Source organism: Phocoena phocoena, chromosome 9, assembly GCF_963924675.1.
Source record: "Phocoena phocoena chromosome 9, mPhoPho1.1, whole genome shotgun sequence".
Classification (NCBI taxonomy): Eukaryota; Metazoa; Chordata; class Mammalia; order Artiodactyla; family Phocoenidae; genus Phocoena; species Phocoena phocoena.
The window spans coordinates 82,692,333-82,747,725 of NC_089227.1; the positions used below are offsets into that span (position 1 = coordinate 82,692,333).

Below are 55,393 nucleotides of genomic sequence, written 5' to 3' on the forward strand. Positions count from 1 at the left end.
TATTCAATAACGTATTAAGGTATGTTAATAAGAATAGCTTATCTACTAAATTATGTTTAAAGTTTTCAGGGACAATGTTATTCTCAGGACACCAAAGGATATTTATAACGGTACGGGGGTATAAACAAACAGATATGGCCTCAGAATTGCCTCTCTGCGCAATTGGCATGGCTCTGTCTGATAGGACAGCTGAGTTCTAACCTTTAGGGTCTGGACCATGATATTAGGAAAATGCAGAGAGGCTGAGAACTTACACCTGGTTTTGCTTTTTTCCTCCATCTAGTTAGTGCAGAAGAAACTCCAAGCCTCCCAGCCCAGTGAGAGCCTCGCGCAGCTGATGGCCAAGGGGGAGAGTGAGGCCCTCTCTCAGATTTTTGCCGACTTGCACCAGCACAACCAGTTCAGGTACATGACTCAAATCCAGCCGGCATGACGTCCCCAGATGGTCTGCGCTGGGAGATCCAGAAACCAAGTTATCTTGGTCAATGGGTACAGGGAGGTGCATGAAGTCTTGCCCCTCAGTATCCAGTCTGTATTCTTGACTCAGGGCAACCTTTTCCTGGTCTCTTTGCCTAATTCTTCTCCACAAGCATCGTGGGCTTGACCCCAGAGGAGGAATTTTATAAAAAATGGAAAGTAGCTTCTTCAATATTCAGAATAAATTAGTAACACAGGTGGAAAAGTAAAACCTAATTTCTAAACTAGTTTCTAGTCCTACAGAAAAGTAATCAAAACGTTGTTTAAAATGTCATCATCTGTCACTGGGTTCCATTACCTACTTACCTGGCCTCTGCTTGAACTTTATGGAGCTTCTATAGTCACTTTTTTTTTTTTTTAATGTTTTCTGGAAAGCTCCCTCCTGCAGGCCTGTCTTCTCCATGCCTGAGGAAATGTCCTTACATGTACAGATGACTTAGGGTTGCGTCTTAAGACCGGTTGGTATGAGAGAGACAGAGGTCGAGAGCACTTAGACCACAGGGCACCACGGCCAGAGAGCAAAGATAAAATGGGAACCGGGGTCCTAGTGAACTTGATCTGTGGTGTCAAAGAAAAGGAAGAACAGAAAAAAATTTAGTAAATGTCACCGGAAGAGAAAAACGAGGTGTCAGAGAGAAGGAGATTTTTGTCATAACAGGGACCAGCAACTCAGAGACAGAATTTTAAAAAAGAAAGTTTTCTTTGTGAATGCCAGTAATAAACTGAAAACCAGGAGAGCTCAGAGGATGCAATCTCTCATAATGGGTAAGAGCTCACACAACCCTGGGCCCAAGTCACCACTCTGACTATGAGCCCTTGGGGGCATATTGCTTAACTCTGCTGGGCCTTGGTTTTTACACCTATAAAGTAGAAATTGCGGTACTGCCAGCCTCAAGCAGTTCGTGTCAGGATTAAATGAGCTCACGTGCATCAAGTGCTCGGCCCATCCTCAGCAAATTTACAGGAGGATGTAATAAACTCTCAATTAATATTAACTTGTAGGGAATTCCCTGGCGGTCCTGTGGTTAGGACTCTGCGCTCTCACTGCTGAGGGCCTGGGTTCAGTTCCTGGTCGGGGAACTGAGATCCCGCAAGCTGCGAGGCGCGGCCAAAAAGAAAAAAATTAGCTTGTATTATTAATCCTAACTTGAGCTGGAAGTAGAAAAACTATTAACACAAGAAAAAGACTTGTTCGTTGCCCGCTGTTAAAGAATTTATACTGTGCTTGTCACTCTGTATATCATACAGAGAGCTGTAATGAAGGAAGATGTAAGATGGTAAGATGTCACATTGCTGAGCTGGAGAGCCCTGGACTCTAATGGAGGAAGATACTTGGTATCTAATAGCAAGATATTTTGACTGTCTTAGAATGTTAACTTACAGATTTTCTTTATTACTCTGGGAAGGACGGCTTCTGTTTATACCTCACTGGTCACAATTCACTCACATGGCCACACCCAGCTGCAAAGGAGGCTGGGAAATGCAGCCTCCATTCCACATAGCCATGGGCCCAACACAAAATTAGATGTTCTGCCCCGGAGGGAGAAGGGAAAAGGGCATGCTCGGGACCTACTGGCAATCTCCGGCACAGACAGCTTTTAATATCTCCAGGAGGTCAGAGGAGTCAAAGACCTGAAGGAGAAACATGCACAAGCCAGTTAAAGGGCGGAGAAAGCTGTGCAGGGTAAGGCAACAAATGAGGCTTCGCCCTGAGGAAGAAGCTTGGTGAGTGCAGAGAAAGGGAAGGAAGGCCAGTAGGGAAGTGGGGATGGTGGTAGGACGACATACGTAGAAGTGGACAGGGACCAAGCCAGGCAGGGGCTGGGAAGCCATGCGAATGGATTTAGATTTTAAGTGTAATGGGAGCCTTAGCAGCATTTTAAACAGGGAAGTGGCATGATCCCATGTACATTTTAAAAAGGTCATGCTGGCTGTTGCCGTGACAGTGATTTGAAGAGAGGGAGGCTAGGTGTGGAGGGACCAGCCAGGGAGCTATGGCAACTGAGTCTGGGCTGTCATGTACAAGACGGATCAGAGGGATGTGAGAAACAGGGAACATTGAATTTTTGCTTCCTTCTCTCAATAATTGCTTTGTACAGACATTTAGTTTCTTCTCTTTAATTTTTCAGCATGCAGCCCTGAGTGATGATTTTTCTCCTCATTTAGGCAGGTTCTAGTCTGGTTGTGGTTATAGCGGTTTTTGAACGTTGGCAGCAACATGCAATGTACAGCAAATAAAATAAATGGCCAAGACGCAGGACCAAACAGATGGAGTCACACCCACTCCACCTCAGCAATATCAGCAGCCTGGGTTCTGCTGCCCAAACTCCACCCCATCCCGCCTCCCCCTTCCCTATTTTTTCTTCTGCTACTTTAATATGCGTCACACCCACCCAATATAGTCACAGCTGGCCTTTTTCACATTTATATCTGCCTCTAAAGCTTTTGTTGCATCAAGAAAAATATAACTGGAAACAAGATTTAAAATGAGAGTTTCATGCTCTATTCTTTTCCTTTTGATTTCCATTTTCTTGATCCTGAAATGGCTGGAGTTCCAGGAGCAGCAAAAAGACAGAGAAGAAAAAGGACAGTCCAGGTAACGGAGGGCACGGGGCACCCTTGTCTCGGAGGATTTTCTGCTCTGCAGATATAGGAGTAAGATTGCCTCTAGTACCCCACCCCAACTTTCCTGGTGCCGTCAGGGTTGCCGTCATCCTCCCGTACCTTAGTTTGAGTTCCTCCGGGATCTTTGGCCACCATAGTCAATTTGGCATCAAATCCTATTAATTCCTTTCTTTCAAATGTTTCTTATATTCTTTACTTCATTTCTACTCCCACAGATGCCACCCTAGTCCACTTTATCATCTCTTGCCTGGACCACGGCAGCAATCTTCTGCTAGTTCATTCATTCATTTATTCATTCAAAAGCATGCACTGAGCACTTGGTAAGAGCCAAACACTGTTGAAGGCTTTGGAATCACAGTGAAGAAAGACACAGCACCCCCTTCAAGGGGTTTATAATTTTTGGAGTCAGATGGGTAAATCCCCAAATTACATAACCTCTCCTTCCAGGCAACATTCAAAGCTCAAGCCTGGGGTGCCACAGGCGCACAAAGGCAGGCCTCTCTCCCTCCTCCCGGGAAGCTGTCCCAGAAGGCCTGGGGTCTGAGCTGAGTCAGAGAGGATAAGTAAGAGTGGGCTGGCCAAGGTGGATGAGGCGGGGTTTCTAGGAAGAGACGCAGAGTCTGTGTGAGACAGCATGACCCATTCTGGAAACAGCAGCCCTGTTCCCGATTTATTTCTGGGTTCTAGTTTACCCCAGATCCACTCATTATGGCATGGATGATCCTGCATGAACTTTCCCCTTGTACCCATCTCACCTGGTCACTGTCCCCTCCTCAAATGGGAGCCCTCTGACTCCTCCTGTTCTCCAGCCCAAATCTTCTGCTCTGGTCAAACCTCAGCTACCCTTCCCCATGCCTTATTCATCCCCCTCTCCTCCCTTCCTCCTGATGCCACCCTAAACCCTACCTAACCTTTCAGGTCCACTCACGACACCTTCCTGCCCAGACAAATCTCTCCTTGCTCATAACCTCTCTTACACAACATACTATCCCTGATTGTTTCATAGGCTTAAGTCTTGTTTCTTCAACCAATACTAAATTTTTCTGGTGCCTCTGAATTTCTACAGTGGCAAGCACAGGGCTGGGAACACAATAGGAGCTCAATAAATATTTGTGCACCACACCACTAAGAAATTATTCCTCCAAATTGGCTCAGGAGGCAGTCAGAATATCATGTTATATTTAGAGATTTAGAGGAATGTGTAGATCCCAGGGGAGCTGTGCCAACTATTATCCAAACCAGGGGTTGCAGCTCAAACATCTGCAGGGGGTATAGAGGAGTAAAGAGACTAAGTGTCATAGATATAAGAAATGGCTGGGTTTCCTCTCAACTCTATCATTGGTAAAACAACAGCTGGGCTGACACTTGGTTTCAGCATTGAGGAGACAATAGGGAGTGGTGGGGACAGTGGCATGAAAAAGTGAACGTTTCAATTAAAGCTTCAACTAATTGTTGCCACGCTGTAACACAAGCCTGGGGTTGCCAGATACTCTGATTTTTCAAGAAAAAACAAAAATGTGAATTTTTATATCACATACCCCCCCCCCCACTTCATAAAATACTAAAGTACAGTACAGGCCAACACTTAGTGGGCAAACAAAAGGTATCCACAGACCAAAGTGAGCCCGGAGGCTGCCAGTTCACAACCCCTGTTCTAGATGGTAAATAGAGCTGACTGCTGGCCCATGTTTTCTCCAAGTCTAGAAGTGCTTTCTCATATTATGTGACTGCTAATACAATGGTGATTCATTAATTAATGTTTTTCCACATACATTCAAACACAGACACACACACACATACACATACACTCAAAACATACCGCATGAGATTAAAGAAGACAGAAATAGAGAATATTTCAAACTTATTTCTAGGACTTGAGAGAACAGCTAGAATTTCAGACTCATAGGCCATCTGTGTCGTGGGAACTGTTGTTCCCAAGATGCCCCTAGGATGATTTCAGTTAACCATCCTGGGGTGTCCTCAGGACCCTGCTCTTTCCTCGGAGCTGAAGGAACCCCTCTTTTCTCTTTGGGCCAGGTAGTGTACCCTTTCAGTTTGGAAGGACAGTCACACCCCAGCCTCTTGGAACTTTTGGATGACGAGAGAGAAAGAGAGAGAGACAGAGACAGAGACAGAGAGACAGAGACAGAGACAGAGAGAGAGGGAGAGAAAGAGCGTGGGCGCTACATTTGGAAAAGCCAGCGTCCCCAAGCTTACCTGTGTCGTTGAATCTTTCAACTCCCTATCAGTGGGTGGTGTGACCTATCACAGTGCTTCCCAAACTTTCATGTGCAAATGGTCCCCTGAGGATCTTGTTAATATGCAGATTCTGATTCAGTGGGTCTGGGTGGACCTGAGTCTGCATTTTTCACATGATCTAGGGGATGCCAAGGCTGCTAGGCTGCAAGCCACCCTTTGAGTAGCTGAAGCCAAGTGGACCAGGAACAGGCTCTGGCTTCAGGCCATCTGCGTTCAAGGCCATTGCCAGTTCAGCTAGCTGAATCTCCTAGGGAAACTCACTTGGTTAACCTCTCCAAGCCACGTTGGTTGCCTCCTTTTACTGGTACTGCCTTGTTCACATGACGTAGTGGTAAAAACACGGGCTCTGTTGCCTGGTTATCTGGCTTTGAATTCCGGCCTTGCCTCGTCATTTTGTGACCACAGGTAAGTGACTTAAACTTGCTGGGCCTCAGAATCCTCATGCATCAAATGGGGACTATGGCAGCACTGACCTCTCGGGGGTTGTTGTGAGTATTAAAAGAGCATTGACGCCTGTAACTGTTTGGAACAGCGCCTGGCCCATAATAAGCACCTCGCAAATGTTGGCTGGCCTCTGTAAGAGTGCTCTGTGAATTAAAGTACACAAATGCATTCCCTTTTTGACCTAGAAAAAAAACGTCCCAGCGAAGACGCCATCCCTTGCACCCGAGACCTCAGTTGGAGGGAGTCGTTCACCTATGGAGAGTGGGAAAGAGAGAACCCCACTGGGCTGCAGCCCCTCTCACTCCTCAGCACTCTGGCAGCCTCCACCGGCCCCAGCTGGCACCACTCATAGGTACGGTGATGGGATTAATCCAGCTGCCTTCCTGGGACAGGCCTGGAATTCTACCTCAGGTCTGGGTTCAGGTCCTAGGGTCCTGGGGATGATTCCAGGAGGCTGTGGGGTAGGAGTGGGGGGCCTCTTTCTTTCTTTTTTTTAAATTATTATTTTATTTTTTAATAAATAAATTTATTTATTTTTGGCTGTGTTGGGTCTTTGTTGCTGCGCACGGGCTTTCTCTAGTTGTGGTGAGTGGGAGCTACTCTTCGTGGTGGTGGTGCGTGGGCTTCTCATTGCAGTGGCTTCTCTCATTGTGGACCACGGGCTCTAGGCGCTCAGGCTTCAGTAGTTGTGGCTCGCGGGCTCTAGAGCGTAGCCTCAGTAGTTGTGGCGCACGGGCTTAGTTGCTCTGTGGCATGTGGGATCTTCCCGGACCAGGGATCGAACCCATGTCCCCTGCACTGGCAGGCGGATTCTTAACCACTGCACCACCAGGGAAGCCCTCAGCCCTCTTTCCTCTTGCCCTGTTCTTCTTTACCTCCAACTGGCCTGAGTGAAACCCTAAGTATGGCACCTCCAGGGCCACCAGAGGGCCCTGGGAGTTCCTGCAAGTGGCTCTGAAGGGACAGAGACTAGCAGGACGCTGTCGTCACTAGAGCTGCCTTCTCCCTGCAGTGTGGGAGGCATGAGGGTCTGCCTCTGCAGCGGGGAGGGGGGAGCTCCTTTTCCTTCCCTGAGCTCCTTGGGGACCCCAACCTTCCACTGAGGAGAGTGGGAAGGAACTAGGGGCCCTAGCTGGGGCCCAGCCCTTATCTTCCCAAACTCCAACCCTCATCCATCCATCCATGTATTCATTTAACAGTTATTCATTAAGTACTTCCTTTGTGCCTCTGTCTGACCAGAGAGAGACCCTTAAAGAAGGTAGAAGTGGTTATATGTTTTCCAGAGTAAAGTATTATCAATAAACCACTAACGCTTACAAGTTACCTGTTATTAATAGTTGACAATTTAAAAAATTAACAGAAGTATCTAGGTGCCCACAGAAGAGCTTTTAAGGTGTTATATCTTATTGAAAGCTTTTCTCTCCTACACCTACAGGAAGTTCTATTTGAGCCACACTTTCACACTGGAGAGAATCTATGCAGCCCTCGCCAACGCCACTGCAGCATTCAGCTTTCTGAGGGACTCTGTCTGGATGGAAGGGAGGAGAAAGCTGTAACTAAGGAAAAACTAGAATAATCTCACGCTGACAACATAGCCTTTCCCTGGAGAACCACTTGGGAGCATGGCTCCTGGATGAGAAGCATTATTCTAGCATCATTCCAGTCCATAACTTCATGTCCTCACCACTGCACATCACCACACCTCACCACCGTTCCAGCACAAGAAGATGTGCTCTCAGAAGGACCAGGACCAAGAGGTGGAGAGAAGGAAGGAAAGAGAACCAGGACCAGAGGAGAGGTGGAAGAGAGCAAAACAGGGGTGAAGAGGAATGTGGAGGGCAAAATCAGAGAAGAAGGAAGATGCAGAAAAGTGGTGACAGAAAGAAACAGAAGAGAGGACAAGAGAAGTCACCTCTGAGAGAGGCCTCACCGAGCTTCTATTTATCTAATTTAAAACTTGAAAGTAAGGCCATATACCAAAAGAGATACGTGTTTTCTTCTCCGCTCAGATTCCTCTGGATAAGGATGAGGAGACAGAAATGAATTCCAGCCAAAGGCTTCTCCTTAAATGTCCCTTTTTGCCAGTTTCTCTTGTTAGTCCCTCTTTTCTGATTCAAGCTTTAGACCTTCTTCCTTAGTGCATTCCCAAACTTGAACTTGCTAGCCTGGCCCTGCTGTTCCAAATGGCGGTTTGGGTTTGAGGCTGCAGAAAGGTTCCTGCAGAAGGTTGTTAAGACAAGGTCTGTGAAATAGGCAGAGTTTCTCTTTTGTGTTCAAACTTTCAAAGTTTACTATTGTCTCAGCCCTACAAACACTGGCTCACTTTCTTTTGCATATGACACCGCCTTGAAATGTTGACATATCTTGTTAGCGCTTATTAGAGATTCCAAGGAGAAGAGACACAGGCTCAAAGCACAGGTAAATCAGAGGTTCCAGGCTTGAAGTATAGGTAAAATCAGGGGTTCACAAATTATAGATCAAGAGAGTCACTAAGGAGGGTCTGCCAGATGGCCCATGGACTGACCTCTATTTAAAATGCACAATATTTCACATTCAATAAAAACCAGACTGTGAGTATTTCGGAAAAGCTACCCAACCTTCTAATTGGAAAGCTTTTTTGGATGTCTTGCTTTGATTTAGGATACCCTAGGAGGGTCTTTTTCTTCACTGAAGTGGTTTTTTTTTGAGGGGGGGGGGCAGTGACAAAATAACTTTTTTTTAAAACTTTTTATTTTATATTGGAATACAGTTGATTAGCAATGTTGTGATAGCTTCAGGTGATTCGGTTATACATATACATGTATCTATTATTTTTCAAATTCTTTTCCCATTTAGGCTGTTACATAATATTGAGCAGAGTTCCCTGTGTTATACAGTAGGTCCTTGTTGGTTATCCATTTTAAATACAGCAGTCTGTACATGTCAATCCCACACTCCCTAACTATCCCTTCCCCCCATTCACTGAAGTGGTTTTCAGACTGAAATGGTTGGAGGGCTAAAAAGTAAGTTCCTGGACCACCATCACTCTTGCCAAGAATGAGTTATGTCCTAATTCTTGGTGCTTTCAATATCCACATAGATGATCCTTCCCATACCCTGGTCGCTGTTACTGTCCTTCACCCTCCTCAGCCACTGACCCCCCTGATTTTACCCTAGAGTTTGTCATTTATGACTGCACCCCACCCCGTTATTCCTACTCTCCAACTATGCCATCTCCTATACTTCCCTGAGTTCAATAATCCTTCAACCCCACCAAGCCTGCAATCTCTTGCTCCTTCTGGATTTTCACTATCCCTCACTCTCCTCACATCCTCAGTCCCTTCCCCTCCAGCCTAGATTCCAGAATCCATCCTGAATATTATCACTCCCTCGCAAGTACCCTCAGCACCTTTGTGTCTCTTCCACTTTATTCTACTCACCGACCAAGTCCAACTCTCCACCAACTGCACCATGCCACTAAACTTGCCTGGAGAAACACCACATGACATACTAACCATTTTCACCTTAAAGTCATCATCTCAGGCCTCAAGAGGGTCCTTGATGTTGCCTGGAGATCATACTGTGTTCCCCTCATATGTTCTCTCTGTTGAATGGCTATTTCACATCTTCTCCCTCTTTAAACCCCCCACTGCCTCCTGATGACCCAGCTTCCCATTTCACTGAGAACATAGAAGCAACTGAAAGAGAACTCCAAGTTCCCACCACGGTGCCTACCACTTATCTGGAATCGGACCGGTAGATCAAGTTTCTCTCCTTATTAATATAGAACTATCTCACTCTAAGCAAAGTCCAACTTTTCCCCTTTTGTACTGGATCCCATCCCATCTCCCCTTCTCAAGGACATTGCTCCAGCAACTCTCCCTTCTCCCTACATCATCAGTTGGATTCTCTCTCCTAGGTCCTTCCCATCAGTAACAAATGTGCTGGTATTTCTCTGAAACATAACTGTTATTTCTTCCATTTGAAAACATAACAAAATAAAACAAAACTTCTCTTGGCCCCTCTGCCCACTCTGCTCCCCTTTATAGTAAACTCCCTGAAAGAGTTTCCAACATCTTGCTTCACATTCTCTCTCTAACCTCTCCACTGCCCCACCAAACCTGATCTTCACATTGCTAAAGCCAATGGTCAATCTGTCCTCAGCTCACTGTTAGCGCGTAACATACGTGATTTCTCCTGGAAACACTTCCTTCCCTTGGCCTCTAGAGCACTATGCTCTCCTCCTCCTTCACTGGCTTTTCTCCTCAGTTTCCTTTGCTACTTCATTCTCATCAACACCCAACTAATCTCTCAATAGTATCCCTCAAGACTTGCTCCCCACAAGGTCTTTTCTATCCTAGTAAATGCAGCTCCATTTTTTTACTTGCTCAAAACCTTGCCGTCATCCTTGACTCCTCTCTCTCCACCCCATTTCCAACCCATCAGGAAACCCTTTTAAACTCTTGATACTTTCAAGATATATGCACAATCTGACACTCCTCACTGTTTCTACTGTTACTACCTTGGACCAAGCCATCATCACCTGGATTGTTGCAAAAGTCTCCGAAGTGGGTGGCTTGTTTCTAATCTTAACCTCCTCAATCTAATGTGACCCTTTTAAAATCTTAGGTCATGTCACTTCTCTGCTCCAATAAGAAGTGGAAACCTTCCAGTGGCTTCCCATGGCTTCCCATCTGTATTAGTTAAGGTAATGCTACCTCTGTAAGAGATAAACCCCGATATATCAGTGGCATAAAATAACCAACAAAAGTTCATTTCTCACACACAGAAAAGTCCAAAGAGGATGTTCCTGTTCATGGAGTGGCTCTTTAACAGGACCCTGGGCTCCTTCTATCTTGTGACTTGCTATCTGCACTACACAGTTTCCAGGGTTGCCACAGAAAGAGAAAGAGCTTGGAGAATGGCATGTGGCAGGTTTGCATGGCCAGTACTGGAAGCAGTGGACATCATTTCTGCCTCTCTTCCCTTGGCCAGAGCTCAGTCACGTGGCCATGCTGTAAGGGGGCTGGGAGATGTCTAGCTGTGTCACAGGATGAAGAAGAAACAGTTTGGTAAATAATTAGCCAGTCTCTTCTACATCACTTCACTCATAGTAGCTAAAGTCCTTACAATGGCCTAAAGGCCCTGCATGGTGTCCCTCTCCCCTTTACCGCCATCCCTGCTACTACCTCCCTGACCTCATGTCCTCCACTCTCCTCAGTTACTGTACCCAGCCACCCTGACTTCCTGCTGCGGCGCAAACACTCCGGCAGGCTTCAGCTCAGGGCCTCTGCCCTCGCTGTTCCTTTTCCCCGGGATGTTCTTCACCACCTTCAGATGTTCACTCACATGTCATCCTCTCCATAAGCCGTCCCTGGCCACCCTCTCAAAGACTGCAACGCCACTGCTGACAGTCCTGACACCCGCTTTTCTCCCTTCCTGCCTTATATTATTCCGTGGTACCTATCACCACCTCTCATTCTATATATTTTGCTTTTTTATCTTGTTTATTGGCCGCATACCAGAATACGAGCATCATGAGAGAGTTTGTTCCATTGTGTTCACTGCTGTATCCCCAGTGCCTAGAACAGTGTCTCGCATACAGGAAACAATACATTCATTCGTGGAGTGAATGTTCAGCAGCACCACATGAGCAGAGTTGGGATGCTTGCAGAACACCATCAGCCTTTTGAGGCTGACATCACGATACCTGCCATAACAGTCCTTCAGTGCTTCTCTCAGAGATGGAATCCACAGTTAGATGGGCCTTTGATACAGCTATGGTGACACTTCTTATGTGTGTCAGCCCTCATGTCCTTTTCCTCTGCTTTCCTTCTAACTCTTGGGCTCCCATGAGGCCTAATCTGTTTTTCTCTCCTCAGAAAGCTCATGTGTTCTCATGACTCCACCGGCTGCTGCCTGGCCAGTGACCCTAAGTATCTCCTCCAGCCTATTGGTTCTTTCTTTTTTGATGTTCTGCTATCACCTTAACTCATCATGTCATGAACTCAACTCAGTTCCCCCGTTTTCCACTCATCTAGCTCATTCTCCCAGTTTCCTATGATTACAGCTTTAATTTTTTTTTTTTTTTTTTTTATTTGCGGTACGCGGGCCTCTCACTGTTGTGGCCTCTCCCGTTGCGGAGCGCAGGCTCAGTGGCCATGGCTCACAGGCGCAGCCGCTCCGGGCATGTAGGATCTTCCCAGACCGGGGCATGAACCCGTGTCCCCTGCATCGGAAGGCGGACTCTCAACCACTGCGCCACCAGGGAAGCCCTACAGCTTTAAATTTTTGAATGCACCTTCTTCATTTCCTTCTTCCAAGGCGTCACTGAGTCCAGGAAATTGTTGTTCCCACTTTTTAAAATTCCCTTGTATAGAAGTGTTCATTTGCATTTCTCTTGCTTTGCCTAGGCCAAGCCCTCATCCACAGGCAATCTCAGGGTTGACAGGCCCCATCTCTGGCAGAGTCCCACTAGCTTATCCAGCCTCTTCTAGGACACTTCCAGGATGGTGGCTCTCCCGCTAGGCTGCACGTCCTTGAGGGCAGGGACCGTGTCCTATTCTTTGTGGGTTCACCAGCACCTAGTGCAGTGCCTGACTTCAAGGAGGCATTTTCAAAACAGTTTTCTAAATATCTCCTGATGCAACCTATTCTATTATAGTTAACCCCTATTAGGAGATGCACCTCCCTGAAAGAACACTTTCAACCTCATTCCATCTGCCACAAAGGTACAAGCTTAGAAACCTTCAGAAGAAGACCCACAATTCCCACTGCCTTCAGCTCAGGCTCCTCAGAGCTCAGGCTCCCCTCCCCTCCCCCCGCTTTCTTTTACCTCCCTCATCCCCTGCCTGACCTAAGAAGTTACCTCCTACTCTGTCCCCTGCTTGCCCTTGTTCCTGTTATTCCTTTTGCTGAATAGGGCATTCAGGAATTTCTTAGTCTAGCCTGGGTCACACCTTCTTAGGAAGCCCTCTCTGGTTGCCACCAAGGGTCAGGGCCACAACTGAATTCCCACTGATTGTCAACCTCTCATCTTGATGTTTAAAGTAAACTAAGTTGCTTTGTATTTAACTCTCTCATGAGCATACTACGTGTCTCAACTGGATTTTAAACTATAGAGGCTTTATGTGCTAAGAACACAGGTTTATAGTCCATTGACATTGCAAACATAGTAGCCCTTATTTAATTTAACTTTAATTTCATGATGTGAAAATGAATGAATAAGTTAATAATTTCCTGTGTTCCTCTTCAATCAGGGACATTCTATGGGTTCCACCCATTCAGTTCACTTAACATTATTAGGCATTTACTTTGAACTGGGCAGTAAGCTCAAAGCTGTAGGTACAAAGATGAATAAAGGCAGATCTCTCCCCTGGAGCTTAGTCTGGAGGAGGACAAATGGATAAGCAGCATTATATAGCAAAATTTGGCAAAGTGTACCAAAGATGCAAAGTGCTATGAAGGTAAATAAGGGAGGAATTACTATGCTTAGTGAGGTCAGAAAAGGCTTCTAGAGCTAACATCTAAACCGTGATTTCTGTGAACCGGGACTTCTATTGTCATTCACAAGGCAGAGAATCTGGAAAACGCCCTCACTCCTGGTTGATAATGAAAGACTATGCAGATGTGAAAGGGCGGACAGTTAGGAAACACCGAGATGGTGGTGGCCCGAGCGCGACACCCGAGAAGTGGTGGGAGATGAAGCCGGAGCCAGTGACTGAAGTTCTGTACGATACCCCATTTAGGCGTCAGAGCTGAAGGGAAAGGAAGGGATGGGATTATTCAATATATCAATAGTTGGCGACTGATTAATTCAGATTAATTAATTAGTCGGATTAATTCGGCCCTGGCTTCTCGTGGGCATGAAGATAATTAGGATAATTTAAGAAGCCCTATGGAGGCCGAGTCAAGCGCTGCGAACCAGGACGTGGCGGTCGGACAGCCGCGCCCACACGCCCCCCGGAGTAAGGGGCTGTGGCCCGCCAACCCTACAAGCCCAGGGACGAGAATTGGGAGGGAATCCTGTCCACGTAACTCGGCGCGCTCGCGGGGACGTGGCGCTTTCCAGCCAATCCGGACCACGAGACCGTAGGGCCAATGGCTGTCCGGGGAAGCTGTGCGTCCGCGGCGGGCTTGTTGGTGATTGGTCCGGAGGCTGCCGGCGTGGAGGACAGCGGCGGGGCGCGGAACCGCTTCCGGTTGGGCGGTGCTTGCGCGCCAGAGCTGAGCCGGTGGGTGAGTTGCAGCCGCGGCATCCTGGGTAGTGGGCGCAACGGGGAGAGGTAAGTACTACCGTGCACGTCCCTTCGCCGCCGCCTCCTCCTTGTTCACTTTCTTTTTGTCCTCTGGGCCTCGCTCCCGGCGCGGCAGGGCCTCCTTGTCTCAGGGCCCCTGTTTCTGCCAGCTCGGGGTTCCGGGGCCTGAGGCTGCTAGCGACTGCCCGACCCTCGGTGCGCAGCCTGGGTCGGAGGCCGCCGCTCGCCTTCCTTTGCGCTCTGGGAAAGGGCCTGGGTCCCTGCGAACTCCGGCTCCCGGCTTTGCGTCCTGTGGAGTACAGTTTCGTGCCTGGCTTGCCACGTCCTCTGGCCCTGGGCCCCGCCAGTCACCAAGCCCCTCGTCCGAAAAGGTCACTCTTGTTTACCTCCTGAAGGTCGGAGTGCAGTCAGATAGCGGTATTGTTACAGCTCCCTGCCACTTCCCACACTTGGGCCTGCTTGTGTCCGCCAGCTCCGCCCCAGGGCCACATCCCGAGAGGACATCAGCATCTGCCAAGAAGGTCGTGTTCGCTGACTTTGAGGGTGTAGAAACAAGGGGGAAGAAAGCATGAAGACACTATGTGATTTTTTTTTTTAACTCTATAATTTTAAAGAAAAGACGGAATATTTTGAGCTTCTGTGTTTGGCCGCATGCTTCGGTCAGCGAAGGAAAGTAGTTTTAAAAGCTTCATTAAAGGATTGTATCTTTACCTTGTTTTGTTGCTTCTAGCTCCACACCCTAGTTCTGATTTTTGGCATACTGTGTTTATCAATAAACTTAATTCCCTACAGCTGCCCTGATTAAGAGTCGAGTGATTTGCAGTTCCAAAAGCTGCTTTTGCATCAAGGCAAAAAGTTCCCTGGGTCTCCTACTAAAACTTCAGGGCCTTTGATCTGAATTCCTAAGTGTGCAAAGTCCCAGAATAGTGTCTTTGAGAGTTGAATTACATTCACTTCCTGGCATGAACCATAAAGTCTACGTTAATGAGTCAGGAATAAGGTTGCTTCCAATTTGTTTTTGTAGCTTGGAGGTAGAGAACCGCGGAATTTCTGATAAATTATTCTTTGCGATAGAATGGGACTTGACGCAAGACAAATGCATGTTTGACCTCATTCAGTAGATTTAGTTAACCGGGTACCCAACGGTGGTCATCACTGAAGAATTTATGTATTGTACTACAAATGAGGGTCCAGAGGTAACCTGTAAATTGTATTTGTGTGGCGAGAGATCTGAGTTTACCTGGGCCTAATCTGAGATTTACAGGGATTCAGCAGTCTCCAATAGGATTCTTTTGAGAATCACAACTGGGAGAAACATGAGCTAACAAAGATGAATTGAGTATGCCTGAGTGGATAGTAGTACTCAGATACAGCTTTGAAATCAACTCTTAATCGTCACTGTTCATATAATCGTTTGCTTCCATTCATCCAGTGATGTGTCAGAAGATACTTACTGCATTTTATGTACATTTCACCAGTACTGGAGATCAGTACACATTTTAACACACATTTTCTGTGTGTGTGGCACACGCGTGGTGTAGCCAGGGATAGCCATTAGAGATGCTTGCTAGGCCTAGTTGTAGGTCCTAGTTGTAAGGTCCTAGTTCCCTGTCTTTATGAACTCTTAAATACGGATGTTGTTGATGCTGTGATTTATGTATTAGAGTTAAGACAGCTGAAATAACACTTTTCTTGTTGCTGGCTGATGGCCAGATCCGGTAAGGGGAATTGGGGGTTGGGGAGCACTGGCAGCTGGCAGGAACTTTGTTGCTCCCAAGTACAGTCCAACTAATCCAATAAAATGTTTTGGTGTACAGAAAGTGCAAGACACTGTGTTACGGACTATAGAGGGGAATTAATTTATATTAAGCTGAGATCTCTGCCTTCCAAAAATGTACATCTATAGAGGAGCTAAAGAGACAACTTAAGATAGCCTATGATCCTTATTGTGGAATGGTACAAACAAGTCTTATAAAAGTTGAGAGGAATGTGTGCAGATCACTTCCAGCTGGAGTGATCATAGTAGGTAGGTCTTTTCATCTAGGATTTTTAAATTATATTTATTTACATTTGGCACTAAAGCAAGTATTCCCAAGCATTTTATGCATGTTACACATGCACAGCAAATTACAACTAGAAACCAAAACTCTTGTCCCTACATTTTACATGGTATTCCTATAGTAATTAATTATGTATTGAAGTTTCCTCTGCCAAAAGGAAACTTTGATTCTCCCAGAGCTTCTAAGAACTTATTTCTTAAAGGAAATTTTCTTTACTCTGTAGCAAGAAAAATTTTAAGTTTGTACTGGGTTGCTTTGGTTATAGAACTAATGAAACCTGAGTAATAGTTTGTCATTTCAAGGCTTTTCTTCTTCAGCCAAAGTTTGCACTTTTATATACTCAACTATCTTATAAACGTATGCCCTCAGTTACACAAATAATTTAATTAGGATATATTAATGAACTAGAATGAATTAGAATATATTAATGTAAATTTGTTCCATCGATCGCTAGAGAAATGTTGAATAAATGGTTTGTCATGATCATAACTTTTATCAAATCATGAAGGGTGACATTATTAATTTTTTTTTTTTTTCTTTTTGCGGTACGCGGGCCCCTCACTGTTGTGGCCTCTCCCGTTGCGGAGCACAGGCTCCAGACGCGCAGGCTCAGCGGCCATGGCTCACAGGCCCAGCCGCTCTGCGGCATGTGGGACCTTCCCGGACTGGGGCACGAACCCGCGTCCACTGCATCGGCAGGCGGACTCGCAACCACTGCGCTACCAGGGAAGCCCGACATTATTACTTTAATATGATAATCCATTGGTGGTACTTGTACTAAAGTCTGTAAGTGAAGAATGTCAGATAGATAACCAGATACCTTTAATTCCCAGACTTTATAACCTGAGCCTTAGTATAGTTAAATTGCTGTCAGGCTCTTGCCCTCAATCCCCGATTGAAGTAGACACTTAAGCATTGAGATTCTGCTTTTGCTGCACTATAAAGAATGCCTTTTTTTCTCCCCCCACTAAATATCCAACTCACAGAACTGGAATTTTACCACCACACCCATTTCTCCCACTATTAACATTGAGCAGTGGGTCTTTGGTCAACCAGAATAACTGTGGGGTCACCCGCTGTTAATGTTCTTGAGAAGTGGAATTTAATCTAGACATCTGAATTCCCCTGAAAAAACTTACTTTTAAGTGTTCTGTGACCAGTGGGTTTTTATAAAAAATGATTGGGAAGGAGGGGAGAAATGGCGTGAATTTAGAGCTGTCAAGCAAAGTTTTGAATGGATAAAACTAATTCTGAAGGCTTATTGTTTTTGAAAGAAACTCAAGTCTATGCTGTTACCTTTTTTTCCTTATAAATTAACTGGAACAATTCATGAAAATAACTTTGCAGGAGACCATTATTGGTGATGTCCTGCAAAAGTATGATAGTAACATGATACCTTTTCTGTTCTAGCCCTTTATTTGTGTCTCTAACATGGTGTGATGCAGTAGAGGTATAATACAAGCCACGTATGTAACTTTAGATTTACAGGTGAACATTTTAAACATGTGAAATTAATTTTAATAATTTAATCCAGTACGTACAAAAATACCATTCTTTTGACATAAAGTGTAACCCACCACTTGTTAATTTACACTAGCCACATTTCAACTGCTTGTAGCCACATGTAGCTAGTAGCTCTTGTCCTGGACAGTGCAGGTCTACTTTTCTGTTTGTTTAAGAAAAAATATTAAATATTACCCTTGGTGAGGGAGGGACAGAATTTGAGGAAGAGAAACTTATAGGTCTTTTGAGAAATGGGAGATGAGGAGATGCATTTTTCACAGCCATTGATTTACCTTTAGATCACATGGTAAGTTCACAGGCCTTCCTCAGAAAAGAAAAAAAAGCTCAAATAACCTAACCCTACCACCTGAAAGCATTAGAAAAAGAAGAACAAACAAAACCTAAAGTCAGCAGAAAGAGGAAATAATAAAGATCAGAGAGGAAATAGAGATTTAAAAAACAATAGAAAAAGTCAACAAAACCTAGAGCTGGTTCTTGGAAAGGGTAAACCAAATTGACAAACCTGTGGCCAGACTCACCTAGACCATATGGTAAAAACTCATACAACCAAGTCCTTCATTTATGTATTATATTATGTTTTCCTAATGTTCTGTTATCCACTGATGAATAGCTGTCCTGATGGAGAAAGAGAAGGGTTTTAGCTTTCTATTATTTGGTTTGATTTGGTTGAAAAGAGAAAGTTGCTTCAGAAATAACTGCACTAATATAGTTCTTCAGATGCCTTGTGTAAGAAGTTGTTTTATACTCCTTCTCACATTGTCCCACATTGTATATCCTTCGTCTTGAGAGATATCCTTTGTTTCTATTTGGACATTTTTATGTGTATATGGATTTAGATAAATTTAGTAGTCTCTTTTTTTAGTGTCTGTATTCATAAAACAAGGGGCCTTTTGTTAGTTTCTAATAGCCAGGAGTTGATATATTATATGTGGGCACAAAGTGCATAGTTTTTAAAACTTACTAAAGTGCAGATTTTTCATTGCCCACTGCAGAGAGATAAAGGTAGGACCATTGCTTTGTCCAGCAGGTGGTCCTTGATGACCTTTTTAGGCAGTTTCATCAGTTGTGATAGAAACCCAGATTTCAGGGTGACAGTAGGTGGTGAGGAAGCGGAGACAGCAGTTTCTAGAGACCGTATGGGTGAAGGAAAGGGAAGAGCATGCTTGAAGGAATAACGGGGGTCTGAGAAAGACTGATTTTGGATTATGAAGACCTGAGAAGTATTGATTGACAGAATGGAGGAACCTGTAGAGGGGCAGGATTGAAAGTTTAATTGAGAAGGGAAAGGATAGAGAGATGGAGAAATGATAAAGCTGAATCACTTGGCTTATATTCTGAAATTCTTCTTTTATCACTGTATCAAGATGTTACACCTCAATCTTAAATGTAGTTTTCCCTCTAGAATCACAGTGAGTCAATCTGTTACATTTCTTTATGTTACACAGTATCAAAACTTTACACAGTATCCTTCCCAGGCCCTGATAGTGTTAGTGGGCTTAAGCATTAATTCATATTAAAACATTTGGGGTTTGCAGAAGTTGTCAGGGTATTATGCAAGAGTTGTTAGAGTATTATTCTCGGGATGTAATTAGTCATTTATAAAATTTTCCTAAATGGGAAGCCCCCTTGTTAATAGACATAAGGAAAATCCTCTGTTGCAGTGACTCTTGATTTTACTTGATTCTGTAAGCCTCTAACATTATAGATATTATTTGGATATATCACAAAACAACAACATAAAACTCATTCCTTATCTCTGTAAAGGATTTTATTTGTCTGAAGAATTATTTGTAATTTGAAATGGAAGTTTCATTTTGTCCTAAAATAAAGGCATACTGTGATGTTTGAGAGAGCCACTGAATCTAATTTTCTCTTTACGGTTCCACTGATCTGGTTGATTGGATTCAGTTATTGAAGAGTGGGCTGGAGGGTTATTCTCCTAGGGCAGTGTTATTTTACTTTATAAAATAGGGTTTGTGTCTTAAGAATAAATATGTGTTTTTCCTTCAGTCTCCTTTTCCAATCTGGAGAAATGGCTTGAAAATGTTTGCTTTGCTACCTAAAAATGCAAAGAATTTTTATGCTCTTGTTTAGAAAGTAATACACATAAAAAGATAATACACGACTGTGTGCTCATTTACAAAAAATAAGACAACACAGCAGTACAGTAGTGAAGTTCACTCCCCACGAACCTTACCTCCCCACCCCATCTCTTCTCCCTTCAGCGTAGGGCTTATTGCTGTTTACAGATAGATGTTTATCCTTCCACACCATTTTCGTGCATATGTTATATTTTATACAAATATAAACAAGCTGGGGAGGTTGTTGGATTTTGCTTTTTATATAAATGAGATCTTGACATTGTTTTACAACATGCTTTCTTATTGTTGTTGTTTTTGTTCACTGAACATATCTTGGTGCCTTGTCAGTTTCAGTGTGAATAGGTCCGCTTCATTCTTCTTAAACTGTGTTGTGTTCCACAATATAGATTTAATATGTATTTACCACTTCTTTGGTTTAGTTCATTTTCCTTTTTTTAAAATCATTATAAACTGTTATCATTGAACATCTGAATTGAAGTGTCCTTGTATACAAATTTGGGTATTTTGATGGGATAGCACGAAACAGAACATGGATAAACTTTCAGAAGCATAGCCAAGTCCTAACTAACATTGGTGAACAGCTTAAGAATAGTACCACCTTCTTCCCCTTTCTCTGTGGGTCTTAGGGCAGTGCTGCCACATTGTTTCCTCTGATGGGTTTTCATGAGTCTTGACAACTGTCCAGCAAAATTACCGTTTTTGTGTGTTTTTGAAATGGGCTCTTGGGGAAGTGACTGCCTCCCATTATCTCCTTAGCTAACATTTCTGTTTGTCTTTTTGGTGTTGTCCTAGTTACTCTAGAACACTTTCTACTCTCTATTGATATATCCTTCTCTGCCATTTCTGGACCTCCCCACTTAGCTGCTTTCCTATTGAACACAAATAGTGCCCTCGTATGCCCTTTTACAGCCTGAAAGTTACACAAGGCCTCAGGTTGTGCCTTTGTATAATCGGCTAAATTGTGTTAGCATTAAACATATTCCTCTATTTGCTTTCCTTCCACTTTTAAGGAATTTTTATATAACGTAACGTGCTCACCATTAGCTGCGCTAAGCATTTTTTAGTTTATTAAATCCAAAATGCTTTGTAAATCCAAGCAAATACAATGTAACTTCTTTTAGTTACTATTTGGGGGTTACAAGGAGATGGATACATTAAAATATGGCTAATTTATTGGCGTATTTGATTTCTTTATCCCTTGACACAATTCACTTTCTTCCTTCTAATTCCCAAAACTCTGAGGCAGGATCAGATACATGCAGTTTCTTCGTATTAAGTGTACTCTCAAGTCACATTTCTTAAGATATTATTATGGCCATTTGAGAATTTGGTTAGAATACTGGTTCTCAACCCGGCTGCCTTTTAAAAATATTTATGGTTAAGGGTGGGGTTCAGTGGTCATTTATAAAAACTCCCCAGGTGATTTTAGGGTACAGTCTAGGTTGAGATCACTGAGTTACAAGCAATGCTGAAAGAATTTTTATAATTAAAAAAAAATTTATATATAAAATATGAGCCTTAGATTAGATAGTTCCACTGGTGACATCCTGGGGAAGGTGAAGCCTGTGGCTAGTTTAATCTGCAGATTAGGACAAGATAATGCATTTAACTTTCATGTGATGCTGTGTCCCTCTGTACTGTAGCCTTGTATTAGTTTCCTAGGGCTGCTGTAACAAATTACCATAAACTACATTGCTTAAAAGGACAGAAGTTTATTCTCTTACAGTTCTAGAGGCTAGAAATTAGAAATCAGAGTGTTAGTAGGGGCATGCTCTCTGAAGGCCCTAAGGGAGGATCCTTCCTTGCCTCTTCCTAGCTTCTGGTGGTTGCCAGCAATCATTGACATTCCTTGGCTCTTTCATAATGTGGCATTCTCTTCTCTGTGTCTGTATCCAAATTTCCCTCCTTTTATAAAGACACCAGCCATTGTATTAGAGCCCATCCTACTTGATTACATCTGCAAAGATCCTATTTCCGAATAAGGTCACATGCACAGGCACCAGGGATTAGGACTTCAGCATATCTTTCGGGGGGACACAGTTCAACCTACAACAGGCCTCATGCCCAGTAACCACCTACCCATCCAGTAAGGGAGTCACTGGTCATAAGAGGAAACGAGTAAGTGATAATAGGAAATTATAAAAGTTTATACTCACCACAAGGGGAGAAGCCTTCAGAATCTGTGTTCTACTGATAAAGGATTAGTTAAAATATGAAAGCCTGGGAAACTCTTTCCCCTTGATTTTATTTTTTATTTTATTTTATTTTATTTTTTGGCCATACTGCACGGCATGCAGGAACTTAGTTACCCACCAGGGATCGAACCCATGCCCCCTGCAAGTGGCAGCATGGAGTCTTAACCACTGGACCGCCAGGGAAGTCCCCGCTTGATTTGTTTTTTTGTGTTATTTATTTATTAATTTATATTTGGCGGTGTTGCGTCTTCGTTACTGTGCACGGGTTTTCTCTAGTTGTGGTGAGCGGGGACTACTCTTCGTTGTGGTGTGCGGGCTTCTCACTGCGGTGGCTTCTCTTGTTGGGGGCTCTAGGAGCACGAGCTTCAGTAGTTGTGGCACGAGGGCTCAGTAGTTGTGGCACATGGGCTTAGTTGCTCCATGGCATGCGGGATCTTCCCGGAGCAGGGCTCGAACCCGTGTCCCCTGCATTGACAGGCAGATTCTTAACCACTGTGCCACCAGGGAATTCTCCCCTGCCCCACCCCCGCGCCTTGATTTTTAATTTTACAGTTTTCTCTAAAACCTTAACCTCTCTGGACAGTACTATAGGTTATCTGTTAAGAGTTCTAAACAGTTTCTATCCTGCACCTTCTCTGCAATTTTTTGTCACTGTTTTCGATAGTGTTCCAGCCTTGTGCTTGTTCATCAGAATCTCCTGTGACTGCAGAGATTCTGAACGTACAGTGTAGAGCTGGGGAATCTGTACTTTGAGCAGTATTCCAGGTGGTCCTTATACCTGGGTAGGTTTGGGAAACACAAGTATACAGAATGATAAGGCAGTTATCCATCACTGTACCATCTCAGTGGTTTGATCTTTGAAGGTGATCATTGGTTCTTATCTGACAACCATTAGAATCACCTGGGAACCATTTAAAACTACAAATGCTTGGGTTCAGCCTCAGAGATTCTAATTCAGTAGGGGAAACTTTTTTTTTTTAATAAAGCTTCCTGGGTGATCCTAATAACCAGCCAGGTTTGAAGACCAGACCACAGATATAGTACAAAGGTAAAGTATTTGGAGTCAGTAGGTCTAGATTTAAATCTTGGTCCTTTCACTTTTAAATCTTAGGAACTTGGGCAAAAGGATTAAAGTTCTACTTTGGTGTTTTTGAAGTGAGACCACTTACAAGGTGGATGTTCCTAGTAATTCCTTGTTCCTGTAATTCCTTGTCAGCCTACAATCAGATGAAGAAAACTGGTGAATATTTCTCAGAGTAAAACTGGAAAGTCTGATATTCTACCATACTTTTTTTTATGGATTAAGTAATAATATTTGGGATAATATCAAATTAATATTGTAACTGGATGTGAGCTTTTAATTTCTTGTTTCATTATTAAGCATACTGCTTCCTGAATGAACTACCTTTCTTTTTTCTTTAAGATCTGATTATCATGGACCTGCGACAGTTTCTTACATGCCTGTCCCTGTGCACAGCCTTTGCCTTGAGCAAGCCCACGGAAAAGAAGGACCGTGTACACCATGAGCCTCAGCTCAGTGATAAAGTTCACAATGATGCTCAGAGTTTTGATTATGACCATGATGCCTTCTTGGGTGCTGAAGAAGCAAAAACCTTTGATCAGCTGACACCAGAAGAGAGCAAGGAAAGACTTGGGTAAGGTGTCAGCTCTCAGGGAGCTAGTTAGAATAATGACATTTCTTTATAAATCAACTCATTCTTTTTTTCTCTTTTGGCTCAGTCACTCAGTAAAGCTGTATTGAACTACATCTTCTGAAAACTAACCACAGAATTGCTACCACTAAAATTTAACTAAGCGCTTTCCTGCATTTCTCCATTGAATAATAGTTTTTACCTCGTTCTACAAAGCAAAGTCATTTATGCATAAAATTGCCAAATACTATAGGACTCAGCTTAAACTGCATCATCTTGACCCCAAAGGAACATTACATGGGGGTTTTCTCAAATCTGTTGCTTTTAATTTTTAAAAACTATCTGTGACCTATTTATTACTGACCATGCCAAGTCTTTGCGTGGATAATAAACTGCAAATTAGACTCCTGGACTGACTAATTTCTGTAGAGTTTATGGTTTCCAAGGATGTCCTTCACCCTCTTTGGTTTCATTGTCAGATATTTGCTTAATCAAAAACAAAACCAAACCAACCTTGCTTTTTTTTTTTTTTTTTTTTTTAATGTGGACCATTTTTAAAGTCTTTATTGAATTTGTTAAAGTAGTGCTTCTGGTTTATGTTTTGGTATTTTGGCCGTGAGGCACATGGGATCTTAGCTCCCTGACCAGGGATCGAACCCGCACCCCCTGCATTGGAAGGCGATGTCTTAACCACTGGACCGCCAGGGAAGTCCCTCAACCTTGCCTTTTAGAAGGTTGTAATAAGCAGTGGTCTTAATGTCAGAGTATGTGTTGCTATTTCAGTAACAGCTGGGCCATAGTCAGGTTCTGTGGCTCTCTCAGCAGGCATCTTTTTATTTAAAGAGTTGATTTGGTAGAATTCCAGTTGATTATTTCTGAGGATCTGAGAATGTCTTTTTTAGCTCTTTCAAAGCCTTGCTTTTTAAGGAAATGCAGGTTAATTCAGTGAACATTTTCTCCTCAATGAAAGGCTACCATTGGTGTAACTTTCTGAACTATATTCAAGAGATTTGTCTGAAAAGTTATACCACATAGGAATTTCCAAAACTATTTTGCCCATGGATAGTGCTGTGATTAGAAGATGTTATAGGATTTGCTTTGGGTGGTTCTTCAAAATAAATTTATTCTTTCAACGGGTTTTCTGCTAACTGAAGGATATAATATTTTATTCTTAAACACTCACAGAAACAATAAAAAGATTTTGCTGTGTAGAATGAGAAACTCCTAAAACATTTGAAAGTAGATAGAGAAAACAGAAACTTATCAAAGAGTTAGTCTTCTGTTAGGTTGTTTTTCTAACTTTGAGGGACCATGCTCACTTTTAATTTTAATCTTATAACTGTGCTAACATTCCAGGCTGAAAATAGGGATGCATGAGGGCGTTCTCAGTCTTCGTGTCTTGCATAACGTGCATGTCCAGCCTACATTTTGGTCTGCACATGTCTCTGCAGAATTACTGTTAAATAATGAAGGGCCCTTAGGTTTGGTGTTCTGGCTCTGTGTAGGTACTGGAATAGCTCTGCTAACAGTCTTCAGTAGAGAGAAAATGTTTCTTTTTGTCATCAGTAAATATCAAAAGTTCAACACATGAGCGACTCCATATTTGATTAGAATAAGATGGTTAAAATCATGTTTTTCATGGAATGTATGAATGAACCAAGTACTATTTTCTTCTCCCAAAATGGAGATAATGGCAAATATTTCCAGTTTATAAGGTGATGTACTGTTGCAAGCAAGAATTCCAGGTGAACTTTTTTTTTTCTTTTAACTTTGGAATTTCTAAACATTATTTGGTACGTGACTATACATCAGAGGTTGGGAACAACAGATTCCCCCTTTTCCATCTATCTAGGAGGCCAGTAACTATTAGGAGATAAGATCATTGTCTATACGTCTAGTTGCAAAAATTCACAACTATTTTTAAATCCTTAGTTATAATACCTAAAAGACTTCAGGAAGCACTTAAAAACAATTTTAATATCCAGTTTTTAGTTCCTTTTCTTATGAAGAATGTTGACAAGTAGAAGATTTTTTCTTGTGTATGTATTCTCAACCCCACCCCCAAGAAGTCTAAATATACTTAATTTTCATTTATGTGTCCTTCAAATGATTATTTATTTTGAGGTGGTGGTCCTTAATAAAATTTTCACCCTTGATATATTTGCTGTAGAAATGAACTAGAGCAGTTCATCATCCTTTTTTGGGTCACAGGCCCAGTCCCTTTGGCAGTCTAGTGAAAGCTAAGGGAAAGTGCCTACATATGAATATATATAAAATTTTGCATGCTGAAAATTTCTGGAATATTTTGAACCCTCCTTGAGCCCATTTATTGACCCAGGTTCTTAAAAAGTCAAAGGATTTGTTTGATGCCTTTTGAAATGTAGAGGCATATGTTACCTCTTAGAAATAATATAAGATCCACTAGGTACATTGTGTCTGTCCTGGAGTGAGGGCTGATTTAGTGGCATCATGGATCTGTAGGGTTCTCCAGTATCATAGAAATATAACACCATTAGCTTCATAAATTTACACAGGCTTTCAAAGATCCGAGTTTAGAGCTTCATGCCTAAAATAGGACATGCCCACTTCCAATGTACTTTCACAGCTGCCTGCAGGCTGGATAGCTAGCAAGATAGGGATGGCTTTTTTATTTTTAAATGGTTTTGTGGTTATTTTTGTTGTTGTTTTTAAAATATGTGACAGACCATATGTGGCCCACAAAGTGAAAATTTCTTCTTATCTGTCCTTTTTCAGAAAAAGTTTGCTAACCTCTGAATTAAACCATTTGGGATATTTCTGTTGGGATGAATAGAATGGCATTTAGCCAACTTCATTAGGAAAAGCCCATCTTAAATAGTCAGATGCCTTTTTTATCTGAGTGTTCCTTTTCTTTAGGCTGTTTATAATAGTTTAAAATTTTCTTTCAGGAATAAGTACCTTGCCCTTTTTCTCTTAATGGTACAGTGGCAATCTTGGTAGCCAATACCTTACGGACACAAACTGGATCCCATTATAGATAATGCAGAAGTTTGGGGGTGGTTAAAACTTAATTTATTAATATTCTTAAGATTCTACAGGTTCAAGTTGCAAAAAATTTTTGGCCCGTGTCCATGTAGATAGAGGAGGATATTTGAGGTGACTTCTTACTGCTTTACCTTTTAACATTTTAGAGCAAAAGCTGTAAGATTCTCTGAAGGAAAATGCTTGTTAATTACAAGATTTAAGTAATAGACAATCATGGCTAACAGCATGTCAATATCAAGATGAATTTGTGTTGCTTGTATTCTGTGATTCTAATCACTTTACAGTGTTGTATTCATGAGATGAATACAAACTGGGGAAAAACATTATTTGCTACCAAACAACAGTCTTCAGTCCTACAAGTAACAGAGCATAGGAGTATGCCAAGATATCAATTCCATTAGAAGTTGTTGGGGTTTTTTGTTTGTTTTGTTTTTTTGGCCGCACAGTGCGGCATGCCGGATCTTAGTTCCCCACCGGGGATCGAACCTGTGCCCACTGCAGTGGAAGCACGGTGTCTTAACCACTGGACCGCCAGGGATTGGAAGTTTTGATTTAAAGTTCTTGTGACTTTACATAGGCTGTCTTAGCTTCTATAAGTAAGTGACTGCATCTTTACACAGAAGTTTTCATATCATGCACATATTTTGAAATCCTTAAATAAATCATTTAAAAAATGTCTGTCATTAACATAACAGATCTAGAAGAAAGAAACTCATGGAGGGCAAAGTATATTGATTCTTTAGCTTTGTAGTTTTGCTTTATCATCTGCACCCTAACCCTCTCAGCTTATTAACATTCTCATGATCAGGGATATACACTCTTACCACATTACTTCTTCAGAGCTCTCTGGTTTTGTGGTTATATGTAAAAATCCAGTTCAACATAGTGTATAATAAACTGCTAGCCATTTTTAAAAATAAGCATGCTTCTGTCTCTGTGTACCTGTTTTGGTGTTTTAAAAAAAGTAATCTTGACTTTAGGTATAAGTGATCCTGGAACTATATTTGATATCTTTGTATTTTTAACAGAAGTGTTTTGGTGTTTTTTTTTTTTTTTGAAAACACAGCTGAATTATTTTAAAGTCTGGTTTAAATTTTTGAATTTTTAGAAAACCAAGTCAGTGGTTGTGATTGTTTACCCAGAAATTGAGATTCTTGTAAAAGCAATAAAGAAAAATACAAAGATTTGTGTGTTGTTTGATGCTAAGAGTGGAAAACCCAGATAGGAATGGATATTCACTCCTGAATTCTGACCATCGGCTGAAACCTACCTCTAAAGGGATAGTCCGGATTCACTTTTGGATCCAAGTACACCAGCCATGGACTGTGCTTGCCTTGTCTGGATGGCTCATTTCAGACCAGCAACGGGCACTTAAGAGAAAAATTTTCAATGGCCTGTCTGGCAGTTTTGTTTTGGAAACAATTTTTATTTCCATGCTTTAGCTCTGGGCAACACCTGTGCCCACAGCACACACCTGGCTAAGTCCAGAGCCTAGTGTCCTTTTAACCTCTTGCTGGATTTCTCTGCATTTTCTACAGAAAGATTGTAAGTAAAATAGATGGCGACAAGGACGGGTTTGTCACTGTGGATGAGCTCAAAGACTGGATTAAATTTGCACAAAAGCGCTGGATTTACGAGGATGTAGAGCGACAGTGGAAGGGGCATGACCTCAATGAGGACGGCCTCGTTTCCTGGGAAGAGTATAAAAATGCCACCTACGGCTACGTTTTAGGTAGGTCCCTACTATCTGGGGGAAAAAGCTTTGTGGAGCCGGCACCTTGAAATGTAACTGTTTTGTCTTGTAGAATGATTGTAGATAAAATAGACGCGGATAAAGATGGGTTTGTGACGGAGGGGGAGCTGAAATCCTGGATTAAGCACGCCCAGAAGAAATACATATATGACAATGTTGAAAACCAATGGCAGGAGTTTGATTTGAATCAAGACGGCTTAATCTCCTGGGATGAGTACAGAAACGTGACTTATGGCACTTACCTGGGTAAGGGGCAAGATGTCAGCCTGGCAGAGACCATGGTCTTGAGTCAAAGAAACAAATGGGTCACACAGTGAAGGAAAGGAAGAAATTATGCGTATCTGAGATAGTTTGATGCTGAGCTGATTCTCCTTCCCTTTATTAATTTTGAAGTTGTATATTATGTATTTTTTTTAATTTGTTTTATTTTGGTTTTCTAAGGTCTGACATCTTTTAACATCATTAGCATTTCAGATATATTTCCCCATTTTTTCTTGCTGTCATCCCGCAGAGAGACCATTTTTGTAGTAGATCTTGTTTAAAAGGCTGCATTGTTCCAACAATGCAAAGCAAGAGGCTTTGAGATGTCTCAAAGCCTGACATGGTCACATTAAAGTGTTGGACCTGAAATTCAAACCAAATTAGATTTCTTTGTAACTGGTGAGAATAGAAGGAAAATTACTGTTTTTCCTTAATAAAATAAAGATCAAATATAATAGCCTTCCTTGATGAAATTTAACTATTTCAGTATGTCTGCTTACTGAAGTTTAGAAATGAATTATTTCCCATTTGTTTTCTCTGGCACATGAGTTTATCAGCCTGCTTTGCAAATGCTTCAAGGCAAGTAAATGTGACTTTGATTGCTTTCTGTTGATTTGGTAGCTTGTATGCTTGGGCCACCTGTTAGTCATTTTCTTTTACTTATTACACTTGCCTGCTGTTGAATGCTCGGTGGTGATCTTACTGAGTTGATGACTTAGGGTGTTTTTGTTAGTGAGATTCCTCTATTGCACATGGTTACAGTTTGAGGCAAGAATGTATAAATGTTACTTCTTGCATTTTTATTCTGGAAATTAAGTAAATTTCTGGGTTAAAGCAGGCATTCTCCATCACCAACTAACAAGCAGTGAGTGTATGATGGTCTGTTTCCCCCCGCTGGATAGCCAGCTGTCCGTGTTAATTACAGGACTGCATGCATTTCTGTTGAACAGATTTTTATTTCTGTATCAGGCTTGTTCTCATTCCTAAGACTAGAGTGGCAGTCTCTCTCTATGCTTGACACTTACCCAAGAACCAAACATATCCTTCACCCAATTAAAAACACGTGTATTAAAAAGTCAGCGCAGATAGAGAGGTATCCATGCTTCTTGCTCTCTGGCTGAGACCCAACACCCTCTGATTTATTTGGAATTAATTATAAATGTAAAGCAGTGGGTAGGCTATTGGTGATCTCAATAGAATGGTGTGTTAATAAATCTCAGCTCAGACCTAGTCACTCACTTGCTGTCCAGAATGAATCTTAAACTCTTTGTATGATTATGTGTTGAGAGCTTTGTGGCCTCACAGGGCAAATGATTCAATGTAATGGGTATTTCTACTGACTGAGACTGCATAAGCTGAAGCTCTGGCTGGAGAAACAATGTCTTTATAAGGCATCTTTCCCTGGAGGCCTGTGGCTGGACAGTACTTGGGGTAATGAGGTGCCTTACAAAAGTGCTGAGGAGTTTTTGTGAAAGCGTGTTCTTGGTTCAGCTGAGTTCAGGTATAAATCACTTTAGCTTTTAGTCTGCTTTCCACAAAAGGAGCGTTAACCCTGTCTCTGCCACAAGTAAAATGTGAGGTACTGCGATCCACCCTGCCTCCACCAGAACTAGACCAAGAGCCTACCCAGGCCAGATAGCCCAGTAAACTGGTGCTTAAGACAAGACAATGGCACTCTGAGCAGTGATGATAGGCACGTGAGTTTAGTCATTAAAAATAAAGTTCAAAAAAATAAAAATAAAGTTTTAAAGCTTCCTTTTTCATCCTTATATATGTGCATGTTATCGGGCTACTTGATTCCAGTCACCATGGTTTAACTAAGGCGGAGAGCAGGGCTCTTAGCTAAGAATCTACTCTTAATATATAAGTTGTCTTCTGTTATCTTTCTTATTTATGTTACATAGTTTGTACTGAAGCTTTATTTGTTTAGAAGAAATGACTCAGTATCTGAGAAAGATCATACTTTCCTTAAATTCTTTGTCTCTAACCTGTTACGGCTTTGAGTATACACGTATAGGGTCCGCAAAGCCTCATGATCCAGTCAGCTATCTCACTGAATTTTGACACTCAACAAAGAATGAAGCTTCAAATTGCTCACCTCTCAAAATAGAGCAGTAGTTTATTGTTGTTGTTTTTAACTGTGCTTGAAGTATGGAAAGATTGAACTACAGTATCGAAAGTCAGCAGTGTAATGTTATTAAGGGACCCTGTGGGTCATTTTTATAAAACTAGTGCTGTATCTTTTTTAAAATTTGACCAATATGTTGTAGGAACAATCATTTCTTACCTTTAATATGGTGTCTTTTCCTTTCAAAATATCTTCACATGTTACCTTATTAGGTCCATACAGCAACTCAGATTGAAAAGGGTTTTTTTTCCTTTTCTGCCATTAACTCCACATTTTTTCAACTTAAAGAAACAAAATTTCATTTTTCTAGATTCTTATGGAGACTAAATAACTACTGCTTGTGCAGTTCAACATCCTAACAGCGGGATAAATCCAAATTTCATTTGGTTGTAATCTAATATTTATCTTTTGTAACAGCTTTATTGAAGTATAACTGACATACGATACACTGCATGGATTTAAAATGCACAGTTGGTGAGTTTTGACAGATGTATGTGTCGGTGAGCTCATCACTGCAATCGAAATAAATGAACATTTCCATCACCCCAGTTTCCTTGTGTCCCTTTATAATCCTCAAGGCAACCACTGATCTGTTTTCTGTAACTCGAATTTATTTGCATTTTCTAGAAGTTTACAGAAATTGGGGAGGGGGGGTAGTGAACAGTATTTGTATCTCATGGTATATTTCTGAGTTGGCTTAAGAAACTAAAGTGTGACCATTCAAAGTGGTGTTGTTCTGGTACTTGAATCCAGATGGCCTATAATGGGATAGAAGGCCTTTGATGTCTGGCTTCTTTTGTGGGGGGGCAGGGGAGTGCTGCATTGTGCGGCTTGTGGGATTTTAGTTCTGCCGACCAGGGACTGAACCCAGGCCCCCAGCAGTGAGAGCTCAGAGTCCTAACCTCTGGACTGCCGGGGAATTCCTGATATCTGGCTTTTTAATGAGAACCTAATGTTTAATCGACATAGCAATGGCTAACATTTATTAAAAGCCAGCTCTGTGCCAGGCACTGCTCTAGCACTTAACTTTATTTATTTGCTTAGTTAGCCTCACAACAACCCTATGAGGCCAGCACTGTTATTATCTCCATTTTACAGATGAGTAAATTGAAGTACAGTTAAGTTACTTGCCCAAGGTCACATGGCTAAGAAGTGGTAGAGTTAGGATTCAAACTAAGTATGACTTTAGAACCACCGCTGCCCCTTGGATATATCTAGAAAACTCAAGCTCTTTGGTTGCCCCAAGAGCAGTGACAGTGAAGCATTACATAACGGATTACACAGTCCAGGAGCCAGGGTTCCATGTTGAATGGCAAGCATTTGCATTCAACTCAGACCTGATTTTGAGGTCTTTGATTACCAAAACTGAATGTCTTTATACTGCTGCAATTTTACCTGAGTAATCAAGAATTAATTCTTCAGTGCTTGGTTTATCTTTCTTGGAAATTGATTCCCCATACATTTTCATGTTTTCTGGAAGTCTTTTAAGATTTGACCTAAATTTTTCTTTTCTAGATGATCCAGACCCTGATGATGGATTTAACTATAAACAGATGATGGTTAGAGATGAGCGGAGGTTTAAAATGGCAGACAAGGATGGAGACCTCATTGCCACAAAGGAGGAATTCACAGCTTTCCTGCACCCTGAGGAGTATGACTACATGAAGGATATAGTAGTACAGGTGGGTGGGGTGGGAGCAAGGATTCTCAATGGAAACTTTCTCTTTGTTGCTTACGCTTTCCTCTTTAGCCTTTCCTCTGTATTTAGAAGAACGACTTGCTATACAAGTGCTGGCCAGATTGAGTCCAAGCTCTGTCACTGTTTTTCTGTGATCTCGATGGTGCTTTAAGCTTTCTGTTTAGTATGACAATACGTACCATCAGATTATGTATTTTGCCATTCATTGGTGGCTTCGTACTGTAAGCATGAGGGGAAATCCTATTTTTTAAAATACCAGGCACTGAGTAATGACAGTGATACTAAAGAATTTTCACAGAAGGCAGTTACTGATAAACATAGACTATAGCTGTAGAGGTACTCACTGGTCACATCTCCTGTTAGAGTTAAGCATGACTAGGGCTACCAGATCATCATGGGCTTGATGGGGTAGTTCACTATTAAGTGTTCCTTCAAGAAGACTGTTAGTTATTTTAAGCTGAAGCATAAAAAATTGATAATATTTTACCATTCTTTCATCTAGAAAAACCACAATTTCCTATGGATTAACCATACCCACACACATCTACATAAACGTGTGAGTGTGTATGTGTGTGTGTGTTTTAATGAATGACAAATAACTGCCTAAACTAACTCATCCAGATACTAAGTCTAATTACTCTCTTCTGTTTAGGAAACAATGGAAGATATAGATAAGAATGCTGATGGTTTCATTGATCTGGAGGAGTATATTGGTAAGTCTGTTTCTAGTGTTTTTCTTAGAAGAAGCTGAGAAGCTTTGGAAGATATGTTCACCAATAGAAACAATTTACCCCGTGGGTCAACTCTCAGCACATCATTAAGTCAGACCAGTGTGAGGAATAGGGGGTCATGATGAAGTGTCTGTAGCAGCACTGGCAAATCAAAATGTAAATGTGAGCCACATACATAATTTTAACTTTTCTAATAGCCACATCAAAAACAATAAAAAGAAACAGATGAAATTTATTTCAATAGTGTATTTTATTTAGCCTAAGATTCCAAAATACTATAATTTCAACATTTTATCAATATAAATCATTGAGGGTTTTTTTTTCTACAAATCTTCAAAAGTTTATTTTACACTAAAGCACATTTCAGTTTGGACCAGTCACATTTCAAGTCCTCAGTAGCCCCATGTGGCCAGTGGCTACTGTAGTGGACAGCACTGAAATAGTACATCCCAGATGCCCTGTGGAATTGACAGTAAGGAGTTGCAGGGAGCCTAGACTGGCATTAGGAAACGGAAATCGGACAAAAGAGACAGTTGGGTGACTAAGAGCTGTTGATTCCTCTTAGTCTTTCCTTTTCGCTGTATTCTATTCATGTTTTCTGTCTAGATTCTCTAATTTGTTTCCTTTCGTCTTTTTTTAAAAATCACTCCTTTCTGCCACTTTTCCTTTTAGTTGTCTGGTTTTGTTTTCTTTTCCTTTTTCTTTTTTCTTTTTACTTTTTTGACCACACCTCGGCTTGTGGGATCTTAGTTCCCTGACCAAGGATCGAACCCTTGCCCTCAGCAATGAAAGCTCGGAGTCCTAACCACTGGCCTGCCAGGGAATTCCCAGTTGTCTGTTTATTTTAGATGCTACTATACCTTCAAGTTGTCTGTTTATTTTAGATGCTATACCTTTCTCTCAAGTAAAGTTTTTTTTTCTTTTGGCCTTGCCGTGCAGCATGTGGGATCTTAGTTCTCCAACCAGGGATCGAACCCGTGCCCCCTGCAGTGGAAGTGCAGAGTCTTAACCATTGGACTGCCAGGGAAGTCCCTAAAGCTATTTTTATTATCCTCAAAATAATTTCAAGATTTTCCCATTGCTTTAAAAAAAGGAGCTGCCTCTTAGCAAGTAGTTGAGCAAATTGTTACACAATTAGTGTGATGGAAATTAGCATAAGTAAAGGAGAAGAGATGGAAGATACTACAAATGTCTTTGTTACAAATGTTATTCCATTTTAAAAGATACTAGATAATTTTATATTTCCAATTATTATTTTTACTCATAGTAACTTAATTCTAGTGCACCACTGGTTTTGTGTTTCATAAGACAATTTGTTTTTAGGCTTCTGATCTTTACCTGGAATGTTCATTTTAAGTGTGAAAGGGAGACTTAAGCCCTTACCTCTATCCCTGTATGTCACTTCAGTCCATTGAACAAGTCACTCCTTTACTCAAATTTTGTCTAATTATACCTGCTATTTATTTTCTAGAGTTATTCCAGTTGAATTACTCCTTGAATACTCTTTTCTTCTAAGACTCCATGATGTACTTTGAGAGGGGTAAGCAGTGGGAAGATGGAATTTTTTTCCAAAATGATTTTTTTAGTGGAGTTCATCAGCACAGTGGAAATAAATGTCTGGGTACATTTACTGAGCCCATTTCAAAGTCGACTGTTCCTTTTTTTAAATAATTTATCTTTTAATTCTTGGTTTTTGCCATTTTATCACCATTGCTAAAACGGAGGAACTCATTTTGAACCTCTTGAGAGGAATTAAGTTTTATAACAGTTAAGTACCATCATTTATCAAGCATTGGGGCCAAATAAAGAAATATCTCCCTCCCATCATATAGATCAATTGTTTCTTGAAACTACTGAAACGATCAACTGTGTGTGTATGACTTTGTTTTGCAAATCATCAACTAATGCAAACACTTTTACATCTTGGGTGCCGGGCTTTGTAAAGCTAAAAAGTCTCCCAAATAGTATCTTCCAGTTTCTAGGGGTATGCTAGTTTCTGCCCTGTTGAGAGGAAAGATCAAAAAGAAACAAATGGTCTTTGCCTCTTACATTTAGCATTAATAAGTCCCCAGAGTTATACTGTTGAACCATTTAAATTTATTATACAGCATTGCAAGCATACACAAAATTAAATAGAATAGTGTAATGAATCCCCTGTACTTACGCCCAGTCCCAGCAGCCATCAACCCATGGCCAATCCTTTTAAATCCATATCCACGTCTTACCTCCTTTATTATTGAAGTAAATCCCAATCAGCATCTCATTTCATCTGTAAACATTTGGTTATATCTCTCTTAAGATACATATGTATCTCTAAAAAATTTTAAATAAAATCTCAAAAAATTAGTAATTCCTTAATATCATTATATAGGTTGAATTTTTTAAATTGTATTTATTTGTTTGTTTGTTTATTTATTTATGGCCATGTTGGGTCTTCGTTTCTGTGTGAGGGCTTTCTCTAGTTGCAGCAAGCGGGGGCCACTGTTCATCACCGTGCGCGGGCCTCTCCTCTCGCGACCTCTCTTGTTGTGGAGCACAAGCTTCAGACGCACAGGCTCAGTAGTTGTGGCTCATGGGCCTAGTTGCTCCGCGGCATGTGGGATCTTCCCAGACCAGGGCTCGACCCCATGTCCCCTGCATTGGCAGGCAGATTCTCAACAGCTGCGCCACCAGGGAAGCCCAGGTTGAATTTTTTAATAGAAAATTAAATAGTATTAATTCTTATCCTTACTCTTCTAGCTTTAAGATGCATTTACATTATGTTGTATATTCTAGCTTCTATTAAATGCATGTCTTTCAGGAAATTCGCTGGTGGTCCAGTAGTTAGGACTCGGCACTTTCACTGCGGGGGCCGGGTTTGACCCCTGGTTGGGGAACTAAGATCCCGAATGCCGTGTGGTGTGGCCAAATTAAAAAAAAAGAAAGAAAGAAAGGAAGAAAAATATGTCTTTTAAACGCACGTTTTCCTAACGTGCGTTTCCTAATACACACGTATTCCCTACTTCAGAATTTCCCAATCTGTATACAGTGAAAGGTCTCCCTGACCCTCAGGACAGCTAGGGCAGGGTGCTGGCCAGTGGATCGTACAAATACTGTGTTTTCTGAATGTGCTGTAACATGAAAAAAGAATTGGCAAGACCTGCTCTGAGACTCCCAATTTGTATTTAAGACAGAAAGGAGTAGTTCTACTCTTAACCCTCAAGTTCAGGAAAATGACAGTGCCAACTGTAAAATGCTGCAAATAGTAGAATTTAGTAACAAGTTTGATGTCCTTTATTCAAGGGAAAACAATCCATGGATTGGGGGGAGTAAAGTACCTCACAAGCAGTGGAGCATTCTTCCTAGGGGGTTTTGGGCAAGAGCAGGCTTTATAAAACATTAGAGGAGCAACTCGGATGCAGGACATGATTGGCTAGGAGGTCAGGGATTTCCTTATAAAGATAGCAGGTCATCTTTTCTAAGGGTAAGGTAAGTTGACTGAAGCTGAGCTGGAGGGTTGTGATTGATATATGTTAGGTTTTCTTAGCAGTGTGGGCTGACTTAGGTTTAGATTTGTGGCATGGGCCGGGCCACTGGGGCAGCCTCCATTTTATGGGTCCCAACATACAAATTACTTTTATCACAAGTAAATAACTCTTTAGAAGTTACTTAGACTTATATTAGTTGTGTTCCCATACCTTACATGAAATGCATGTACACTTACTTTGATATAGTGTACTTTAGGAGTCTTCAGACTTTCACTCATGTAATTCCTAAAAGAATTTTGACAGTAGTTAAGCCTGTGCGCCACAACTACTGAGCCTGTTTGCTGCAGCTACTGAAGCCTGTGCAACTAGAGCCTGTGCTTTGCAACAAGAGAAGCCACTGCAATGAGAAGCCCGTGCACTGCAACAAAGAGTGGCCCCCACTCGCCGCATCTAGAGAAACCCCAGGCGCAGCAACAAAGACGCAACACAGCCAAAAAAAAAAAAAAGTATACTCTCGGGCTTCCCTGGTGGCGCAATGGTTGGGAGTCCGCCTGCCGATGCAGGGGACATGGGTTCGTGCCCCGGTCCGAGAAGATCCCACATGCCGCGGAGCGGCTGGGCCCGTGAGCCATGGCCGCTGAGCCTGCGCATCCAGAGCCTGTGCTCCGCGGCGGGAGAGGCCACAACAGTGAGAGGCCCGCATAACGCAAAAAAAAAAAAAAAGTATACTCTGTAATTGGTTGGTGGACAGTTTGACTTATAGACCTCTCAAGTTTTCTTTAGGATTTAAAACCACATCTTTCTAAAACTAGTGGTCGGGTTAATTAGTAGTGAAATGGAATGTAGGGAACAACTATCTTATGAAAGTTGGTCTTTACCTTTCTTTTTATTTATTTTTTTAAAAAGAAATTTATTTATTCTTGGCTGTGTTTGGTCTTCATTGCTGCGCCGGCTTTCTCTGGTTGCAACGAGCGGGGGCTACTCTTCGTTGTGGTGCACAGGCTTCTCCTTGTGGTGGCTTCTCTCACTGTGGAGCACGGGCTCTAGGCACGTGGGCTTCAGTAGTTGTGGCACGCGGGCTCAGTAGTTGTGGCACATATGGGCTTAGTTGCTCTGCAGCATGTGGGATCTTCCTGGACCAGGGATTGAACCCATGTCCCCTGCACTGGCAGGCAGATTCTTAAGTACTGCTCCACCGGGGAAGTCCTGGTCTTCACCTTTCTTGACACTAGTCATCTCCCTTTGTTTCTGCATTTTTTTTAAAGGATTCTCTTTGCTCTCATATCATTCAAGACCAACAGCTGGAAATATTCTTGTTGCAAGATCAATAATCACACATCAGGAAAACTCCTTGCTTCTTAAGGTCTCTCTGACCTAAAATACCCTTATAACTGCTATTAGGTTCCAAACTGATGAATGAGGAAAAAGGGTCAGGTCAGATTTGCATGGGGCAGTCTTTGAGAAAAGACAAACTCATCTTCTGTGTGGATGTGTATTCACACAGGTGACATGTACAGCCATGATGGAAATGCTGATGAGCCAGAATGGGTAAAGACTGAGAGAGAACAGTTTGTTGAGTTTCGAGATAAGAACCGAGATGGGAAGATGGATAAGGAAGAGACCAAAGACTGGATCCTTCCCTCAGACTATGATCATGCAGAGGCAGAAGCCAGGCACCTAGTCTACGAATCCGACCAGAACAAGGTAAGTGTCCAGGCCCAAACAATCTATCAGTGATCGAAGTCTGTTTCTAGGGGATTGCCTAAAAAATTCCTGTTGAGGTACATAGAGCATTTAAGGTCTTAATTAGTTTGAGTCTGCTATGGATCCAAAGTTGGCGATTGAAAACTTACAGGGCAGCGCTAGCTCTCTGATCTCATTTTAGAAATCCCTTTGCCCAATGTTCCCAGCATTGGAGAAATTTAGGCCTCAGAAAGAGCCTCTGGATATAGCCTGTGCCCAGCATGCATCATCTGCTATCTTTGGAACCCCAAGAAATCTTTGCTTTTTTGTTGTTATTTCCTTTGTTCTTTTATCTTTTACAGGCTCATTTTGCCTACTCAAAGCTGGTTGTTTCCTTCTTAAATCAAATATGCTTTTTAAAATTAAATCATTTGTAGGAGCTTATAAATCAGCTTTTCTCTGAAACCTGTTATAATTACCCTTGATCAATTATCTGAGAAGGCATTCAGTTCATTAAAAGAGTGGTGTTACTACTGAGCCCTGTCACCTTTTTCAGAGATTTGAATGCTCTCCTTAGAGCAAACTGAAAATCAGTCTAAAGTTGGGGATTCTAGAATTCTAAATGTTCTTTTATTTAGACTGATCTTCGGTTTTAATGCAGTTTCTTTTTTTCTTTTTTTAAATTATTTATTTTTGGCTGCGTTGAGTCTTTGTTGCTGCACGCGGGCTTTCTCTAGTTGTGGCGAGCGGGGGCTACTCTTCGTTGTGGTGTGCAGGCTTCTCATTGCGGTGGCTTCTCTCGTTGCGGAGCACAGGCTCTAGGCACAGGCTTCAGCAGTTGTGGCTCACACAGGCTCTAGAGTAAAGGCTCAGTAGTTGTGGCTCATGGGCTTAGTTGCTCCACGGCATGTGGGATCTTCCCGGACCAGGGCTCAAACCCGTGTCCCCTGCATTGGCAGGCGGATTCTTAACCACTGCGCCACCAGGGAGGCTCCTAATGCAGTTTCTTATTGAGCCTTTTTGAGGGTCAGTCTGTTTTGAGTTCTTGCTCAGTCACTTCAGTAGCCAGGTGCTGTGTCCTGAGACATGTGAGAAAAGGAAACTGATGTAGTCATTCCTTGGGAATCTAGCCTAGATAATTCTTGAGATGAGTATCTGAGCCTTCATTTGGGGTTCTGTCTGGAATCTGATTGGTGACTAGGTCATTTTGGAGTTGAAGACCGTGCTTGATATTAGCATATTTCGTTGTTCCTGTTAGACAAAGACTTGATTCACTTTGAAGTATTTTTCCTGGCTATTCTTGACTATCTCTTACCCATATCTAGGAGATGTCCCACATTTTGCTCGAAAGGGAGCGTTTTCTTCTCAAAAAACAAACCCATATCCCTAGCATGGAGCTATTGAGCTATATTATTTCCATCCTTCCACTTTTAACTTCCTTGATAAGAAAAATGTATCAACTGCTGTTTACTTCCCTCTTTGCGTGTGTGTGTGTGTGTGTGTGTGTGTGTGTTGGGGATGGGCAGTGAGGATTGAGTTCACATTTGATTTAGTGGGAATTAGAATCGTAAATCTTGACTAACCCCTGTTGTATGTTAACAGTGTTCTAAATTTGAAATAAGAAATATATTTTGCATCAATTCACTGTTCTCTCTACTTTCAGGATGGCAAGCTTACCAAGGAGGAGATTGTTGACAAGTATGATTTATTTGTGGGTAGCCAGGCCACAGATTTTGGTGAGGCCTTAGTACGACATGACGAGTTCTGAGCTGCAGACAGAGGAACCTACATTTCTTCAAAAGTAATTTATTTTTACAGCTTCTGGTTTCACATGAAATTGTTTGCGCTACTGAGACTGTTATTACAAACTTTTTAAGACGTGAAAAGCTGTCTTAAAAATCCCGTCCCCATTCCTCCTCCTCTCTGAGGGACTGGAGGGAAACTGTGCTTCTGAGGAAAAACTCTAATTAGTACACTTGTGTTTGTAGATTTACACTTTGTATTATGTATAACATGTGTGTTTATTTTTGTATTTGTTCTCTGGTTGGGAGTATGATATGAAGGATCAAGATCCTCAGCTCACACTTTGTAGGCAAACGTTAGCCCTTCACTCTGTCTCAACCCTTATCATATAATTTTTATAATTCTGAGTTAATAAATTTTAAGCCTGAGATCAATAAGAAATGTTCAAGAGAGAGAAGAGGGAAGAAATAGTCCCCACAATTTATATTTAGAGAGATAACACTTAAACTTGCCTATTGAAAAGTATCCTGCATAAGTAGGAGGGGCCGAATATTTCATTCAGCTGCTCCAGGTCCAGGTCCTGGCATTGTCTGGGCAAGAACCGATCCCTGTGCTGTAAGAAAGCTTGGCTCAACTTGATTTCATTCATTCTTTTTTTTCCTTCCCTGTAAGACTAGCTGTTTGCTAATTTTGTCAAGCACAGCTGTGGTGGGAAGAGTTGGGGCCACTGTCTTGAAAATCAGTCAAGTACTGAGTGTGATCTCTTTACAGAGCTATACATAGAAACAGCTGGAAAACTAAAGGAAAAATACAAGTGTTTTTAGGGCACATGCTTTTTTCTGGGTATGCATCTATTGAAGTGCTCAAGACTGTCTTGCCTATTGAATCACTGTAAGTGCCCCCATTCAGCGCCTATTTCCCCAGGTGTTCCAAGGAATTAATCTGCGCTGCAGTTAAAATGTCCTCCTTTCCAATCATGTCATTGAAAGTGCCTTTAATGAGAGAAATGATCACTGAATGAGGATTCTCTTAAGAAACTCGAAGATAAAATAAAGAGAAGATTTTTTGGACCACCTTAAATGAAAGCTTAGAACCTCCTAGTGTGGTGGGATTTTTTTCTTTCCTTTCTCCTTTGGACGGTGGTTAAATAGCAGTATTAGTTAGGGGCTTGGTTGCAGTGTTCTTATCTTGTGGGCTGGTTTCCAAAATCCACATGCTGCTGAATTTACCAGGGATCCTCGTACCTCAGAATGCTAACCACTTACTACCAGGCCTGTTTCTGTGTCAGCTGGAGAGCTTGAGCTAAGACTCAAAGATGAGAGGGCTCTTTTGTTTGAGGACCGTCGCTCACCCTTCCTGCCTTCGACCCATCACTCCCTATGTTCCCATCTCCCCACTGCCAAAAAAAAGTTTATCGTGAATCAACATGGCCAACCCTGATCAAAGAGAGGGACATTGTAGAAGGAGCTGAAGAAACCACCTCTGTTCCCAACTCAATTTACCTATATTTTACCTAACAGGAAACTGTCCTTTTTGGTCCCTTTCATACAGATGGACCTCTTTTGAGAAGAATTATTATATTCCAAGTTTTTAGCCCTCAGGATACTAAGACAAATATATATATATATATATATATCCGTTATTATTTCATATATCTTTCTGGATAATACATTCAGGTGGTGCTGGGTGATTATTATAATCTGAACCTAGGTGTATCCTTTGGTCTTCCACAATCACGTTGAGGTGGGCTACTTGGCCTGGTAAAAAGCCGGATATCGTGTAACTCCACCCCAGCCTTTGCATTGAGCTCTTGAGAGTGGATACATTCTTTTAACCCCAGTATAAGGGAGTGGAAATTCTCTGCCTTCCAGATTCCCCATTTTTATTGTTAAGAAGATCAGGGATAATTAATAATGCCCACCAACCCTGGCTTGGAGAGGGCACATCATGAATTGTGTGGCAGGAGATCCTCATAGGTCACTAGGTACAGAGAACCCAGGCCTTATGTTAAAGTCACGCACCTAGAAAGCAAACCTCCATCTGCTAAGACAGCAGCTTCTGGATGCTGGGTGCTCATCAGTAAGCATTGTACTCTAATCTCTAATGAACCCCCTGGATTTTTTTTTCTTTTGGTTTAAATCAAGCCTGAGGCTGGTGAACAGTAGCTGCACACCCACATTGTGTGTTCTGTGAATGCTAGCTCTCTTGAATTTGGATATTGGTTATTTTTTATAGAGTGTAAACCCAGTTTTATATTCTATAATGCAAACAGGTACCTATCTGTTTCTAAATAAAACTGTTTACATTCACTGTGGCTTATGAATGTCCTTTATTTTCTTAAGAAATGGAACTCTTGCTTAGAATTATGGGTGTTATAAAATGGCACAGAAAAAGAGCTCTCCTAGAAGGTTTAACATACCCCCCACCCCAACCCAGAGAAGTTACTGCCTTCTCCCAAATTGGTTACTCTTTTCTTCCTATTCCTGAAATCTTCTAGCATCCTTCTACAGCTGTAACCCTTCTCTGCTTCCCTTAGTCCATATAACTGGAGAGGAGCCCAGCTGCTCATTACATAATTGCCTGATACCAAACACAAGCCATTTCTGAATGTACACACATTTATCTTGATTTTTATTTCAAAAAGTGTCTTCTTCAGGGGGTGGGGAGAGGGAGTATAAGGTAAAACAGTTTTTTGAACATTTTGTATAGTTTATAAATGGTATTAGATGTGCAAATTCATTTTGAGAACATGAAGGGAATTAAACCATTAACTTTAGTAAATACACAGCTTACGACAGATATATAGGTTTAGCCAGATAGGAGGTGTGGGGGGAAAGGAAGCACCTGGAATATTCATGCTGGTACAGGGGTTTGTGGGCATGGCTGTCCCAGCCAAAGCGATAGCAATTACTGGCAGTGACAGCATAAGAAAGTTCTTTGAAACTCATTTGGGACCTACTAAAGGGTTTTTTTTAAGGTTTTTGTTTTGTTTTGTTTTATTTTATTTTATTTATTTATTTTTGGCTGCATCAGGTCTTCGTTGCTCTGCTTGGGCTTTCTCTAGTTGCGGTGAGCGGGGGCTACTCTTTGTTGTGGTGCGTGGGCTTCTCATTGCGGTGGCTTCTCTTGTTGTGGAGCACGGGCTCTAGGCTCGCGGGCTCTAGAGCGCAGGCTCAGTAGCTGTGGTGCACGGGCTTAGTTACTCCGCGGCATGTGGGATCTTCCCGGACCAGAACTCGAACCCGTGTCCCCTGCATTGGCAGGCGGATTCTTAAACCACTGTGCCACCAGGGAAACTCTAAAGATTCTTTTTTAAATGTCTCTCCCATTTCTAAAGTGTTTCCATAAGTTTGTTTTAATTCAAAATGTATCATCTTTGAACAGATCCCCAGTAAGGAAAAAATGTTACTAGAAAGGAAAATAATTGTTGTGTACACACTGAAAAATCATCAGCCAGACTGCTTTACAGTTGCCGTGTATGTAGAAATCTGTTCTCCAAGTGCTGTAAATTCTGCCACTTAGGAGTAGAAACTGGGCTTCCCTGGTGGCGCAGTGGTTGAGAGTCCGCCTTCCAATGCAGGGGACACGGGTTCGTGCCCCGGTCTGGGAAGATCCCACATGCCGTGGAGCGGCTAGGCCCGTGAGCCGTGGCCGCTGAGCCTGCACGTCTGTAGCCTGTGCTCTGCAACGGGAGAGGCCACAACAGTGAGAGGCCCGTGTACCACAAAAAATTTTAAAAAATTTAAAAAAGAGTAGAAACTGATGATTGTTGAAATGGCCTTTGGGGTGGTCTGAAGTAGACCCAGCTGGAACAGTAGCTTTGTGTAGGTAGGAAGGAAATAGTAGGAAAATGGAAAATTGACCTCAAATTGCTATCACTCCCCTTCCCGTTTTCTGTGTTGTAGTCGTTTGGTTTTTGACAGGCAAGGTAGAAATTTCCTTAAATGTAAAATCCTTGTTGCTGCAAACAGGCCAGTATGGCTTCTTAGTTGGGGCCAACTTGGCTAGAAGAGACGGTAGAAACTTCCATTTTCTGGGAGCTAGACATGTCAGACTCATCTGTCATGGGCCTTCCACACACCATCTCCATGATGCAAGCTCGGAACTGGAGGAAAGAGAATTGGAGATAGTCCCCTTGGTAGACCAGTACAGAGGAGATAACATCAGGAAGCATAGGGGAAAAAAGATCTCATTCTTTGTATCCTCAAAGCCTTGCACAATGCCTTAGACACAGGATCTCCTCAGGTGGTTTTGATTATATCTTCCCAATACTGAGAGCTAGCTATGTTCCAGGCTAAGACTACGCACTACTCCTGGGTCTACAGTGATAATCCCTACACATTCTGGCTAACTCTGAGAATGTGTAGAATTTCACTGTTGGGAAACCTCACAAACCACCCTGCCCCATAAGAGCACTGTCAAAAGTGACCCCAGAATAGCCCCGCCCACCCACCCCACCATTACTTGAACGCGCTCCCAACTGGGGAAGGACTGCCAATTCTGTTTCTGTCCAGGAGGTTTCGCATTCGTTTCGAATCCATCTCTGGAAGTGAGGAAACAAAATAACAATTCTCAAAGCAGAGTGTTAGCTCTACAAGACAGGAACCCTCCTTGATTTGTCTGAGTTTGGGTTATTAGCTTAGATTCAGGATTTGGGATAGGAAGCCACCTGGTACCTTCAGATGATAAGCTGTTTTAGAAACTTACGCATGTGTTGTGATTTCTGTGTTTCACATAAATGGTCGTGCAGACTAGAAGTTGGAAAGGATTAAGAACTCGTGAAATGGAAATTTAGGGGCACTGCTGATCTATCGGTTTTTCAGTGAAACGGAAAGCCTTTTCACTTCTCATCCTGCCCTTTGGAGCAACTCGAATTTTATGGCTCAAGTTGTCTTCCCTGGGTCCTGTGATCTTGTCTGGATGACCACACCTTCATCCCTGGGCTTACTTACCAAGTGCTTTCTAGCCTGCTAAGGGTTTCCATGCCTTCCCTGTTGACTCCTAGAAACCCTCTGAGTGGAGTCCCAGGTGCTTGGAGTTAAAAGTCATTTTTGAGAAGAACCAGGTCTTAGGAATATAAATAGAGAGCTTTACCTGCTTATTCATGAAGCAGTAGATGATGGGATTGTAGACGCAAGCACTCTTGGGGAAGAAGGCAGGGATGGTGACAAACCGTAAGTCCACCCCGTGGTTACGGTTGTTGACTATATACGTGGCCAGGGCAGCATAGGGCGCGTAACAGAGACAGAAGGATCCCACCATCATCACCACCTTGTGGCTCACCTCCCGCCCAGCCTTCTGGGTTGTAGCTGACTCCTGCTGCTGAGCTGCAACCTGGAAAGAGCACAGAAGACATCACACCCTCTTATCCCTGGCCCTGAACTCCCAGATCTCTGGACTCTTCAACTAGGGGGCCATCTACTCTAATTGTCTCTCTGCTGTCCCAGCTTTTGGCCTAGTCCCTCTGTTTCCCCCTCCTTGAGGAAGGTAAGATGGAGGCAGCTCTCTGGTCTGTGACAATGGAAAAGATCATATGCGTCTCTTGATATACCTGAGCAGGAATGACTCCGCCTTACTCTTCATTTCATCATCTCCCTGTCCCCACTTCCTTCACTGCTTTTTGATACCCCTCTACCTGACTGGACGTTTCCAAATGTTTTATGTTCTAGAGCACTTACCCGCTCTTCCCTCTCACCTAGAGCCTTGTGATCCCTTCCTCCCTGACCCTCACGAAAGGCACTCACAGCTCTGAAGACCCCCAGCAGCTGAGAGTAGGAGAAGCAGATGAGGGAGAGAGGCACAATGTAGCAGAAAATGAAGAGAAACCAGGTATAGTACTCGCTGTAATATTTGGTGCCCACGGTGCAGGAACACTGAAGACCCTTGGGGGCAAACCTGCAAGGGACCAAGCACTTACTCACCATGAGGCTCAATTAGTAGAGAGGGAGATGAGATTCTTGGGTTGTGTTCTCCACTTAGAACCCAGAATGACTTCATGCAGCGGGTATTTTCTGTCCTCACCAGCGAGCCTTTAGCAATTGCAACTGCGGGGTAAACTTTAGCACTTGTCTCCCACAGCCCTTTCCCTTATTTATTCCACCAGCTCTTTAAAAATTAGAGGTCAAAGACCATACCCAACTCTCTTCCCGCCCTCGCAACCTGAGCTTCTAGCTACGTCAGCACAGCGGCCCCGCACTCTCACCGGCTCCAGCCAAAGAAGGGTGGGATGGAGACACCAATACCAATGGTCCAGGTGACCAGGTCCACCATCAGCGCGTGCTTGGAGCTGAAGCAGAAGTTGCCGAAGGGCTTACAGATGATGATGTAGCGCTCAAAGACCAAGAAGGCCAGTGACCAGCCTGTCACCAGACCTGTGATGAAATGTGAGGGTAAGAGGGTAAACAGCCCCACTCATCCTGGCAGGCAGAGTGGAATACAGATGGGGTGGAGAAAGCACAGGGAGGGAAGGTTGGAGTGGTTAGTGAAGTAGAGTTTGGGACTTGGTCAGACTTCTAGTCTGGGTGGCTTTATATCTCAGTATGCGAAAGAGCACCAAACTTCTATCCCCCAGACTCCTCTTTGGGGCCCACTCTCACCCAACAGCCTGGCCCCTGGTTCCAATCATGGAGCGGTGTCCTTTGCCTCCCCCCAGCCCCCTTGTCCTGCAATACCTGCTGTACAGCCCAGGAAGGCCCCCAGAGCACAAACATGGCGGCCGAAGACAAAGTATCCATGACAGCTGGTGATGAAGACGACAAAGACAGAGAAGATGCAGTAGATGAAGACCCCCAGGGATACATTGACCAGAATGCAGTTGAGTGGCTGCCGCAACTTTCTGTAGCACAGTGTGGCCACCAGCACTGTGGCATTGAGTGGCGTCCCTACAACGAAGACAAAGCCCGTGAAGGCTGCCTGGAGGTGGAAGGCCCAGACAGGGGCGAGGCGGTACTGAGGCCCATCCCACGGCCCCACCAAGAGGTTCTTGAACAGAAAAAACTCCTCCTCCTCTGACATCTTGCTCATGGGATGTCCGCCACCCCCTCTGATTCCTCTTATAGATCATCCTCCCACCACCACTTCTCCCTGACCCTGCCAAAGAACCTCTCCTCCAAAGCCACTTTGGAGCTCCCTGAAAGATCAGTACTGATCCTAAGCCTCCCAAGGACAAAGTTTGGGATAAAAGACCCTAAGCCCCCACCTAAACCTTTTGTGACCCCAAAGCCGATTGTATGTTCTTCAGAGGATAAGAGTGGGCTCAAAGAATCCGGACATGCAATGGTCAGGTGCTGGAATGAATAAGAGTGGGCTCGGGCTTCCCTGGTGGCGCAGTGGTTGAGAGTCCGCCTGCCGATGCAGGGGACACGGGTTCGTGCCCCGGTCTGGGAAGATCCCACATGCCGCGGAGCGGCTGGGCCCGTGAGCCATGGCCGCTGAGCCTGCGCGTCCGGAGCCTGTCCTCCGCAACGGGAGAGGCCACAACAGTGAGAGGCCCGCGTAACGCATAAAAAAAAAAAAAAAAAAAAAAAAAAAAAAAAAAAAAGAGTGGGCTCATTAGGGCCTGGGAGATGCTGACCCATATTTAATGAAGACCCTCCATCACTTTTTTTTCCCTTTGAGTGGACCTATGGAAGGCACCCTTCTTCTTTGACTTCAGGCACTACTATATCCCTGTAGGTGTTTACACCCCATCTGCCCCTTTGTGGAAGGTGCCCCCTAAGTGTCCCTCTCCAGGGATCCTGGGCTCACAGCCAGCCTGGGAAGCAGCCTCAGGCTGCAGGAAGGGGCAGGGAATGGAGCGTTCCCTGGAGCCCCTTAGTAACAGCCTTCAGGGAACAGTTGAGGGGCAACTCGACAATGCCTAGAGGTCTAAGGCACCCCAGGCTGCCAGTTTCTTCATGGTGAGTCTACCCAGAGAGGGAACCTTTCCTACTCAGACCTCCCCCAGCCAGGTCGAGGTTAGTTTGCTCACTGTCCCTCTCATGCCATGTTCACACCTGCCCCTGCCCTTAGCTCAGCAGTGCCCAAGCTGCCAGTCATCCTGTCTGCTCATCCAAGACCTGCCCAGTGAATTACGTAATTCACTGTCCAGAAAGTCAACACAAACCAACTGTTCTTCAGATTATGACAGGCAAGAATGGGGTTTCACAAAGGAGACCTCGGTGTGATATAATAATGTCCTCACAGCATTCCTGAGTAGCACAGCAACCAGTTTCACAGGATCGGGTCTCCTGCTGACTATTACCCTCAATATGGGCTCCACACAAAGCACGATTCAGAACTGGACATAAACCAGAACCATTTGGCTGGGGGCCAAATACCAGCTCTGCCAGGCTACTCTAATCCAGAGGACATTTCAACTCTCTAGAGGCTTGAAAGGCATTATTCCCTAACCTCTCTAATCATTGCTTCTCCCTGCTTAGTTTTTTATCAAGTGGATTTCTGTTTCAAGTGGATTGTATATGCCTGGGGCTCAAAATTCAAATAGTACAAAAGAATATACAGTGAAAAATACATCTCTTTCCCACCCAGGCTCCCAGTTCCCCTCTCCAGAAGCAACCAGTGTTCACTTTTCGCTGTGTTTTTGATGCGTAGGATGAAGTGATGTGTTGAGCTTGAAATGTGTTGTGACATTGTTGTCTGTTAAATACTGACCGGTCAGACTCTCCAGGCAAGTGGCGAGATAAGAGAAAGTTCTACATGCTCTTGTGAAAATGAGGAATCGTCCAAGGATTTGCCTGAATGAAAGCCATCCTCACGCCTGGGAGGAAAGAGCAGAAACCACCCCCACCCACCCACCCCGCCCCGAGGTAGAGCCATGACTCTTCCTAGAGAATTTCATCTGCTGGCTTTGAAATACAGAGACAAATGAACCACTGAGGGCCTGAACTCCTACAGCCTAGATCAAGGCCACGGTAATTTTAGCCTGGAAAACAATGCATGGTAGATGGCAATGGATTTCCACCAGGGTGGCACTCCTCTCCCCCACCCTGTTACCCTGGAGACATTTGGAGGTATGTGGGATGGGAGGGGGGTGTTTTATGGCTGTTGGCAAAGAAGGGGATTACTGGTATTGAGTGGGCAGGACACTGCTCTATACAGGCCACACTGAGAATGATCCTGCCTCAAATTCCAATAGTACCCCCAGAGAAAAGCACTGGCTGGGACCCAATCCCGGTCTCAGCCCTGAAACATTCTCAGCAAAGTCCCCCTGGCGCCCTTGCTTGGAGCCACCTCACTCCTTGGCACACCCAGCGAGAGAAACAATTAGGAAATGTGTACTGAGGTAATGGAATGACGCGTTGAGTGGCTTTTATTTATAAGCCAGTTTAAAGCTGGGGAACAGCTACCCAAAAAAGTCCCTTTGGTTTGAGAATAGATGAGCTGTTGCTTTTCTCTCTGGCCATGATTGGTTAGTGGAGCCAGTCATCTGGTCCAGACACTCTGGATGGGGATAATAAAACTTCATCCCCTGGGTACGAAGGAATGTTAGCCAATATGTTCTCTAAAGCGAGGGCCATTCTTCCCCATATCCAACAGACGCGTTGGTTTATCAGGAAGCCTGCTTTTGCATGGATGGTGGGAGGGTTTCTTTAGGCTTATGGCTTTTACCTCGAGCCAAGTAATGAAGATCCACCTGAATATCTGTTGCCCCTGGTGGTTTTTTGGTGCACACTCCTGGCTTGCTTTCTTTCCCTCATTCACGCATTCATCTATTCCACAGACATTTGCTAAGAGATGCCTACAACAGCAGTTGTGCTGTGAGGATGAAATGAGATTAATCTGGTAGAGTGCTTACCTAAGGCCAGGTACACAGAAATGCTTGGGAGTTGTTTGTTTCGTCAGCAGGATTGCCAAGTGCCAGACACAAGGCTGGATCCAAAGATCAATAAGACAGATCTCTGTCCCCCCAGAAGCTCCCAGCCTCCTAGAGGGGACCCCCCTCTAGGGGGTCAAACAAGGGTCCTGGAGGTGTGATGGATGTGGTACAGTGGCAGCACAAAAGGGAGAGCCAGACAGAGCCTACTGGGTCTCCTACAAGGCCCCAGTTTCTGATGTGTGACCTCTCCCCTCACTCTCATTTGGGGAATCCCAGCCTGAAGAACCCCACCCAGGCCACCCTTAGCCGATCGGCAGGCTCTTCCCTGAAGCTTTCCTGGGTGGGATGAACAGGGCAGGCTGGGGTGAGGGAGGAAGTGTGGGTATTTACAGGATGTATTCCCATCTCTGGTTTTCTAGAAAGTCTGGATAGTGGTGTGTATCGCACTTAAAACACGCTTTGGATTCAGATAAATGTGCTTCGTATAAGTCGAATTTGGGCACGTTTCTGTTTCTTACAGTGGGGTGACAGCTATCTCGCAAGGCTGTTATGAGGTTAAGTAAGATCTGTAAAGCACAGATCACACTGCTCAGCCCACAGTAAGCATTAAGTGGCAGCTTTCCTCTCATGTATTTTCTCCTTGCCCTCATGTTGCCATCATAATAACCCCTTTCCTTTGTACAGCACTTTACAGTTTGCAGAGTGCTTTCACATACGTTTTCTCACCTGATCCTCAAATTACCCTGTAAGGCAGACGGGGCAGGTGTGACTTCTTCACCTGACAGATGAAGAAACTGAGTAATTTAGCAAATATCACCTAGTCAAGGGTGATCTGGGACAGACTTCTTAGTCCCCACCTAGGAGGCAGATGAGTTTGGAGGATTTTTTCTGGTGGTCTGATCATGAGGTAAGAAAGAAGTGCTTCTTCATGGGTGCAGGAGATGCCAGGCAGGCCCCCTCAGCCCTGGGGTTCCCGGAAGGGGAGCTGGCTGGAGACTGGCTGCCTCCCTGCCCTTCCCCAGCAGCACCCCACGAACTCCGCTTGGCAGCCCTGAGGGAGAACCGGATGGTCACGGGGAAGATGGGACCTTGCCTAATCGCTGTGTGGCTCTACAGTGGGCCAGGGAGCAGTGGAGAGAGCCGAGGGGCAAGGCCTGCTGGAGTGCAGCCGACCTGGGCTGGGAGCCAGCCTGGACGGAGAAGAGAGGCCCTTCTAGGAACCACAAACTGCGGCTACTGCTGATGTAGCAAAGAAGACACAGCTGGCAAAGAGTAACCCTCAGTGGCTCTTTGGTCTAGGGCTATGATTCTCACTTAGGGTGCACGAGGTCCCGCGTTCACATCCCAGACGGGTCCTACTTTTGCTGGGTTTTTCTTTTTTTCTGTTCCCCTTTCCTCACCACACAAGTATACGTTGACTGCCCTTTCTCAAGTTGAAGCAGAGATGACCCAGTGGTGAGTGAATAAAGGACCCTGAAGACAAGCTGCCAGTCAGTCTCCCCATTAGTCATGGCCTGTATATACCCCATTATTTCCGCTGAGGCCAAGCCGAGCAGAAGGGGATTGGCATAGCTCCAGGAGCTGAACCTGAGAAGGTAGAGCCGAAGGGTTGCCTCGTGTTAGGCAGAAAGCATCTCAGAGAGCCTCAGATAAAGAGCGGGTGGTCAGAACAATCAGGACCTGAGCTGGAGGTCAAGAAAAGGCAAACTCTCCATGTAAAACCCAAGCTATGAAATGCATTGGCTTCAAAGTCCAAAAGCTAGGAATAAAACTACAATTCTGAGTCTCACATTTCCTCTTGGTAAAATGGGAACAATAATATTCATTTCTTAAAGTTGAGAGGATTAAATCAGAAACTGTATGTGAAAACACTTTGCAAACTATAACACACCTTACAGACGTAGGGATTGTTAGGAATACTACTAAAGATAAAGAGAATCTGGAAAGGAAATTCTGACAACATGACAGACTGAACTAATGTAGTTTCTCTTCACCCAGTGTCCCGTAAAACACACACAGAAATACTACATAAAACAGAATTTAAAAACTAACATATGAACAATTGCAAAATTGGTTTAAAAAGCGAAATTCCCAGATAACAGAATTAAAGAAAGAATATAAAACTAAACAAAGAAGGAGGAGGAGGAGAAGGAGGAGGGACTATCACAGTAGCCCATGATTCATTTCAGACACAGATCACAGACATATACCAGGGACATGGAGATGTGTTCTAATGCTTTCAGTTATAGGCTATGTGCCCTCAGCCCACCAGAGACAAAGAGCTGGGACTGAACCCCCTGCATAAAGCTCAGAACATCAAAGATCTACCTTATCCATGGAGAGAAAACTAAAATGGCACACGCCAGTTCAACAAAGCAGAGAAAAGGGTTAGAAATCCAAGTCAACCCTGAGAAATTGAAGTCTGAGCCTGAGAAAATTCTTGTGTTGCATCTGGATTTATGTTATTTGCATGATGCTGAATCCTTAAGCAGAGAAATTAAATATAAACCTGGTTTAGGACAACTTGAAATCCCTAGGAATACCACACAGCCTCACAGAAGCAAGAAAGAGCTCGCCAAGACTGTTTTCATACCCCAAGGTATATGAGAGTCTCACTAAAAAGTGACAAATCAAAAACGCCTACTGGGGCTTCCCTGGTGATGCAGTGGTTGAGAATCTGCCTGCTAATGCAGGGGATATGGGTTTGAGCCCCGGTCTGGGAAGATCCCATATGCCACAGAGCAACTAAGCCCGGGAGCCACAACTACTGAGCCTGTGTGTCTGGAGCCTGTGCTCTGCAACAAGAGAAGCCACGATAGTGAGAGGCCTGCGCACCGTGATCAAGAGTGGCCCCTGCTTGCCACAACTAGAGAAAGCCCTCGCACAGAAACGAAGACCCAACATAGCCAAAAATAAATTAATTAATTAATTAATTTAAAAAAAACACCTACTGAAGAAGAACTCACAATAAAAATCTTATAAACTAGACAAGAAAGTAATCCACCCAAGGAAGACTCAGCAGACACAACAAACAGGACAATTAACACTCCAAGAACAGTGCATAATTGAACAACATGAAAAGCACTGTGTAATAAGTATTCTTAAAAGTGTTAAAGATTAAAGACAAGAAAGTAAACCGTAATGAAAATATTGCACTATGAAAAAAAAAGCTCATTGAGGGAAAAAAAAATTAGGAAATGGAAGACATACCATTGAAGACTCAAGACATTAAACAGTAGACTAGACCCAGCTGGAAAGAGAATTAGTGAAGTGGAAGATAGAGCTGATGAAATTGTTCAAAATATGGGGGGAAAGGGGAAAGTAATGAGATAGAAAATATGAAAGAATAGTTAAAAGACATGAGGAAAAGAATATGCCTATTACACTATCACACTGAATATATATATTGTTTCCTGAAAGAGAGAGAATGAGGGAAATGTATGGGTTGGCCAAAAAGTTCGTTTGAACTTTTTGGCCAACCCAATAATATTCCAAGAGATAATGATTGATAATTTTCCAAAATAAAAGAAAGACACAGCCCTCAGATTGAGAACTGAGCTTATAAACACGTTGTGGTGAAACTGGAGAATACTGAAGAGAAAAAGAAAAATCTTAAAAGCAACAAAAAATTTAAAAAATTTTAAAACTTGTTTGCCTAGAGAGACAATTATATTGGCAGCTGACTTCTTATTAGCAGCAAAAGATTACAGAAAAAAATAGAATATCTTCAAAAGTCTAAAAGAATTGTCAACCTAAAATTTTATGCCCACTAAATTTCCATTTAAGTGTTGTGAAATAAAGACCTTTTAAGACATCTGGGAGCGGTGGCGCGCGCCTGTAGTCCCAGCTACTCGGGAGGCTGAGGCAGGAGGATCGCTTGAGCCCAGGAGTTCTGGGCTGTAACGCGCTATGCCGATCGGGTGTCCGCACTAAGTTCGGCATCAATATGGTGACCTCCCGGGAGCGAGGGACCACCAGGTTGCCTAAGGAGGGGTGAACCGGCCCAGGTCGGAAACGGAGCAGGTCAAAACTCCCGTGCTGATCAGTAGTGGGATCGCGCCTGTGAATAGCCACTGCACTCCAGCCTGGGCAACATAGCGAGACCCCGTCTCTAAAAAAAAAAAGACAAAGACTGAGAATGTTTACCACTCAAAGACTTTCACTGAAATGCTACCAAAGGATATACTTCATAAGAAGGAAACCGAAATAAGAAGGAAGGAATGAAATGCAAGAAGGAATGGTGAGCAAAGAAATTTATAAATATGTTTGTGAATCTAAAAAAGCATTGAGGGACTTCCCTGGCGGTCCAGTGGTTAAGACATCGCCTTCCAATACAGGGGGTGCGGGTTCGGTCCCTGGTCAGGGAGCTAAGACTCCACATGCCTTGCGGCCAAAAAACCAAAACAGAAGCAATATTGTAACAAATTCAATAAAGACTTTAAAAATGGTCCACATAAAAAAAAAATCTTAAAACAAATTTTTTTAATTAAAAAAATAAAAAAGCATTGACAGCCACTGTTAGTGGAGTAAAAATCAGTTCAGCTGCTTTATAGAGCAATTTGGCAATACCTAGTAAAGTTTAAGGTGCACATATTCTATGACCCAGAAATTCTACTTCTAGGTATCTACCTTAGAGATGTGCTTACATATATGCCAAGGAGGCATGCACAGCACTGTCCATCACAGCATTGTTTACAATATGGAATATTGGAAATATACCAAATGCTCATTAGCAAAAGAATGGATAAACCAATTGTGGTATATCCAAACAATGGAACAAAATTCAGCAGTTAAAATTCATGAACTAGAGCTATATGAAACAGCATGAATAAATGTAAAAAGAAAAACATGTTAAGGAAAAAAGAAAGTTTGCAGAAGAATGTGTATAATATGCTGTACTTTTTGCATCTTTAAAAGATTCACTTTTTTTTTCTTTTTAATGAAAGAATCTAGGCATTTAGAAATAAGGGTAAAGGTGGATAAATGGCTGCATCAGTCCTCAGAGAGGATGATCTGCTGGGATGGGATAAGGAGGGAGGCTGAATCCTGGGTCCATGGATTACAAGGATTAATTCAGATTATCCCCCTAAACTGATCACCTGGCTGGCATCCCCACCACTCCTAGCCCACAGTCCACTTCCCCCTCATACCTGCTAAGCCCTTTCCTCCAGCCTCCTATCTTCATTCTCACCCTCAACCCAGTACTGGTCTGGGTTTTACTCATATTTGGGTCCTGAGAATAGACTGGTTCAGATCTCCTCTGAATGCTCCTCAAATCAAGGGTGAATCGTGACCTGCACCCCTGGAGCCAGGGAGAGATTAGTCCTAATACTCTGGATGAGAGCTCCCTGAGGAGAGCTTGGACCCCTGGATGTTACAGTTGACAACTTCCTCCCCTGTCCTTCCCTCCATTAGCCAAGAGGTCAGCAGTCAAGGTCTGCTATCTGACCCTGCTGGTTCAGTCAGGACCAGAAGGAGCTGTGCTGGGGCAGAACAAACAGCCACTCTGCTT

At 43.0% G+C, this 55,393-nt stretch overlaps 3 protein-coding genes across 6 annotated transcripts in view; 2 read left to right on the plus strand and 1 right to left on the minus strand.

Annotated features, from left to right (window-relative positions):
* The window catches only part of GARIN1B (golgi associated RAB2 interactor 1B), a 12,872-nt gene extending 6,715 nt beyond the window's left edge, over window positions 1-6,157 (plus strand). Inside the window, exons 4-7 of the mRNA XM_065883954.1 lie at window positions 284-405; window positions 3,030-3,073; window positions 4,261-4,263; window positions 5,991-6,157. Of these exons, the coding sequence (XP_065740026.1) occupies window positions 284-405; window positions 3,030-3,073; window positions 4,261-4,263; window positions 5,991-6,157 (336 nt within the window). The remainder of the gene's footprint in view (window positions 1-283; window positions 406-3,029; window positions 3,074-4,260; window positions 4,264-5,990) is intronic.
* A 7,828-nt stretch (window positions 6,158-13,985) lies between these two features.
* Window positions 13,986-42,373, plus strand: CALU (calumenin). Of its 4 annotated transcripts, none has more exons than XM_065884497.1 (7): window positions 13,986-14,069; window positions 23,347-23,578; window positions 28,138-28,331; window positions 32,257-32,423; window positions 33,093-33,153; window positions 38,143-38,342; window positions 39,985-42,373. In XM_065884497.1, the coding sequence occupies exons 2-7, from the start codon at window positions 23,358-23,360 to the stop codon at window positions 40,087-40,089; spliced, it is 948 nt and encodes a 315-aa protein (XP_065740569.1). In that variant the 5' UTR covers window positions 13,986-14,069; window positions 23,347-23,357; the 3' UTR covers window positions 40,090-42,373. The 4 variants fall into 4 exon arrangements, with proteins under 4 accessions (XP_065740569.1, XP_065740570.1, XP_065740567.1 ...); XM_065884498.1 differs by lacking the exon at window positions 28,138-28,331 and adding an exon at window positions 28,405-28,598 and having other exon boundaries at window positions 14,007-14,069; XM_065884495.1 differs by lacking the exon at window positions 13,986-14,069 and adding an exon at window positions 23,151-23,163.
* A 1,676-nt stretch (window positions 42,374-44,049) lies between these two features.
* OPN1SW (opsin 1, short wave sensitive) lies at window positions 44,050-47,087 on the minus strand. Its single transcript, XM_065884073.1, has 5 exons — window positions 46,736-47,087; window positions 46,267-46,435; window positions 45,809-45,959; window positions 45,159-45,398; window positions 44,050-44,169 (listed from the first exon to the last, which is right to left on the minus strand). Exons 1-5 carry the CDS (start codon window positions 47,085-47,087, stop codon window positions 44,050-44,052), a joined length of 1,032 nt encoding a protein of 343 aa, XP_065740145.1.
* Window positions 47,088-55,393: the final 8,306 nt, after the last annotated feature.

Bases quoted from the DNA above. Each gene is read 5' to 3' on its own strand.
- CALU (XM_065884495.1), top strand. The intron at 32,424-33,092 runs GTGGGTGGGGTG...TCTTCTGTTTAG, and splicing joins TGAAGGATATAGTAGTACAG to GAAACAATGGAAGATATAGA. The intron at 33,154-38,142 runs GTAAGTCTGTTT...GTATTCACACAG, and splicing joins TGATCTGGAGGAGTATATTG to GTGACATGTACAGCCATGAT.
- OPN1SW (XM_065884073.1), bottom strand. From the start codon at position 47,087: ATGAGCAAGATGTCAGAGGAGGAGGAGTTTTTTCTGTTCAAGAACCTC. The intron at 46,436-46,735 runs GTATTGCAGGAC...ATTTCATCACAG, and splicing joins CTTCCTGGGCTGTACAGCAG to GTCTGGTGACAGGCTGGTCA. The intron at 45,960-46,266 runs GTGAGAGTGCGG...GGTCCCTTGCAG, and splicing joins CCCTTCTTTGGCTGGAGCCG to GTTTGCCCCCAAGGGTCTTC.